General features: G+C 34.3%; 1 protein-coding gene across 2 annotated transcripts; it reads left to right on the top strand.

Moving 5' to 3' along the window:
* Positions 1–38,011: 38,011 nt before the first annotated feature.
* On the top strand, positions 38,012–44,981 carry LOC145167010 (BEL1-like homeodomain protein 2). 2 transcript variants are annotated; one of them, XM_079086084.1, is made up of 5 exons: positions 38,012–38,238; positions 38,420–39,626; positions 40,287–40,669; positions 41,142–41,202; positions 44,048–44,981. In XM_079086084.1, exons 2-5 carry the CDS (start codon positions 38,529–38,531, stop codon positions 44,681–44,683), a joined length of 2,178 nt encoding a protein of 725 aa, XP_078942210.1. In that variant the 5' UTR covers positions 38,012–38,238; positions 38,420–38,528; the 3' UTR covers positions 44,684–44,981. The 2 variants fall into 2 exon arrangements, with proteins under 2 accessions (XP_078942210.1, XP_078942209.1); XM_079086083.1 differs by having other exon boundaries at positions 38,012–38,243.
* The last annotated feature ends 27,108 nt before the right edge of the window (positions 44,982–72,089 follow it).

Raw genomic sequence — 72,089 nt, 5'->3', positions numbered from 1 at the left:
CGATCCCTTTCCATTGGGAAAAGAGAGCTTTACTGGATATCCAATGTCATCATTGTCAATGTCCATAAAGTTTTAGGAAGTTGATCTTAGCAAATAGATAAGATCATTAAGGGTCTTGTCATAGTCTGTTTCATAGGAGTCCCAAAGGAACTCACTATGTGACTTAGAAAATAGTTGAGTCACCAACTTTCTCAAGACTTTGACACCCAACTCTCCTGGCTTGTCAATATCTGACTACATCTCCAAGATGTGATCACATATAGACCTTTGCTTGCCAATAGGGCTTGAGTGACCTTAAACTTTTCAGGAACTTGTGGGTTAGGGAGAATAATTGGAGGAGGTGAAAGAAGTATGATTTCCATGGGACATCATCTTCATTTAGGAAAGCTTGTTTCAAGAGATTTGGGAAGATCATCTTTTGGGAGATATTCAAGAGAGTTGATTTAAAGTCCTTAATATAACACCCAATATGAAATATTAAGGCTAGGACCCAACAACCTATTTATAACTGGAAGAGGGATGCCGTAATCCAAGTTATAAAATAGTTGAAGGTAGGTAAATGACGATTTACCAATTTCCACCATGAAAAACGAAATATAATTAAGTTTTAATTGGATTTGAAACTCCTAGATCTTTTGAGATACATTGAACTTTCAATGGCATGTTTGAATCTCGATTGTGCCCTCTCAAGTTTGTGACTGGGATGCCGAGGATCACAAACAAGGTGTGAATAACCATGCAAATTGACTTGGTACCCTTAACTTTATCACCTAATCGATGTGCCGGTTGACCACACACGCTCCACCGATCTATAATAGAGTCAAGTTACCCTTTGCCACTCTTACTAGTCCTTATTAGTGTGCCGATTAACCACACACACTCCACTAATGACTTGGTAAGGTACAAAGTGTAATTTCATGGGTTAGCACCTTTTTCACATTTTCCTAAGTAACTAAGATTGGGAATGTACAAGTGTTTAGTTACTTAGTATTTATCATTAATACTTTTAATAAAGGGAGAATTATAGTCCTTTCCTACCCGTTCGGCTAACGACCCTCCACCAGTCAAGGAAGCGGTGGGTGAGAGTGGACACCCATTAAACTGCCATTTTATAGGCAGTAACCTTATACCCCCCTTATAGACCGGCTTCGTGAATGAGGCCTACTAACGGTAAGATTGACTTTATCTTATACATATCTATATAATTAAAATTATAATAATAGTATAAGGGTTTGAATTTTAACTTTTAAAATTCTAAGGGCTAACTTGGAATTAAAGTATTCATAAGAGAAAACTTTTCAAATTCCAAAACTTGAGGGCAAGTTTTGAAACTATTCAAAACTAATTAATTCCATAACTTATGTGTTTAAATTAGTTTTAATTAAAAAACTCTTCAAGTTCCATAACTTGAGGACAAGTTATGGAAGACTTTAAACTAATAAAAGAATGTAACTTTTCTTTATTTTGTAATTTATGGAATTAATTAAGGTTACACATTTTATTACTTAATGAAGTGACTCTTGAACCTCCATAACTTGAGGACAAGACTCTTCATTTTTGTAACCATTGCCAACTTTTATGAGTTTTATGAAACTTAAATGTGACTTTTCATATAACTTAAGGACAAGTTACAAAAACACATTTTAGAATCAAATCTTAGATTAAAATGGATTGAAAACACATAATCAATTAACTTTTCTATTAATCTAAGCAACTCATAAGAACAAGATAATTCAAATCAAAATTTTTCATGTAATTAGCCTAATCACTAAACTAATACAAAACATGAATCTATTGACAATTATCTTTGAAATTGGATTAGTATGAACATTACCACATCAAAAACAGGATTATAGGTTCAAAAACAGCTTATGGTAATGTTCCTAGTCCATTTCTAGCCAAAAAACTCGAAGATATGCTGTCAGGGGCTCCTACTCGTCGAGTGTATCAACCTACTCGCCGAGTAGGATGATTTTCTTCATGGACTCGGCGAGTTCATCAGTGGACTCGGCGAGTCCAGTGCCCAGAATGCCCGAAATTCGACTTTTTCAGCATTTTTCAGCAATTTGCATCAAGTATAATTGAAAACAAACCTGGCTCTGATACCACTGATGGGTTATGAGCATTCTAACACTCCTAAGTGTACATGCAACCCTAAATACCTTGGATCTATGTTTTCTCTATTATACATGCAAATATGATTATCCAAGGTATTATCCTAACTAGCATACCAAAACATTGATACTAGGATACTAAAATAGATAGAATACATACCTTGTTGTTGTTGCTTGACTCCATGAAGCTTGAGAGCCTAGTGCCCCAAGTGTGACACCTCAAATGGTTCACACAACATCATGAACTCTTGGAATAACCATGAGAAGAAGACATACATGTTCAAATCGGCTAGCCCTCAAAATATGTATCACTAGTGCCAATTTCTTGAACTAAAGGGGTTCTTATATAGTGTGGCTATTAGGGTTACACCATGTAACTCATGACTTTACCCATTCCTTATGCTCCATGGGTTTTAACCTCCATGGAGTATCCATGGATCACCACATGGGTTAAACCCAACATAAAGGAATCTTGGATCATAAGCCCACATATATAAGAATGAATGATTTACACAATCAATCCCCATATATTTAATTAGTCTCTTTTTGATCACTAAATTAAGTCCAAATTAATTCTTGATCAATACTAATTAAATAACATGATTTCATATTAATATATTAGAACTTATAATATATTAATATGTCACAAAATGTCTTTTCCTCATAAACGGTCTATCCAAATGTTCCGATGCCATGCAACCCAAATGGACCATGCCGAGTCGGGTCAAGTACATACCAATTATAGTTATGGACTTAGACACTAATCCAACAGACATTCTGCCAAGATCCTGGAATTCCATGCACCTCAAATCATACTACATGTAAGTAGGATCGAACGATCCACAAAAAAAACCAAGGTACACGTGTTCTTTACCTTAAAATTTTTATTGATTCTCTCCTCGAATACACTACTAACTTAATCATCGCAGGGGCGTTAGCTAGACTAACGCCCACCCTTAGCTAACATTTTCTATGCAGAATGACATACAGTTAAGGATCCTCAAGAGTGGAGATCCTCAAACATCGGGAACCTCACAATCAGAGATCTCGGAACGTCTGGATCCTCAAGTTTGAACACCCCAAAGCACAAGGATCTTGACACATATAGATCCCAATACTTGGTAAACTCCATTATATTTAACAATATAATCCCTAAACTATGATGTACACAAGCTAGAGACTGATCATCTCTCCCACGCCTAAGGGTACTTAATCCCCTCTATGGTTTAAATAGCTAATTACCTCTTTCACACGAACTAAGGTTTATACACCTCGCTTGGACGTATGATATCCAACTGTGGGATACGGATAAGGGGATCATTTCACGATTCAGTGGCTTGGCAACCCTCTTATTTTTTAACACAAGTTGAGATACTTAAGGTTTATAACATTTTCATGTTATCCAGAAATCGGTGTCCTACCCGAGTGATTACTCAAGGCTTATAACATTTTCATGTTATCGGGATTTTACCCCAGTAACTACTTAAGGCTTATAACATTTTCCTGTTATCAACGATTGGGATTTTTCCCCAGCAATTACACAAGACCTATAACATCTTCATGTTGTCACACGTTGGGAATGTTTCCCAGAAAATCCGTTCAGATTGTAACATTTTCATGTTACCTGCATAATGAATTATATCTCAAGTACGGATCCTCCCCAGAATATAACATTGACGTGTTATCTATTTTGTCTAAGTCTATAAACAGGTTATCCCAAGGAAAAATTTCCTTTACAAGATCCAAAATCTTTATTTTTTAGGATCCTTGACGGTAAGGATCCTTGGCCTTAAGGATCCTCATCGACCTTCATTGTATATTCCAAAATTCAAAGACTCATGAAGCTTAAAGAGAAACTCGAAGACAATCAGGTTCCATCTTTCCTTAACTTTGAAGTTTTAAAATTAAGGATCCTAAGCTTTCTAGGATCCTAAACCAATCGCTGACATATAAAACTTTCGTCACTTTGGAGTAATTCGCTATTCTGATATCTTCACAAAAGTTTTAAAAGCATATTAAAAAACTCTTATAAGTTGCGAGTTAATCACTAAACTTCTAGAAGAAACTTTTAGATCGCTTAACAAAATCAATTATTGTTTAACTAACCATTATCAGTTCATTTTGTTTTAAGAATCATTCACTTTTTCAGGATCTTAACCGTGCAAAGACCTTAGTATTGTATTATACAGGAAAAGGAGAAAAACGAAAAGAAAATCAACCATTATATTCAAAAACAAAAGGCCTACAGCCTTACAAGAGTCATGCGTCAAAAGATTATGCTACCCTAATCACCTAAAAGACCTAGACCTTATCTTGGTCATCATCGGCCTTCTTCTCTTCCCCCCCCCCCCCCCCAGCCAGCCGTAACACAGGATCCTGACTGGTGGTAGCAGGCTTGCCAGTTAATTTGGCTAATTCTTCGTGCCAACCAACCACGTCCTAGGATCCTGCATTTTAAGATCCTCGACCAGAAGGATCTTGGCCTCCCAAACGGCACTGCAACACTGACCTTTGCGTCGGAGATCACCTCTTCCATCTCGCGTACGGGCTCTTCCTCTCTCTCAGCCTTTCCCTGGTAAGCAACTCCACCCTCCTCAGAAGATCCTCGTTGGTCATCTTCTACATCTTCTCCTGTCCCTGATCCTTAGATCAGCGGAAACATGATCAGAGACCTATGATGAAAACATGATAACTAGTGCGAAAAACAAAATGAAAAATGGAGCAAAAATGAAATCAACACTTACAACCTGAGAGAAAGAGACCAACTTTTGGAGCGCGTCCTCAGCTCCAAGGCTCTCCAGAGATAAACCTGTGGATTCAGCAGTTTTCCTCTTCCAGGATCCCGAAGTTTTTACTGTCAAATACACGGTCGACCTCTTAGAAGGAAGAGAAGAGGAACTCTTCTCCTTCTTCACTACCAAATGGTCTCCTGAAATAGCCATATCAAGATCAGCAAGATTAAAGCGAGCACTAGAGCGAGTAATCTTTGATCCTGTGTACAAAAAAGGATTATTAAAGATCCTATGTAAAATACACGTTTAGTTATCGTGTTTTGTAATTTAAAAGTGAATAATATTATGAAATATTATGTGATTTTGAACGTTGAGTTCTAACAGATAGTTTTTTACTAGAATTGAAGTAAAACTATGTCTAGAATCACTCGGAAAAATATTGGAAGTCTTACGAGATTCCAATCAAAAGTCAAATATTGAAATATAACGAAAATATAAATTTGAAATAAGTAAAATTTTATTATTGAAAGTTGTGAATAATCTCGTTAGAAACATTTAGGCAAAAACCTCATCAAAATCCGAGTTATAACGAAGAAGTTATGACCATTTGAAGTTTCGCGACTAAACCGCCACGACGCCGTATGATGTACAAAGTGAGTTTTTGATAAACTACTTTTTAGACTTAATGATCTAAACGAAAGTCGTAGTATTCGTTAAACTGAGATTTTCATAAAAAGAACGTCCAAATCTGACTTCGTATGAGGAAGTTATGATTTTTCTAAGTTTCAGAATAATAGTAGACAGCTAAAAACTCGAAATAAAGATCGAGTGATTTTTAGCCGACACCACCTAAAGGAGAAACGAAGGTCTCGTCAATAGTAGTGCAACGGTAAAAAGACAGACGAAAACGGTCATCGGATGAAGAAGTTATGAATTTTTAACGGACTTTTCCTGTCCCGACCCGTTAAAAATATAATATTAAAAATAGATTCAAAATTAGCTGACGAAGTCTAAACGAAAGTTGTAGAGTATCATCTCACCTACGCATGGACATAAAGAACGTCAAAAATGGAGCTCGTATGCAAAAGATATGAATTTTTGAAGTTTGGAATTTCGGAGTACGCCCAGCGTACTCGTGTTCACGGTTCAAGATTGGCCACGTAGCCCAAACTCTCGCATACGACACGTATCATATGGACTTGACACGTCTGATGCCATGCATCACGCTACGCGCAGCGTACGTGGTGTACGCCTAGCGTACTGAGCTGCAATTCATTACGCCCAGCGTCATAGAGTGTACGCCCAGCGAAGACGTTATCAAGGAAGTACACCCCCCGTACTTGAAGATTACGCACAACGTAATCCGAGTTTCAGCCCCTATAAATAGTGAGCAAGACCTCCGGGTTTTTGTTTACAAACCCTACTTTCTCTCACTCTAAAACCCTTCTTTAGCCTATTTTTAACCCCCGAAGTCCCGGTATCATCCCCGACACCCGAAGCAAGTCCCGACACTCCGAAGTTCCTGAGAAAATCATATTTTCATGTTGAAACTCTGCCCGAGTAAGGCCGGTTTTCAACTAAAATCCCCGGTTTCGTCACAGAAAGTCATATTTAGAGCCAAAATGCTGCCCAAATTATCATTTAATCCCCGGTTATTTCACGGTGAGTTCAATATAGGGACAATTGTATGTTATGTGTTATATGTTCAACGTGCTTTCCCATGTTATTATGATAATGAGTTATACCTTAGACCACGAAGTGTATGACATAGGCATCACTTGGGTACCGGTATGTAGACTTTGGCCATGAAGTGTATGACATAAGCATCACTTTGTCATTAGCAGAATGCTAAGATAGGGCTGAAAGCCTGTGTATTCTAGCAAAATGATATTCTGAAATTGTATTTTCTGCGCCACTTGGGCTGAAGTCTTATTGATGTATATCAAGTATTGAAATTGTTATGTCTCATTGATTACAACTCTTTGAATCAGATTATTCATTGATATGGAAAGCCTGTCATATGATACTCATTTGCCTTTCTTGTTCTTTGTCCCTCTTTGCTTCTGTCATATTGATATGTATATGGCATAATGTTATATTGTAACTGTTATTGAACTCACCAAGTGTCACCCGCTTATCCCTCTCAATGTTTAACCTATTGCAGGTGATAAGCATCCAGTATAGTCATGTACTGGTAGGAGACGTAGAAAAGATAATATTATAACTTTTGTATTGTATTCCTGGGAAAGTATGTAATATATATATATATATATATATATATATATATATATATATATAACTTTGTAAAAATCTTAATTGTCGGTTTGTATCCAGTCTATGTAAATAAACTATCAATGTAAAATATTGTTTTATGAATATGCATGTAGCATGTTTTGGAGTAACAATATTGTTAAGTATGAAAGTTTGGGTCTATTAGAAATACGAAAGTTTAGAAAGGGGTTCTTTTAATAATTGTTTCAAAGCAATAGTTTAAGTGAACTAAATACCGCGGATTGGTATTTAGACTTAAACTGTTGGAAGTTCAATATATGAACAGATTGATTATAAGTATATGGATATAAAAATAGGAAAGACTTAAGTAAAGTATTAGGTAATAATAAATCCTAATATTCTAAAAATATTATATTACTCCAAATTTCAGAACAATGGCTGAACAGGTGAGTAGCCATACGCCAGAGGTGGGTGGAGATCCTCATCATGATGAAGTAAACACTCCAGTATCCCCTCGTGAGGAGCGAATCTTGGGTAAACTTACTAGTATTATTCGGCAAACTCTCGAAGACCACAAGAATAATAATGATAAAGGCAAAGAGAAAGCCACTGGAGAATCTTCAAAAGGGGAGGTGAAGCGTCCCTCGTTCAAAGATTTCAAGAGTAGTGGTGCTACGGATTTTTCAGGTGTCCTTAATCCCATAGTTGTTCTAACTTGGATTCAGAACACAGAAAAAGTATTTCGTATCTCTCATGTGGATAATGAAGACAAGGCTAATTATTCTTCTGTTATGCTCGTCGGAGAAGGTTTGGTCTGGTGGGAAGCAACATATGAAGCCCTCAACGGGTTCGACCAGGAGAATTAATCCTGGGAAATGTTCAAAAATTGTTTGCTAGGGAAGTATTGTCCTCTAGACATGAGGAGAAGATTGGAGAAAGAGTTTCTTGAGCTTAAACAGGGAGGAATGACTGTGAATGAGTATGAAACTCAGTTCAATCAAAAAGCACGGTTTGCTGCAAAGTATGTTTCAACTGAAGAAGAGAAAATTCAGTTATTCATGGAGGGACTACGGCATGAAATCCATGATTTTGTAGCCAATCGGGATGTTCTGTCCTTTGACAAAGCTGTTGAGTATGCTCGAAAGCGCGAACATGACTTAGAGATACGTGGTGCCACTCTTTCTGTTCCAAAGTATCCACGTATCGATCGGACTGTTCCTCTTTCCTCTATTCCACCAGCTCAATCCGTTCGAACTGAACCTAGCAAGCAAGTGCAATCTCATAATACCTCTCGTGGCCGCGGCAGCTCACAATATTTTTCTCTACAGTTGCCATTGTGTTGAAATTGTGGAAAGAATCATTCGGGCGAATGCAGACTAGAAAAAGGATTAGTGGTCTGTTTTGGATGTGGTGAAATAGGCCACAAGAAGCCCGTTTGCGCAATGAAGGATGTTACATGTTTTGCTTGTGGTATTACTGGCCACAGGAAGTGCTTCTGTCCTACTCTTACTAGTGAAGTGGCAGGGAGTCAAGCTCCTGTTCAACAACCAAAGAATACTCCAACTAAAAAGGAGTAGGTGCCAAAAAAGCTTTCTCGCGGGTTATTACCGGAGATTCATTAAAGATGTTTCGCGTATAGTCGTACCTCTCACAAGTCTTACACGAAAGGAAGTAAAGTTCGAATGGGGTGAAGCCCAAGAAAAAGCTTTCTCAAATCTAGAAGATCTTTTGACTCATGCTCCGATCTTATCACTTCCAGAAGGTGATAATGATTTTTCTGTATATAGCGATGCTTGAAGGTTAGGACTAGGTTGCGTGTTGATGTAGCGTGGTAGAGTGATAGCGTATGCCTCAAGACAACTGAAAGAGTATGAAAAGAATTATCCTACCCATGACCTCGAACTCGCTGAAGTAGTATTTTCCCTAAAACTTTGGAGGCATTACCTTTTTGGTACAAAATGCCAATTGTTTACCGACCACAAAAGTCTCAAGTATATATTCAGTCAGCAAAATTTGAATATGAGATAACAGCCAGCCATGGAGCTGATCAAAGACTATGACTGTGAAATCATGTATCATCCTAGAAAGGCCAATGTAGTTGCCGATGCACTTAGCAGGAAGGTTTATCTTAATAGTGTGTGTTATGTTATTACTCACACTACAGTAAAGTTCACTATTCTTGATGAACTAGAGAAATGGAAAGTAGAGGCCTTAAAGCCAGAAAATGTGAAGAAAGAAGGGATGGTGCATGATGCTGATATTTTACTTGATGATCCACGGGGATTGAAGGTATTCAACAATCGACTATGGATTCCAAAGATTGGTGGATTAAGACGAAAGATTTTAGATGAAGCCCATAAGTCAAAACTGTCAATACATCCTGGTACAAGCAAAATGTACTATGATGTACGAGTTGATTATTGGTGGCCTGGATTGAAGAGAGCCATTGGAAGATATGTGCAGCAATGCTTAGTATGCTTACAAGTCAAAACAGAGCACCAAAAGCCTTACGGAACTCCAGAAAGTCTTAGTGTTCCTGTATGGAAATGGGAAGAGCTGTTCATGGATTTTATTACCAAACTGCCAAAGACTGCTAGACAGCATGATAGCATTTGGGTAATTGTCGACCGACAAACTAAAAGCACCCATTTTCTCGCCATGCGTGAAACAGCCCAATGGAAAAATATGCACAAGTATACTTAGATGAAATCATTGCGAGACATGGCGTGCCACTAAATATTATTTCCGATCGTGATGCTCGCTTTACTTCTCATTTCTGGGCGAGTATGCAACGTGAATTAGGATCTCGGATCACTCTCAGCACAACTTATCATCCCGAAATAGATGCTCAGACGGAGAGAACAATCCAAACAGTAGAAAATATGCTTCGTGCATGCGTCTTGGAGTTCGGTGGTAACTGGGATAAGTATTAACCTCTTGTAGAATTTTCATATAATAACAGTTACCACGCTTCAATCAAAATGCCACCATATGAAGCACTATATGGACGTAGATGTCGTACTCCATTATGTTGGCGTGCAATAGGATATAAAATCCTTGGAGGCCCTGAAATGATTCAAGACACCACTGACAAGATTCAAATTGTACGAGAAAGAATGAAAGCGGCCCAGGATCGACAGAAGTCCTACACCGAAAAGAGAAAACGACCCATAGAATTCCAAGTGGGTGATTTCTTAATGCTGAAGGTACCCCCATGGAAAGGCATTATGCGATTTGGGAAGAAAGGAAACTAAGTCCTAGATTTGTTGGTCCTTTCAAAATTATCCATAGAATTAGTAAGCAAGCATACCGCTTGGAATTACCAGAAGATTTGGCAGGCATTCATGATGTGTTTCATGTGAGTTATCTACGTAAATGCTTAAGCATATATGATGAAGCGGGTCCGTTATCCGAGGTGAAACTGGATAATAAGTTAACATATGTAGAAGATCCTGAAGAGATCGTAAACGAAAGAACGAATAGTCTATGTAATAAAGAAGTAGAGTTGGTGCTTGTCAAGTGGAAACACCATCGACGCCCAAATTATACTTGGGAAAATAAGAATGAGGTAAGAACGAAATATCCCCATTCGTTTAAATCATTGTAATTTCGGGGACAAAATCCTCAAAAGGAGGAGGTATTTGCAACATACACGTTTAGTTATCGTGTTTTGTAATTTAAAAGTGAATAATATTATGAAATATTATGTGATTTTGAATGTTGAGTTCTAACAGATAATTTTTACTAGAATTGAAGTAAAACTATGTTTAGAATCACTTGGAAAAATATTGGAAGTCTTATGAGATTCCAATCAAAAGTCAAATATTTAAATTTAACGAAAATATAAAATTTGAAATAAGTAAAATTTTATTATTGAAAGTTGTAAAAATCTCGTTAGAAACATTTAGGAGAAAACGTCATCGAAATCTGAGTTATAACGAAGAAGTTATGACTATTTGAAGTTTCGCGACAGAACCGGCACGACGCTGTATGACGTAAAAAGTGAGTTTTCGATAAACTACTTTTTAGCCTTAATGATCTAAACGAAAGTCGTAGTATTCGTTAAACCGAGAATTTTCATAAAAAGAATGTCCAAATCTGACTTCGTATGAGGAAGTTATGATTTTTCTAAGTTTCGGAATAACAGTAGACAGCTAAAAACTTGAAATAAAGATCGAGTGATTTTTAGCCGACACAATCTAAACGAGAATCGAAGGTCTCGTCAATAGTAGTATAACGGTAAAAAAAACAGACGAAAACGGACATCCGATGAAAAAGTTATGAATTTTTAACGGATTTTTCATGTCCCGGCCCGTTAAAAATATAATTATTAAATAAAGTCAAAATTAGCCGACATAGTCTAAACGAAAGTTGTAGAGTATCATCTCACCTACGCGTGGACATAAAGAACGTCAAAAACGGAGCTCATATGCAAAAGATACAAATTTTTGAAGTTTGGAAATTCGGAGTACGCCTAGCGTACTCGTGTTCACGGTTCAAGATTGGCCACGTAGCCCAAACTCTCGCATAGGACACCTATCATACCGACTTGACACGTCTGATGCCACGCATCACGCTACACGCAGCGTACAAGGTGTACGCCCAGCGTACTGAGCCGCAATTCATTACGCCCCACATAATAGAGTGTACGCCCATCGAAGAGGTTATCAAGGCAGTACGCCCCGCATACTTGAAGATTACGCCCAGCGTAATCCGAGTTTCAGCCCCAATAAATAGTGAGCAAGACCTCCGGGTTTTTGTTTAGAAACCCTACTTTCTCTCACTCTAAAACCCTTCTTTAGCCTATTTTTAACCCCCGAAGTCCCGATATCATCACTGACACCCGAAGCAAGTCCCGACACTCCGAAGTTCCCAAGAAAATCATAATTTCAAGTCGAAACTCTGCCCGAGTAAGGCCGGTTTTCAACTAAAATCCCCGGTTTCGTCACAGAAAGTCATATTTAGAGCCAAAGTGTTGCCCAAATTATCATTTAATCCCCGGTTATTTCACGGTGAGTTCAATATAGGGACAATTGTATGTTATGTGTTATATGTTCAATGTGCTTTCCCATGTTATTATGATAATGAGCTATACCTTAGACCACGAAGTGTATGACATAAGCATCACTTGGGTACCGGTATGTAGACTTTGGCCATGAAGTGTATGATATAAGAATCACTTTGGCATTAGCAGAATGCTAAGATAGGGCTGAAAGCCTGTGTATTCTAGCAAAACGATATTCTGAAATTTTATTTTCTGCACCACTTGGGCTGAAGTCTTATTGATGTATATCAAGTATTGAAATTGTTATGTCTCATTGATTACAACTCTTTGAATCAGATTATTCATTGATATGGAAAGCTTGTCATATGATACTAATTTGCCTTTCTTGTTCTTTGTCCCTCTTTGCTTCTGTCATATTGATATGTATATGCCATAATGTTATATTGTACCTGTTATTGAACTCACTAAGCGTCACCCGCTTATCCCTCTCAATGTTTAACCTATTGCAGGTGATAAGCATCCAGTATAGTCATGTACTAGTAGGAGACGTAGAATAGATAATATTATAACTTTTGTATTGTATTCCTGGGAAAGTATGTAATACATATATATATATATATATATATATATATATATATATATTGAACTTTGTAAAAATCTTTATAGTCGGTTTGTATCCAGTCTATGTAAATAAACTATCAATGTATAATATTGTTTTATGAATATGCATGTAGCATGTTTTGGAGTAACAATATTGTTAAGTATGAAAGTTTGGGTCTATTAGAAATACGAAAGTTTAGAAAGGGGTTCTTTCAATAATTGTATCAAAGCAATAGTTTAAGTGAACTAAATAACGCGGATTGGTATTTAGACTTAAACTGTTGGAAGTTCAATATATGAACAGATTGATTATAAGTATATGGATATAAAAATAGGAAAGACTTAAGTAAAGTATTAGGTAATAATAAATCCTAATATTCTAAAAATATTATATTACTCCAAATTTCAGAGCAATGGCTGAACAGGTGAGTAGCCATACGCCAGAGGTGGGTGGAGATCCTCGTCATGATGAAGGAAACACTCCAGTATCCCCTCGTGAGGAGCGACTCTTGGATAAACTTACTGGGATTATTCGGAAAACTCTCGAAGAACACAAGAATAATAATGATAAAGGCAAAGAGAAAGCCACTGGAGAATCTTCAAAAGGGGAGGTGAAGCGTCCCTCGTTCAAAGATTTCAAGAGTAGTGGTGCTACAGAGTTTTCAGGTGTCCTTAATCCCATAGTTGTTCTAACTTGGATTCAGAACACATAAAAAGTATTTCGTATCTCTCATGTGGATAATGAAGACAAGGCTAATTATGCTTCTGCTATGCTCGTCGGAGAAGGTTTGGTCTGGTGGGAAGCAACATATGAAGCCCTCAACGGGTTTGACCAGGAGAATTAATCCTGGGAAATGTTCAAAAATCGTTTGCTAGGGAAGTATTGTCCTCTAGACATGAGGAGAAGATTGGAGAAAGAGTTTCTTGAGCTTAGACAGTGAGGAATGATTGTGAATGAGTATGAAACTCAGTTCAATCAAAAAGCACGGTTTGCTGCAAAGTATGTTTCAACTGAAGAAGAGAAAATGCAGTTATTCATGGAGGGACTACGGCATGAAATCCACGATTTTGTAGCCAATCAGGATGTTCTGTCCTTTGACAAAGCTGTTGAGTATGCTCGAAAGCGCGAGCATGACTTAGAGATACGTGGTGCCGCTCTTTCTGTTCCAAAGTATCCACGTATCGATCGAACTGTTCCTGTTTCCTCTATTCCACTAGCTCAATCTGCTCGAACTGAACCTAGCAAGCAAGTGCAATCTCATAATACCTCTCGTGGCCGCGGCAGCTCACAATCTTTTTCTCTACAGTCGCCATTGTGTCGAAATTGTGGAAAGAATCATTCGGGCGAATACAGACTAGAAAAAGGATTAGTGGTCTGTTTTAGATGTGGAGAAATAGGCCACAAGAAGCCAGTTTGCGCAATGAAGGATGTTACATGTTTTGCTTGTGGTATTACTGGCCACAGGAAGCGCTTCTGTCCTACTCTTACTAGTGAAGTGGCAGGGAGTCAAGCTTATGTTCAACAACCGGCGAGAAGTCAAGCTCCTGTTCAACAACCAAAGAATACTCCAACTAAAAATGAGGAGGTGCCAAAAGCTAAGGGCCGTGCATTCCACATTACCACAGAGGAGGCACGCGAGGACCCAAATGTTGTGACGGGTACATTTCTTGTCAACTCTAGACCTTCTCACATCTTATTTGATTCTGGTGCCTTAGATTCTTTAGTATCTCATGAATTTGCTCATTCTTTTCAAATTGCTTGCTATGCACTCGCACAACCATTTCACGTAGATACTGCGGGAAGTATATCATTACTTGCTGATAAAATCTAAAGGAATTGTGTCGTAGAAATTGAAGGCTATAATTTTCTTGCTAATCTGATTCCTATCTCCTTGCCCAACTTTGATATTATTCTCGGAATGGATTGGTTGTCAAAGAACCACGCAGAACTCTTGTGTTACAAAAAGATAGTACGCATTCCTATTGAAGGGGAAGATCCTATTTATGTCTACGGTGAAGAAAGACTCAAAATCTTAAAAATCATCTCTTTCCTAAAAGCTCGTAAATTTATATCGAATGGGTGCCCTATCTATCTAGCCTACACCGTTGATATCTCAAAAGAGGAGAAGAAAACTGTAAATGACGTTCCTGTTGTTAATGAATATCCTGATGTTTTCCCCGATGATTTGCCTGGACTTCCCCCGGACAGGCAAGTAGAATTCCGAATTGACCTTGTGCCTGGTGTTGCTCCGATTGCAAAGACTCCTTATCGTCTTACGCCAGCTGAAATGAAGGAAATGATGATCCAACTACAAGAATTACTTGACAAAGGCTTTATCCGACCGAGTACCTCTTCTTGGGGTGCTCCAGTGTTGTTTGTCAAGAAGAAGGATGGATCGATGCGAATGTGTATTGATTACCGTGAGCTAAATAAGGTGACTATCAAGAACAAGTACCCACTACCTCGCATAGACGATTTATTTGATAAACTTCAGGGTGTTAGCTATTTCTCGAAGATCGATTTGGGATCTGGCTATCATCAGTTGAAAGTACACGAGCAGGATGTTCCGAAGACTGCTTTTCGTACTCGTTATGGGCATTTCGAATTCCTGGTCATGGCATTCGGTCTGAAAAATGCTCCTGCCGTATTTATGGATATGATGAATCGGGTATGTCGTCCAATGCTCGATAAATCTGTCATCGTATTCATTGATGATATTCTAATCTATTCCAAGTTTGAATCTGATCACGCCATTCATATTCGTGAAATATTAGAACTTCTTAGAAAGGAGAAATTATATGCTAAATTCTCGAAATATGAATTTTGGCTTCACCAAGTTCAACTTCTCGGACATGTGGTTTCTGGTGACGGTATATCTGTAGATCCTACCAAAATCGAAGCCATTCAGAATTGGGAAGCGCCTTGTAATGCTTCTGAAATTCGCAGTTTTTGGCTCTCGCGGGTTATTACCGGAGATTCATTAAAGATTTTTCGCATATAGTCGTGCCTCTCACAAGTCTTACACGAAAGGAAGTAAAGTTAGAATGGGGTGAAGCCCAAGAAAAAGCTTTCTCAACTCTAAAAGATCTTTTGACTCATGCTCCGATCTTATCACTTCCAGAAGGTGATAATGATTTTTTTGTATATAGCAATGCTTCAAGGTTAGTACTAGGTTGTGTGTTGATGCAGCGTGGTAAAGTGATATCGTATGCCTCAAGACAACTGAAAGAGTATGAAAAGAATTGTCCTACCCATGACCTCGAACTCGCTGCAGTAGTATTTTACCTAAAACTTTGGAGGCATTACCTTTTTGGTACAAAATGCCAATTGTTTACCGACCACAAAAGTCTCAAGTATATATTCAGTCAGCAAAATTTGAATATGAGACAATAGCAAGCCATGGAGCTGATCAAAGACTATGATTGTGAAATCATGTATCATCCTAAAAAGGCCAATGTAGTTGCTGATGCACTTAACAGGAAGGTTTACCGTAATAGTGTGTGTTATGTTATTACTCACACTACAGTAAAGTTCACTATTCTTGATGAACTAGAGAAATGGCAAGTAGAGGCCTTAAAGCCAGAAAATGTGAAGAAAGAAGGGATGGTGCATGATGCTGATATTTTACTTGATGATCCACGAGGATTGAAGGTATTCAACAATCGACTATGGATTCCAAAGATTGGTGGATTATGACGGAAGATTTTAGATGAAGCACATAAGTCAAAACTGTCAAAACATCCTTGTACAAGCAAAATGTACTATGATGTACGAGTTGATTATTGGTGGCCTGGATTGAAGAGAGCCATTGGAAGATATGTGCAGGAATTCTTAGTATGCTTACAAGTCAAAACAGAGCACCAAAAGCCTTACGGAACTCCAGAAAGTCTTAGTGTTCCTGTATGGAAATGGGAAGAGCTGTCCATGGATTTTATTACCAAATTGCCAAACACTGCTAGACAGCATGATAGCATTTGGGTAATTGTCGACCGACAAACTAAAAGCACCCATTTTCTCGCCATGCGTGAAACAGCCCCAATGGAAAAATATGCACAAGTATACTTAGATGAAATCATTGCGAGACATGGCGTGCCACTAAATATTATTTCCGATCGTGATACTCGCTTTACATCTCATTTCTGGGCGAGTATGGAACGTGAATTAGGATCTCGGATCGCTCTCAGCACAACTTATCATCCCCAGATAGATGCTCAGACGGAGAGAACAATCCAAACAGTAGAGATATGCTTCGTGCATGCGTCTTGGAGTTCGGTGGTAACTGGGATAAGTATTTACCTCTTGTAGAATTTTCATATAATAACAGTTACCACGCTTCAATCAAAATGCCACCATATGAAGCACTATATGGACGTAGATGTCGTACTCCATTATGTTGGCGTACTATAGGACATAAAATCCTTGGAGGCCCTGAAATGATTCAAGACACCACTGACAAGATTCAAATTGTACGATAAAGAATGAAAGCGGCCCAGGATCGACAGAAGTCCTACACCGAAAAGAGAAGACGACCCATAGAATTCCAGGTGGGTGATTTCTTAATGCTGAAGGTATCCCCATGGAAAGGCATTATGCGATTTGGGAAGAAAGGAAAACTAAGTCTTAGATTTGTTGGTCCTTTCAAAATTATCCATAGAATTGGTAAGCAAGCATACCGCTTGGAATTACCGGAAGATTTGGCAGGCATTCATGATGTGTTTCATGTGAGTTATCTACGTAAATGCTTAAGCATATATGATGAAGCGGGTCCGTTATCCGAGGTGAAACTGGATAATAAGTTAACATATGTAGAAGATCCTGAAGAGATCGTAAACGAAAGAACGAATAGTCTATGTAATAAAGAAGTAGAGTTGGTGCTTGTCAAGTGGAAACACCATCGACGCCCAAATTATACTTGGGAAAATAAGAATGAGATAAGAACGAAATATCCCCATTCGTTTAAATCATTGTAATTTCGGGGACAAAATCCTCAAAAGGAGGAGGTATTTGCAACATACACGTTTAGTTATCGTGTTTTGTAATTTAAAAGTGAATAATATTATGAAATATTATGTGATTTTGAATGTTGAGTTCTAACAGATAATTTTTACTAGAATTGAAGTAAAACTATGTTTAGAATCACTTGGAAAAATATTGGAAGTCTTATGAGATTCCAATCAAAAGTCAAATATTTAAATTTAACGAAAATATAAAATTTGAAATAAGTAAAATTTTATTATTGAAAGTTGTAAAAATCTCGTTCGAAACATTTAGGAGAAAACGTCATCGAAATCTGAGTTATAACGAAGAAGTTATGACTATTTGAAGTTTCGCGACAGAACCGGCACGACGCTGTATGACGTAAAAAGTGAGTTTTCGATAAACTACTTTTTAGCCTTAATGATCTAAACGAAAGTCGTAGTATTCGTTAAACCGAGAATTTTCATAAAAAGAATGTCCAAATCTGACTTTGTATGAGGAAGTTATGATTTTTCTAAGTTTCGGAATAACAGTAGACAGCTAAAAACTTGAAATAAAGATCAAGTGATTTTTAGCCGACACAATCTAAACGAGAATCGAAGGTCTCGTCAATAGTAGTATAACGGTAAAAAAAACAGACGAAAACGGACATCGGATGAAGAAGTTATGAATTTTTAACGGACTTTTCATGTCCCGGCCCGTTAAAAATATAATTATTAAATAAAATCAAAATTAGCCGACGTAGTGTAAACGAAAGTTGTAGAGTATCATCTCACCTACGCGTGGACATAAAGAACGTCAAAAACGGAGCTCATATGCAAAAGATACAAATTTTTGAAGTTTGGAAATTCGGAGTACGACCAGCGTACTCGTGTTCACGGTTCAAGATTGGCCACGTAGCCCAAACTCTCGCATACGACACATATCATACGGACTTGACACGTCTGATGCCACGCATCACGCTACGCGCAGCGTACATGGTGTACGCCCAGCGTACTAAGCCGCAATTCATTATGCCCCACATAATAGAGTGTACGCCCATCGAAGAGGTTATCAAGGCAGTACGACCCGCGTACTTGAAGATTATGCCCAGCGTAATCCGAGTTTCGGCCCCAATAAATAGTGAGCAAAACCTTCGGGTTTTTGTTTACAAACCCTACTTTCTCTCACTCTAAAACCCTTCTTTAGCCTACTTTTAACCCCCGAAGTCCCGGTATCATCCCCGACACCCGAAGCAAGTCCCGACACTCCGAAGTTCCCGAGAAAATCATATTTTCAAGTCGAAACTCTGCCCGAGTAAGGCCGGTTTTCAACTAAAATCCCTGGTTTCGTCACAGAAAGTCATATTTAGAGCCAAAGTGCTGCCCAAATTATCATTTAATCCTCGGTTATTTCACGGTGAGTTCAATATAGGGACAATTGTATGTTATGTGTTATATGTTCAATGTGCTTTCCCATGTTATTATGATAATGAGCTATACCTTGGACCACGAAGTGTATGACATAAGCATCACTTGGGTACCGGTATGTAGACTTTGGCCATGAAGTGTATGACATAAGCATCACTTTGGCATTAGCAGAATGCTAAGATAGGGCTGAAAGCCTGTGTATTCTAGCAAAATGATATTCTGAAATTTTATTTTCTGAGCCACTTGGGCTGAAGTCTTATTGATGTATATCAAGTATTGAAATTGTTATGTCTCATTGATTACAACTCTTTGAATTAGATTATTCATTGATATGGAAAGCCTGTCATATGATACTCATTTGCCTTTCATGTTCCTTGTCCCTCTTTGCTTCTGTCATATTAATATGTATATGGCATAATGTTATATTGTAACTGTTATTGAACTCACTAAGTGTCACCCACTTATCCCTCTCAATGTTTAACCTATTGCAGGTGATAAGCATCCAGTATAGTCATGTACTGGTAGGAGACGTAAAATAGATAATATTATAACTTTTGTATTGTATTTCTGGGAAAGTATGTAATATATATATATAAAACTTTGTAAAAATCTTAATAGTCGGTTTGTATCCAGTGTATGTAAATAAACTATCAATGTAAAATATTGTTTTATGAATATGCATGAAGCATGTTTTGGAGTAACAATATTGTGAAGTATGAAAGTTTGGGTCTTTTAGAAATACAAAAGTTTAGAAAGGGGTTCTTTCATCCTCATTATAAACAGAAAAAAAATTAAGGATACTTACCCGTCGACATGAGGTCTTTAGCGGAAGAGCTTTCCTGTGGGACGGCTTGATCGAATCGGAAGGATCTCTCGACTTCAGATAAGGCCAAGAACCTATCAATCCTCTCTTCTGAATCCTCAGCAATGAGAACAAGTTCCTCGAAGTTGAAGGCTGCAAAGAAGCAAACAAAATAAGAATAAGATTCCAGGATCACAAGACAAAGCATTGAAATCCTACGCTTCTTAACCCAATCTATGGGCAAGAGATCCCCATTGGGAACGAAGTCGTGCCTCACGAAGGGGTATCTCCCTTTCCAAGCCCCATCATTGTGCTTGGTTTTCAAGATTAAAGAACATCTGAGGGTTTTGACCTTATGAAGGAAACGAGAATTCCCAAAGGTGGTGAGATCGTATATACAGGCCAACTCAGAAAGGCCTATGTCAAGATCTTTTGATTGATTTATCTAGTCGACCCAATATAGGAACCTCCATACAATTGGCATGGCCTGGATATATGAAATCCCAATCACCCTAAAAAACTTGGAGACGATCCCGGGGAAAGGATGACTCACGCCTAAGGAGAAAGGATACTCAGGAAAGCACACCCAAGTGGGAGAGATGAAATCGGGCTGAATCGGAGGATCAAAGGGCTTGAAAACAGCACTGGGAGGAAAAGTCCCATTCAGTTTTAGAGACTCAATGTCGTCATCTCCAAAAGAGCAGGTCTCCTCATAAGAGAGGATTCCCTGGCCAATAAAATCATCGTTGGGAAGGGTCAAAATGCTCTTACGAGAGACAGCCATTTTCCAACCCATGGTAGAGAGATTAAATTCCTAGAAGAAAAATTACCTTCTAAATCGCAATATAGCACAAGAAAAGCAAAGAAGAACGGATAGGAGAATATGAAACTGATCCCTCATATTTATACTGGGCCGGTGAATATGATTTGACTGCTAACGGCTAGTAAACTATCCGTTGGAATTTAAATCACCTAGCCGTTATGGGTTAAAACTAAAAATTACTATTCTCTCCTCTTATCTATTTACTTTAAGTTATTCCTTTAATATTTACAAAAATAACCCCAATATTTTCAGTAATAACTTGGGGGAAATTGTTAGGGCCAGGATCCTTACGATATGCAGGATTCTCAAATATCCAGGATCCTCAGCTACATCAGGATCCCGGTTAATTACCGTTATTATTTTTATCAATATTTATAACGGTCATATTTTGTCTATAACTAACACGTGTGCAGAAGTAGTCAAGGGAAGACCAATTCTCAATGAAGAATCATCTATACTATGCTAAAGACCAAGAATACTTGGTCAAATAACATTCATGAAGCTGGTCATAGAGGATCCCAGAAATATCGGACATCGTGTTGGCTAGATTAGACTATAAATTGACACTTTTACTATACGAAATTCTCTACTTATTCTTACTAAAAACTCCCTGTAATCTTCATTTTATATCAATAAAATCATCAAGGCAGGTGATCATTATCACCTCCTAAGGTTTTATGTCAGAGATCCTAGTAAGGATCAAGGGATTTTCTTGTAAACCATTGTGTCACTTTCTTTTACCACATGTTATTACACAATCTGAACATCACAGCCTCTCATTCAATTTGGTTGATTAGTACTTGTGTAATTTTTGACCCAAACATGGATTAAGTACCCTTATTCGTAGGAGAGATGATCAGTCTCTATTCTTAGTTACTTGGATACTTGCATATTGCAATCATTAAAAATTATAGAACATTGTAGCTATGGGACTCTTAAGTGCTAGGGTCCTCAAATGTCAAGATCCTTGTATGTCAAGATCCTTAGATATTCATGTGTCAAGATCCTTGTGTGTCAGTATCCTTGTGTCCATGCGTACAACAAAGATTAGCTAGGGATGGGCGTTAGTCTATCTAACTCCCCTCCAATGCTTAAGTTAGTAATGCATTCAAGAAGAGTAAATAATAATAATAATAGTTAAGGCAAAGAATATGTGCACCTTGAGGTTGTTGAAGAGTGACTGATCTTACTTACATATGATATGCTCTAATATGTATAGCATTCCAGGATCTTGGCAAGATACTCCCATCGAGAGTAGCTAACCAATATGCCCCCTTTCCTGCTTCAACATCTATGATATATGGTCCTTCCCACTTAGGTTCCAGTTTACCTGCACTAAGATCCTTGGTGTTTTGGAATATTTTCGTGAAAGTTTCCTATCTGGAATCTTCTGACTTTTATATTCTTATTGTATTCCTTGGTGGTTCTCTGTAGATGAGCAGCGATGCGAATCTTGGCAAGATCACTGAGTTCATCAATAGTATCAAGATCCTTGGCCAGTATCCTGTCGTTCTTTTCTTGACTTTGAAGTAGGTGTCTTCTGTCGGGATCACTACTTCAGTAGGGATCATTTCTTTTTCTCTGAACACCAAGGAATATGGGGTTTGAGTTGTGGCAACTTTTGAAGTTGTCCTATCTGCCCATAAGATGGAAGGATGTTCTTCTGCCCATATTCCTTTCTTTTTATCTAACCTTTTCTTCAAGTTATTGACTATGATTTTGTTGCTAGATTCCGCTTGACCGTTGGATTGAGGGTGAACAGGAGTGTACATTATCATTTTGATTCCCCAACTCGTGCAAAATTCTCTTGTCGTTTTTCTTATGAACTAGGATCCGTTGTCGTATATGATTTCGGAAAGGATCCCGAACCTGGTCAAGATATTGCGTTTAATAAATGAGATTACCTCTTTGTCTCCTACCTGAACAAAAGCTTCGGATTCTATCCACTTCGAGAAGTAGTCGGTCATCATGATCATGAAGACTTTTTCCTCCAGGAGCTACCGACAATTTGCCTACTATATCCATCCCCCACTTCATGTATAGCTAAGGGGAGATGATAGGATATAGAGGTTCTGATGTTTGATGTAGGATGTTGCTATGTCTTTGACAAGCATCACATTTTTTAGCATGTAGGAAGGAATCTTTCTTCATGGTTGGCCAGTAGTATCCTATTCTCAACACTTTGGAGCATAAGGATTTGCCCCCAGTCTGATTTTCGTAGTCTCCTTCATGTATATCCTTTAGAACTTCCATAGCTTCATTATCTTCTAGGCATCTAAGGTATGGACCTGCCGTGGATTTTTTATATAATTTACTTTGTATTATTACAAACCCTGAGACCCTTGTTCTGAATGCTCTGTCGCTTTTTTCCTATTTTAGGATCGTTCCATTTTGGAGGTATGCCTTAATAGGTTGGATCCAAGATCTTGAGGTTAGGGAAGGATCCTTGATGTTAGGATCCTGATCAGGAAGTTGAGGATCGGGGTCTTTGATTGTAGCAACGTTGGTAGTTTCCTCGTGATCGTCAGGATCCTTCAGAATTTTGGCAGGATCCTCGATCGTTGGGATCAACACGTGGATTATCGGAATCCTGGTTTCTGGAGGGATCCTAATAGAAGATCCTATATTGGCTAAATCATCTACTTCAGCATTGTCTTCTCTAGGAACTTGGTTTAGGCTGAATGCTTCGAATTCGGAGGCTAAATTTTTCGAGGATCTGGAGATATAGTGCTAGTCTTTCTCCTTTTACTGTATAGGATCCATTAAAATAGTTGGTCAATAATAAAGAATCGACGAATACCTAAAGATCATTGATTTGAAGATCCTTGGCTAACTGCAATCCCATGATTAGTGCCTTGTATTCTGCCTCATTGTTGGTTGCATTGAACTCACAGCTGATTGTTTGGGGTAGGATGTCCCCCTGTGGCGATTTTAGTATGATCCCTAGGCTAGTTCCTCTTTGGTTTGATGCTTCATCTGTGAATAACGTCCATCTTTCCATGTTTTCTTCTTCTAGAAGTTTTTTGGCTTCTATTTCTACTTCTGCTTGTAGATCATCACTAAATTCAGCCACAAAGTCTGCCAATGCTTGAGAATTTATAACGGATCTTGGCTCATACTTTATGTCATATGTGCTTAGTTTCACCGACCATTTTTTTCATCCTTCCTGACATTTCTGGTTTTCTCATAACATTCTTAATGGTATAATTAGTTCTTACATTTATAGGATGTGTTTCAAAATAGTGTCTTAATTTAGTAGAAGCAGTTACTAATGGAAGTATAAGTTTTTTAATGTGGGAGTAACTGGTCTCAGGATCCAAGACACTTTTACTTACATAGTAGATGGGATTTTGGTCCCCGTTAAGATCCTTAGCTAAGACTACACTCACCGTGTTTGAGGATACTGAAAGGCAGAGAAGAAGTGGTTCCCCATCTAATGGTTTTACCAATAGGAGTGCTGAACTTAAATATTTTTTAAGTTCCTAGAAAGCATCTTTGTGTTCCTTGATCCACTTGAACCTTTTGTTATTCTTCAAGATGTCATAGAAAGGCTTGCATCTTTCTGAGGATCTTAAGATGAACCTGTTTAGAGTTGTCACTCTTCCTGTTAGTTTTTGAATATCTTTTGTCGAGGATTGTGATCTTAGATCGAGGATGGCCTTGATTCGCTCCACACTTGCTTCAATTCCTCTTTTGGTCACCATGTATCCAAGGAACTTACTGATCTCATTCCAAAGTGACACTTGGAGGGATTCAACTTCATGTTATATTTATTAGACTTGACCATCGTGTCATCATCTTTCTTAGACTTGACCACCATGTCATCGATGTAGACTTCCATGGTGTCCCCCAGCTTCTCTTTGAACATCTTGTTGACTAGCCTTTGGTATGCTGCACTTGCATTTTTAAGACGAAATGGCATGGCAGTATAACAATAGGACCTGTTGGAGTTATGAATGTCGTATCCTCTTGGTCGGATGGTTCCATCTGGATCTGTTGGAATCCCGCTGATGCATCCATGAATGTTAATAATTCATGACCCGCTGTCGCGTCTAGCATGAAGTCTATGTGTGGTAGAGGGAAAGGATCCTTGGGACAAGCCTTGTTAAGATACATGTAATCTACACACATTCTCCACTTACCATTCTTCTTTTGTACCACGACCACATTAGCTAGCCACCTTGGGAATTTCACCTCCTTGATCATTCCTGTTTTAAGAAGTTTTTCGACTTCTTCTTGTATAATTTGGTTTCTCTCCGGTGCGAACTTCCTTCTCTTTTGGTGTATTGGTATGAAAGATGGATCAATGTTAAGTTTATGGGTTATTATATTTTTTTATATACCTGTCATATCCTCATGCTTCCATGCACATGTCTTGCTTCTAGCTTTCAGGAACTTTATTAGATCTTGTTCGATTTTTTCAGGCATTGAGGATCCTATGAGAATTTTGGCTTCAGGATCCTCAAGGTTCAGGGGTACTTCCTTTACATCTTGCTCTCTTGTTTCCAGTACGTCTCGTGCCCCCTGCTTTAATTGCTATGCTTGTCGTGGTATTTTTGAAGATTTTATCGAAGTCTTGTAGCATTCTTTAGATACTTGTTGATCTCCTGTGATCTTCACTGTCCCCCATGGGGTGGGAATCTTCACACACTGATGATATGTCGATGGGAAAACCTTCATTTCGTGGATCGATGGTCTACCTAGTATAACATTATAATAGGACAACGTATCAATTACACAAAAACGTTGCATAGAGTTTACCCACTCTATGTAGATAGGTAGCATTATCTTGCCGACTGTGTGTTTAGTTCCAGACTCCGGGATATTCATTCTTTTTAATGCGTCCAGGAGTATAGTGTTGACTGAGGATCCTTCATCGACAAGGATCCTTTTGACGAAATGGTTGGCGATGTAAAGAGTGATCACCAATCCATCATGGTGAGGATCCTAGAGGTCTTGTCTATCTGCTTTGTTGAAGGCGATCTCTTTCTCGTTTGTGATTGAAGTATTTTTTCATGGCCCTTCTTCTTTTTCTAGTTTTGACACCTTGGTGTGCCTCTTTGTTGCAGAATAAGAGGTACCAAAAATTTCAGATCCTCCAGAGATCACATTGATTACCTTGGCGTCAGCAGGAGGGGATCCTGGTTTGTCGAGGATCTTATGAGGATCCTGATCTTTCTCTTTGGATCTCTCCTTTCTTCTTCCAAGGATTTCTTCGACGTATACTTTACCTAAGAGGTAGCTGATCTCCTTCCTAAGATCTATGCAATCCATTTGTATTTGTCTTCATGGTACGCACACAATTTGGATTTGTCTTTCCAAGTGGTGGATTTTTCTCCTTTTCTTGGCCATCTTGCTTTGTCTCCACGATCCTGCATAGCAAATATTTTACCCGAAATATCCACAGAAAAGCAATAGTCAGTAATCTTAGGAAAGTCTTCTTCCTCTCCTTCATCTTCAAGGGCATTAACCATATGATGATCAGGTTTGGAATATGGTTTTGACTTATAGGATCTTTGGGCCGAGGAGTCGGCCTTCCTATTGGGGTGATCGTATGAGCTAGGTGGGTCGCTCCTCTTTTGGATCTCCTTGTCTTCTTCGAGCCATATGAAACTTAGTGCTCTGCTCCTAACTTCATCCATCCATTTGCATGGAGTCATTACGAGGTCTTCGTCGAAAGGAGAGTCCTTCTTTAAGCCCATTTTAAAGGCTTCAACTGCAATTATCATGTCAATGTTGTGGATACTCAGAGCTTCCTAGCCAAACCTGTTAACAAAGTCTCTACGTTGTTCTTTAGGATCCTGAACCACCCGATAGATATCACTGGTGATCTTCTCGAATGTTCTGCTATAAGAAAATCGATTATTAAAGATGTTAACTAAATGTGCAAAGGATGTAATCGAATAAGGAGGAACATTCAACAGCCATTTAAGAGATGATTTTGTGAGGGTTGAACCAAAACCCTTGCATATGCAAGCTTCCTTCAAGTGTGGAGGGACGGGAATGATCTCCATCCTTTATCTGTACTGTGCCACATGCTCCTCGAGATCAGTAGTCCCATCATAAGGCTTCATGTTGGGGGTTTGGAAGCACTTTGGGACTTCCGTATCAACTTTTTTTGGAACAAATCTTGAGATCCTGTGGCTTGTGGGGGATACTTTCTATATAGGTTGGACCACTCCAGGCACGCTCGAGATCATTCGCCTTAATTGTTGAAGTTCCTTAGCCATGATCAGGCTTAAACCTGTATCGAGGTCCATAGAGTCAGTGTTAAAGCATTATTATTTACGAAGTTACCAGAATCCTTAGTATTTTGCGTAAGGAAGGTTTCATTGGGATCCTTGGTCACATGAGCTCGCTCGTCAGGAGTTGAACCCCAGACAGGAGCGGTTGTTGGTATTAAGGATCCTATCTCCCGGCGATTACTATAGGATCCCGCGTTGTCAAAGTTTAGGATCCTGGGTTATAGGATCGAGGGTGCAGCTTTCTGAGGTTTGCACATGTCTGTCCTTATTCTTTCCACTTCCTTGAGCACCGTCTTGTTATCCTCTTGTTGCTGAGTCACCTATTGTTCCAGCCTCCTCATCATGGAAAAAATCTCGTTGTTGGAGGCTATTACCGGAGGATCCAAGGATCCTTGAGTAGTGACTGGAGGAGTGTTTTTCTTCGGCACATCAAGAGTCTTTTTGGGAACTCCAGCTAGAGGTGGTGGAAGGTTTTTGGAGGATATGGGAGGAATTGAGGAAGAAGACAGGGTCAATTTTTTAGACATGATTTTCCGAAAGGTTTTGAACACCACAGCCCCACGGTGGGCGCTAAATTGTTTTGATCAAAAAACGAACAATCAATAATCAACCAAATTGTATGAGAGCCTGTGATGTTCAGGGTAAAGCAAGTACAAGATGATGATCAAAGTGACACAAGTCATTTACAAGGAAAGCCTTGATCATTGATAGGATCTCCAGCACAAAACCTTGGGAGGTGATAATGATTACCTGCCTTGATGATTTTATTGATGTAAAATGTTGATTATAAAGATAAATGTGTAAATGTAAGTAAAAGTATCGTAGATGATCTAAGTGTGTGTCTATAGTGTGATGAATACAGGTGTTATTTATAGTCTAATACTAATAACAAGAAGTCCGATATTTCCGGGATCCTCCGAGATCAGCCTATAGACGTTATTTGACTTGGTATTCTGAGTCTTTTGCTTGGTCAAGATGATTCTTCGTTGAGAATAAGTCTTTAGTTGAGTATTTCTGCAAATTAGAGAAAAATAAAGAAAAATATAACTGTTATAGATGTTAGGAAAATAAATGATAATAATCAAGATTCTGAAGTATGTTTAAGGATCCTGAGGCTTTGGAAATATTGAGGATCCTGAATTTAATTTTGGGATCATGGCCCTAACATATATATATATATATATATATATATATATATATATATATATATATATATATATATATATATATATATATATATATATATATATATATATATATATGTATATATATATATATATGTGTGTGTGTGTGTGTGTGTGTGTGTGTGTATGTGTGTGTGTACATATATATATATATAGGAGGGATTCAAATAAGAACGCAAAATGGTTAAAAACCTTAAGAACCATTTTTTAAAATGTTTTCATTATGGTCATTTTGGATAAATACAACATTCATATTGTATAAAGAAAAATTTTCATTCCCTAGTTTACAAACTACTTGCCACTTGTTGTTGGACCACCATCGGATCATCTCAAGATCATCGTCAGACCATTGTCGGACTTACATGAAGTTCTGTAGCATTTTTCTGGTCGTATTCATAGTTTGATAGAACAAACATTGTAGCTCTCATTACTTTGGTAATACTTTTTATTTTTCTAGTCAAAATATACAAAAAAATTAGTAAAAAAAATAGAATTATGTCTTGGAAAATTAAATTTTCTTTTTTTATAAATTATAGTTTTCTTTAAAAAAAATATATTGTGTATAAAAAATATTTTACAGTTTAAAATACAATATACACAGTTTAATAAACATAATAATTTTCTAATACACATTTTAATATTTTAATGCATACATTTATTCATACTTTTTACAAAATATTTATAGAAAATATACAACTTAATATAGTCTATTTTTAGTTTAATACAAAAAATTCACAACATAACATAATACAATTCTTTATACACTAATTCATATATTTAAAGAAGTCGAACTCAAACTCTCCCACCACGATCCGCTACTGCACGTCACCACCAACCACTCGTGCCACTGTCGCAACATCAATTCTTTCCAAATCATATCTATATATAAAATCAATTATTCACAGCTTGAGTACTATTTTCACAGTTTAATAAACCAGCTAATTCACTTATTCATGAGTTTAATGCAAAATATAAACATTAATACATTCTTACATACACAACTTCATTAAAACTTCACAACTTAATACAGTAAATTCACAGTTCAACACAAAATTCATAACTTAATATAATAAAATCACAGTTTAATGCACAAAAAACTTATGCATTCACAATCATATTCTCAACTTAAAACTTACATGTATACCTTCACATATATATGCTATTGTTTCTTTCAAAGTTTATATATACACATATTCACTATTTAAGATTTGTATGCTTTATCTAAAATTAGATTAAATCAAATATGTGTATAATGCTTTTTTCATCTAATATTTCAAAAGCAAATAAAAAATTAATAAAAAAATCACAGTTTAATAAAGTCAATTTACAACTTAATATAATCAATTCATAGTTTACTATAATCAATTTCATAGCTTAATACAGTCAAATCACAGTTCAATACACAAAATTCATAGCTTAATATAATAAATTCAAAGTTTAATACAAAAAATTATACATTAACGACCATATTCTCAACTTAAAAGAAACATTTCAAGACTTTAATTCACAATTTAATACAACAATTTTAGGTCACCTATTCACAATATTTATATCTTAAAACATAATTGATTGTGTTGAAACATTTCACCAAATACATTCTGTGCACCACATAAATTCACAATTTAATAGAGCATTTTATGACTCTCATTCATAGTTTAATAAAACATTTTAAGACTCTCATTCATAGTATTCACAACATAGAAACATATCAATTTACGCATTCACATTAAATAACCTAAACATAACTAAACAATAGTTGAAATATTAAAACATCACAGTTCAAAGCTTAAAAAGACAAAATTCACATTATTCCAGAAAACACTAACATAATAACTCACATTTTAAATTCAATTCACAGCTTAATATCCATAAAACATAAACTATGAATAAAATTTTGATGCAAGTATTATAACGGATAATAAAATAAACATGGACTAACAACGTAATAGCAGAAAAACTATGATTAGCAAAAGTAAACAACAAATAATAGATTAGAACATTAAATTCAGAACGTAACAGAAAGAAAAAACAAAAGTAAACAAAAATCGACATACCTAATGTGTTTCACCAGAGATCAAAGATAAATAGATGGAGGAAATTTGGCAATGTTTCACAAAGCGACGAAGCAGCAAAAGTGGTGCCGGTTGATGGTGGTCTAAGATCTGGTCTCAATCTCATCCAAGCTCCGTTAGATTTCTTTAGATCTTGTGGCAGCTAGGGTTTCAACTATGAATAGCCTTCAAAATAGAGAACACAATCCAAATAAACAAACAATCTTCAGAGGTTTTAGACTTAAAGAGCATGATCTGGAGGGGTAGCAAAGATACAACGGTGATGGAGCATCTGCAGGTGGTAACGTGCCGATGTCGGTGATAATGATAGTTTTACATGTCGGAGGTTCGACGGTGATGTCCAAAAGTCGAATAGAAGGCAGTATCGTCAACGATAATCGGTTTCACCGGAGATCTGATGTAGATCTGGTGAGATATGATGTAGATCTGATGATTTCTGATGTGGATTTAGTGAGATCTAATGCAGATCTATAGATTCACTAAATATCAGAGAAGGCGGTGGTGATTTATGCCGATGAAGGAGATGGCGAAAGCAGAAGTCGTGGAGGAGACGGTGGTGCAGTGGTGTTGTCATAGAGGAGCAGATCTGATGTGGTTATCTGATACAAATCTAAACCTGAAAAAGTGTTAAACACATCAGATCTGATGCATATATGGTGTTGTTTCACCAAAAATCAAAGAGAATCAGATGGTGACGATCTACAACGGTGATGGCGGTCTACAGTGGTGGCAATCTACGACGGCGGCGATCTATGGTTCCGTCCAAGGAATGTGGCGGCAGTGATGGTAGGTGATGATAGTGAGAGGGTTTGTTTTTGAGCTCTTGAAGGTGGGTGTCGGTGTTTGAATGCAAGAAAAAAAAATGATGAGATCTTGATTTCTAGTCTCAAGTTAGGATTGTAACGTTAAAATTTTCAAAAGTACCATCATGCCCTTATTAGTTTTCTGGCATTTATGAAAACTTAAAAAAAATCAAATATTTTGAATTGACAATTATACCTTTAATAATAAGGTAAAAATAATTGTTTTTAGAGTTCTTAACATTTAATATTTATCATTTGATCTTTTACTTATATATATATATATATATATATATATATATATATATATATATATATATATATATATATATAGGTTTAGGTTCTATGGAAAACAAAAAACCCTAAAAATCATAAAAATGCATAAAAAAAAATACTTAAAGATCACAAAACTTTTTTTTGAATTTTTTATGAAAAAACCGCATTTTTTAAATAAATTCGCTGATTTTTTTTTTCAAAAAAAAATTGATTTTTTATTTTTTTTTCAGCGAATTTATTAAAAAACCTGCGAATTTTTTATAAAAAAAAAAAAAGCTTTGTAATCTCTAAGTATTTTTTTTTTTGCATTGTTATGATTTTTAGGGTTTTTTTGTTTTCCAAAAAACCTTTCCATATATATATATATATATATATATATATATATATATATATATATATATACATATATATATATATATATATATATATATATATATATATATATATATATATAGGGTTCGGATACGGTAGGACCTGAAAATTGGTAGGAACCGCGATGACTATTTTCCACCAATCATTACATCAAGAACACAAATGTCAAACCCATTTACTTAGTCGTGACACATTTGTACGTCCGTGGAATATAATACAGACTTGAGGGAATAATCATGTGCGACGAACGTCCATGGAACATCATTTGTATGTGTTTTTATTTTCTTTTTCGTTTTTTTTCGTTTTTATTTATTTATTTTTTTTCTTAAAAAAATCTTTTTTAGGTAATGGTATATTCCGTTTTTATGTTTTTTTTAAACACACTTTCTTTTATTTTTATTTTTATTTTTTAAAAAATATTTAAAAAAAAAATACTTTTTTTGTTTAATATATACTCGGTTTTTCAGTTTTATTTTTATTTTTTTTCTTTTTTTTTTCTTTTCTTTTCTTTTTAATTTTTTTCTTTTTATTTTTTGAACTAAATACTGGTTCGAGTTTGTGATGTTTAAACATTATAAAAAGTTTCGAATCATAAATATATTATGCATCATATATTTTTGGATCATATTAATTTTGATCATAAAAAAATGGATCACAACATATTGAATCATAAAATTTTGGATTATATCATTTTAAATCATAGTAATTTGGATTATATCATTTATAAATCATATGATTTTGGATCATAATATTCAGAATTCAATAAAGTTTTTGTTCAATACAACATTTCGATCATTATATTTTTAGAATCATTTAATTTTGAATTATAAAAGATATAATAATTAAGGATCATAAAATATTTGAATCAAAATATTTATAGATCATAACAAATTAAAGATCATGAACATATTGAACCATATATGTTTTTGAATCATAAATATTTTGAATCATTTCATTTTGGATCATATTATTTTCAACATTTTATTGAACTTTTAAACTTTTAAAAGCAAGTTTGGTATCTAACCAATCTTATTTTCTAAAAATTCTTTTTACAAAGTCATTAGAATAGTGAGTAGAAGTATTTCATAAATTTTTATAATTTTTGAAGAAATTTTTTCAGGATATTTTATAAATATAAAAAATAAAAAAAATATTTTTTCTTTCAAATTTTCATGATTGTACTCATTTTGTAGATAATTACATTTTAAGAATTTTGGTTTTTTAAGATTTTTTTTTCGAAGAAAAAAAAATTATGACCGAAAAACTAAACGGGTGGAAAAAAAACACACCAACTAATAAGGGTTGGAGGCACGTGTCAGAGCCTAGAGATGCCACATGACCGAATGTTTTTTTTCTTCCTTTTTTCTTTAAATCTTTTTTGCTTTTGTCATTTATATCTCGCAAATAATTATCCAAATCCCATATCACCTCCTGAGATTTTGAGTTTTTTGACAATAAATAAAATCACATCTTGGCCGTATACGTCTTCAATCTTAAGGCCAAAAATTATACTCGTGGTTCCTATAGTTTTTTGAGTTCGCATTTGATCATATATATATATATATATATATATATATATATATATATATATATATATATATATATATATATATATATATATATATATATATAGGTTTAGGTTTTATGGAAAACAAAAAAACCCTTAAAAAACCCTAAAAATCATAAAAATGCATAGAAAAAATACTTAGAGATCACAAAAAATATTTTTGAATTTTTTTTATAAAAAATCGCAGGTTTTTGTTAAAATTCGCTAAAAAAATAAATAAAAAATCAAACTTTTTTTTATGTAAAAAAAAAAAATTTCAAAATTTTTTTCACCGATTTGGTATAAAAAGCTGCGATTTTTTCAAAAAAATTTCAAAAAAATGTTTTGTGATCTCTAAGTATTTTTTTATGCATTTTTATGATTTTTAGGGTTTTTTTAGGGTTTTTTTGTTTTCCAAATAACCATTCCCTATATATATATATATATATATATATATATATATATATATATATATATATATATATATATATATATATATATATATATATATATATATATATATATATATATATATATATATATAGGGAGTGGTTATTTAGAAAACAAAAAAACCCTAAAAAACCCTAAAAATCATAAAAATGTATAAAAAAATACTTAGAGATCACAAATCTTTTTTTTGACATTTATTAGCAAAAAATCGCAGGTATTTTTACAAATTCGCTGAAAAAAGATATCGATTTTTTTTGTTTTTTTTGGTTTTTTTTGAAATTTTTTTTTCAGCGAATTTAATGAAAAATTAGCGATTTTTGTACCTATAAAGTCAAAAATAAAATTTGTTATCTCTAAGTATTTTTTTTATGCATTTTTATGATATTTACGGTTTGTTTTAGTGTTTTTTGTTTTCCATAGAACCTAAACACACACATATATATATATATATATATATATATATATATATATATATATATATATATATATATATATATATATATATATATATATATATAAAAGAAGGTTCAAATGAGAACAATTAGGAAATCGAGAATGCGAGAAAAAATTTGGGCCACATACTTCTTTTTGCCACAAAACCCTCCAACGTACCGGCGCGACAGATGAACATACCGGGACGATAGAACAGATAATATTCATATATGAATAAATATATTAATATACGAATATATATTTGTATATTCATATATCAATAATCACTTGAGAATATAGATATACTTATTAATATATGAATATACTTTATGTATTCATATATGAAAATACTTATTCATATATGAATATTAAATTCATCTGTTGTACCGCTACGCTGAAATGTTTTGCGACAAAAAAAAAACATATAGCCCAGATTTGTTCTGGCATTCTCAAATATATAATAGTTCTCATTTCAATATATATATATATATATATATATATATATATATATATATATATATATATATATATATATATATATATATATATATAAGAGACGGTTCACTTGATATTAAAAAAAAATAGAGATGTTGACATTCAACCTCAACCACGTATTTTTCGTTTGCCGCTCTAACGCTCTAACATAATGATAATATCGATGTACGCCTAATCATAAATGATTAGATGATATAGAGGTATAATCATATGTGATTATATATGTATATATGTATATGCTTAATCATAAATGATTACACATATATGTTTGTTTACAGATTGAGTAATCATATATGATTATAACGGTTGGTGGTAGAAGAGAAGATTGGACACTTGTCATGTTGAGGGTTGATTGGACACTTGTCATGTTGAGGGTTGGAGGCACGTGTCAGAGCCTAGAGATGCCACATGACCGAATGTTTTTTTTCTTCCTTTTTTCTTTAAATCTTTTTTGCTTTTGTCATTTATATCTCGCAAATAATTATCCAAATGCCATATCACCTCCTGAGATTTTGAGTTTTTTGACAATAAATAAAATCACATCTTGGCCGTATACGTCTTCAATCTTAAGGCCAAAAATTATACTCGTGGTTCCTATAGTTTTTTGAGTTCGCATTTGATCATATATATATATATATATATATATATATATATATATATATATATATATATATATATATATATATATATATATATATATATATATATATATATATATATATATATATATATAGGTTTAGGTTTTATGGAAAACAAAAAAACCCTAAAAAAACCCTAAAAATCATAAAAATGCATAGAAAAAATACTTAGAGATCACAAAAAATATTTTTGAATTTGTTTTATAAAAAATCACAGGTTTTTGTTAAAATTCGCTAAAAAAATAAATAAAAAATCAAATTTTTTTTTTATGTAAAAAAAAAAAATTTCAAAATTTTTTTCACCGATTTGGTATAAAAAGCTGCGATTTTTTCAAAAAAAATTTCAAAAAAATGTTTTGTGATCTCTAAGTATTTTTTTTTATGCATTTTTATGATTTTTAGGGTTTTTTTAGGGTTTTTTTGTTTTCCAAATAACCATTCCCTATATATATATATATATATATATATATATATATATATATATATATATATATATATATATATATATATATATATATATATATATATATATATATATATATATATATATATATATATATAGGGAGTGGTTATTTAGAAAACAAAAAAACCCTAAAAAACCCTAAAAATCATAAAAATGTATAAAAAAATAGTTAGAGATTTTTTTTGACATTTATTAGCAAAAAATCGCAGGTATTTTTACAAATTCGCTGAAAAAAGGAATCGACTTTTTTTGTTTTTTTTGGTTTTTTTTGAAATTTTTTTTAGCGAATTTAATGAAAAATTAGCAATTTTTGTACGTATAAAGTCAAAAATAAAATTTGTGATCTCTAAGTATTTTTTTTATGTATTTTTATGATATTTACGGTTTGTTTTAGTGTTTTTTGTTTTCCATAGAACCTAAACATATATATATATATATATATATATATATATATATATATATATACATATATATATATATATATATATATATATATATATATATATATATATATATATATATATAAGAAGGTTCAAATAAGAACAATTAGGAAATGCGAGAAAAAATTTGGGCCACATACTTCTTTTTGCCACAAAACCCTCCAACGTACCGGCGCGACAGATGAACATACCGGGACGATAGAATAATCACTTGAGAATATGAATATACTTATTAATATATGAATATACTTTATGGATTCATATATGAAAATACTTACTCATATATGAATATTAAATTCATCTGTTGTACCGCTACGCTGAAATGTTTTGCGACAAAAAAAAAACATATAGCCCAGATTTGTTCTGGCATTCTCAAATATATAATAGTTCTCATTTCAATATATATATATATATATATATATATATATATATATATATATATATATATATATATATATATATATATATATATATATATATATATATATATATATATATAAAAGAGACGGTTCACTTGATATTAAAAAAAAATAGAGATGTTGAGATTCAACCTCAACCACGTATTTTTCGTTTGCCGCTCTAACGCTCTAACATACCGATAATATCGATGTACGCCTAATCATAAATGATTAGATGATATAGAGGTATAATCATATGTGATTATATATGTATATATGTATATGCTTAATCATAAATGATTACACATATATGTTTGTTTACAAATTGAGTAATCATATATGATTATAACGGTTGGTGGTAAAAGAGAAGATGATGGCAGAGGTGAAAGTGGTATAAGTGACGGATGTGACACTAGTAGGGTCGGCTGGTGGCAGAGGTGGTGGTAATGGTGCTGGCGGTGGCGGTTGTTGTGGTGGATAAGTTGGCGGAAGTGTAAGGAACGAGCAATGCTATATAATCATTGATAATTATAACTAACCTGCGGCGCTGGTACGCCTGACGGTTAGAGCGACAGCTATGAATTATTTGGCTGAGATTGAATTTTTAGATCTCTGTTTTATTTTGAATTCAACAAAACATATATATATATATATATATATATATATATATATATATATATATATATATATATATATATATATATACACACGTTTAGGTTCATTTGAAACCATGTTTATTTTGTGAGACCGTGAGACGCAATCTAAAATTAATTTTAAATGCAAAATAAAAGGAAAAATCCTAAAATTCTTTTTTTAATTATTATTTTCGTTATTTTCTTTACCTAAAATTTTTTTTAAAAAAAATAATAAAAAAATTACCTTTTTTTTTTGTAAAATACGTGAAATATTTTAATAGAATATTACACTGTAAATATTTTAATGTGATTTTTAGAATGTTAGAATATTCTTGTATTCTAGTAGATTTGTTAGATATGTAATATATATTCTAATATTTTACTAGAGTATTCTAATATTTTATTAAAATATTTATCAGAAATATCAAAAGAACGGTAATTTTTTTATTTATTATTTATTATTTTTTTATTTTTAATTAAATTTTTTTTTGATAAAATTAGTGACGAAAATAATATTTTAAAAAAAATTTTCAAAAATTTTCAATTATTTCACATTTAATTTCTTTTTGTTTAATCTAAAAAATGAGTGTTTAAGATTGCTTCTCCCTCTCACAAAATATTATGATCTCACATGAAACTAACACTAGTGTATATATATATATATATAAACAAATAAATAAACAAAAGAATTGTGTTGAGTACAAAAGAGGGTGTTCAAGAACAGCGACTGCTTCAGCCTCTCTCTCTCTCTCTCTCTCTATATATATATATATATATATATATATATATATATATATATATATATATATATATATATATATTTCGGAATCTATACATGATTTTTAAGATATTAACGTCTAACCGGTGATATCAAATACGCTAAAATATTTATTTAGTATATAGTCATATATTTGACAAAGTAGTTCGTCTCTTTCTCTCTCTATCGAGAAGGCGATTGCAGAGAGAATACTCAGTACTGTAAAAGAGAAAGAAAAGGAGGGAGAGAGAGAGAGAGAGTGAGAGAGTGAATTCAAGAACGACGAAAACGATATCTGAGAGCTTTGCTTCCTGCCTCTCTTTTTCACCAGACATAAGAGGTTAGGTTAGTATAGTATTCATTCTTTTCAATTCATAAAAAGTCGCAGAGTTTTTTATTTTATCTTTGTTTTAATTTATCAGATTTGACAAACCTATCAAGGAACACCCATTTGATGCTTTCTGTTTTACCTCCTTTTTTTGTCTTTAATCTCTCTCATCATTAATCTATGTCGAATATAGGGTCTGAAGTCAGATGAAGATGACATCGATGTTCAAGAACATCGTAGTGATATGGAAGTAGTAAAATCAAAAGCACTTGAGGAGAAGGTACTACTACCTTTTGAATTCTATGTCACAAGATTATATCTTCAATTTCTCACATGGGTTCGAGAGATCGTCGGCTCAAGACCAGATCCGGCGGGATAAGCTGAGGGTGCAAGGTTTTGAGCCACCACCGCCGTCACTCGTCGGCTTACACGGAGTGGATGAGGGACACGGTGGATTACCGGCTGTTTATGAGTCTGGAGCTGGGATGTTATCGGAGATGTTCAATCTCCCAACCGGTGGATTCAACTCCGCCTCTGAGTTGTTGGTAAACCAGATAAATTACCAACACCACCACCGTAACCAGCGGCCAACCACCGCCAGAGATTGGTATGGTAACAGTGCTCAAGCCATGCAACTTTTCTTGACGAACCCATCACATGAATCTCCTTCTTCAGAGTCACCTTCTCACCATCATCATAATCACCATAATCCTTCATCATCTTCAACTCTTCACATGTTGATGCCGAACAATGTCCCATCTGCCAATTCTACCCTTCACCATCAACAAAGCTTCGGTAGTAGCACAGGAACTGGTCAAGGGCATTTTGGTCCATCCACTCAATTCACATGGGTACCTCCTGGTGGTACATCACATGAAGGTGAAGGCGTCGGTGGAGTCGAAGGTCTTTCACTATCATTATCTTCCACTTTACAGCACCTGGAAGCAGCTAAAGTTGAGGACTTGAGAATTGGTGATGATTCCGCCGCCGCCGGAATGTTATACTTCAATCAAGTAGGCGGCGGTGAGGGTGGCGATCCTTACCGGAATTTACATATTCAAGGAGGAGGTGGGGTTATGAGTCAAACCCACCATCCGATCCATATCGGATTCGGATCCTCATCGTTGGGAGTTGTCAAAGTGCTGCGAAATTCTAGATATGTGAAGGCAGCTCAAGATTTACTTGAAGAATTTTGTAGCGTCGGAAGAGGTCAGTTCAAGAAAAACAAATCCGGGTCAAAACATAATAATCCAAATCAGAATCCGACCAACAGTGGCGGAGGAGGTGGCGTTGGTGGTGGCGCATCTTCTTCTTCCTCAAAAGATCTCCCTCCTTTGTCATCTACTGAGAGAATTGAACATCAAAGACGCAAGGTCAAACTTTCTTCCATGCTTGATGAAGTAAGCAAAATCTCTCTCTCTCTCTCTCTCTCTCTCTCTCTCTCTCTCTCTCTCTCTCTCTCTCTCTCTCTCTCTCTCTCTCTCTCTCTCTCTCTCTCTCTCTCTCTCTCTCTCTCTCTCTCCAGAAAATCAACTGGGGCCGGCACAACATTCCGGCGACTACTGGTAGTATGTCGACAAAAGCCGGCCAAAACAAAATAGGTTTTCACTGACAGAATATGCTAACATCATTACTTTTCTTAATTTTTTAAGTTCAGTTATAAATATAATGAGTCTATTTCATTTCGATTTGGTAAAACGTGACAGGCTCCATACATACTATAATCGTCATCTATGATTAAAGAATTAGGGTTCTAGCTTCTCAAATCATTATAACCTCATTGTCTTTTTCTTTTTTTTTTCTTTTTTTTTAAATCATACCCATTATTGTAAAATTAGTAAATTTCTTTATATTATAATAAATAACAACTTCATAATATTTTATTCAATAAACGTAATCTAAAGTCTAAACAATTAATCATAGGAAGTATTGAGAGATAAAAAAAATCCAACATCAAGAAACACAACAAATCTTGTTTCCATTATCATCAATATAGATTCTTTCCTAATAAACAAATACGACATGCTTTTTGACATTTGTCGTTATTATATCAAATGCAGGTAGATCGGAGATACAACCACTATTGTGAACAGATGCAAATTGTGGTGAATTCATTTGATTTAGTTATGGGGTTTGGGGCAGCAGTTCCATACACAGCTTTAGCTCAAAAAGCCATGTCTCGTCATTTTCGTTGTCTAAAAGACGCCATAGCTGCTCAATTGAAATACAGCTGTGAAGTATTAGGAGAAAAAGACGCAGGTTCTTCTGGTGTCACAAAAGGTGAAACACCAAGGCTTAAATTATTGGAACAAAGCCTAAGACAACAAAGAGCATTTCATCAAATGGGGATGATGGAACAAGAAGCATGGAGGCCTCAAAGAGGTTTGCCTGAACGATCTGTCAACATTTTAAGAGCTTGGCTTTTCGAGCACTTTTTACACCCGTAAGTCTTTTCTAGTTTTCTTCATTCTGCTTTATGTTATAAAGATAATTAAACTACAGTTAAAAGAATATGATTAGACATGGAAACTTTACTTTTCAGTTGTTTTATAACTCTCGTTACAGTTATCCAACAATTATTAGCAATGGATGCTAATGATGAGGTCATAAATTAGAAAGATTAAGATGCGTGTGTGTTGTTGAAAGCTTTTATTACTTTCTTAAAATATAAAGTAGTGGTGAGTGTGTGTATAAGTGTGATTGTCGACCGATGCCTTTTTAAACCTACTACCTATTAAAACACCATTAAGTCAAAAGTTGACTGTTTCTTTACTGAAAAGCAACTATATATACAACTTAACACTTCTCTCACTTGAAATTATCGATTGCATATAGACATATACGTAATAATCAATACAAAATGAATTGGAAGAAAGTTTTATGCGTAAATTAACAGTGCTGAAAATGATCCTCAGGTATCCAAGTGATGCTGATAAACATCTTTTGTCTCGACAAACAGGATTGTCCAGAAATCAGGTTTGTTCGTACTCAACTTCCCATCTATCCCTCTCATATATATATATATATATATATATATATATATATATATATATATATATATATATATATATATATATGTATATACACACACACACGTGTATAAGCTTACCATATTGATAATGAAATCTGAACAATGCTCATAAAGAATAGGAGAAATTAAATAGAACAGAAATAAATCACTGATAAGAAAAGCCATTATTAGTAAGTTAATCCGTCACTTTCTTCCGAGAAATTGGCTTTGCATGAATTATTGTTTTATTAATATATATTTCTATTATTTGGTTTCCATTAATACTTCAAGATTGTATATATGTCCAAAGGATAAATATTTGTTAATGTTTATATAAGATAGTAGGAAGGTGATAATTATAAAATTGGTTTACTAGATTTATCAAAATTTGATTTTAGAACTCCTTGTTCTAACAATTCATATTTCATTGGTTTAATTAAACATTACAGTGTTGGCGAATTTAAAAAGTATATTAACAATCGAATTGATAACCAAACACAATTATTAAAACATAATATCCTTTTATATTACAAAACTAATAATTTGATACACTAACATTTATATTTTATTAAAATTTATTATATTTATAAATTATTCATCTAAATCAATATTTCAAGATTAATGAAACAAGAAAATATACCTACCGGCTACAAGAGAACATCCAACACTCCTACGAAAGTTCCAAATGTTTGTTCAAAATTATTAAAATAATCTTTATTTGTCAGACACGGATTCCATTCTTAAAAAATGTGAGAGTTTAAATCCCAAGCTAAGTTAGTATTTTGTTTGTCAGCAATCCCTATTATATTACCTTCTTGTTCTTCATCTTTTACTTTTAATTACAGTTGTGAACTTTTGTGAACTATTATCTAGATTTAAAGAAATATATTTGGTACGTTTATAAAAGACAACAATCCTTTCAACAACAAATAATAAAAAAATAGACTAGGGTTAGTACCAAAAAAAGAGAGGCTGTTGCACCTGTGAATAGTGAAGAAGACAGTACATCTAATTGATCGAAGTACAGTTGAGACAAGACGTGTGATTTCATTTTACAGCTTATCTGCACAATGCAACTGTGTGAGTAATTGTATACATGAAATATTTGCTTTCTCGTGCTTCTCTTGTCTATAACCATTTTGCCTTTGCTTAAATGTTTAATTCATTTAGTGCACAACCTTCAAATCCCAATTGGAATAATCTTTACATAAATATGTTATTTGTATGAAACGTCGTGTTAATTTGAGACACAAAGTATTTCATTAATGAAAATATATTGATTTTCAGAAACACGCTTTCTTGTAGAATTTAAAATACTAGCATATAATTTGATAACGTAATCTAGTTCGACCAAACACGATGTGACATACCACCTAGGTGAATACTTTACTTGGCTTAAGACAGGTCATGTTGTATTTAATTAAGTGTATATTTAATTTGACCTTATCATTTACAAAATAATCCAAACAAAAATAAGTAAATTCTTATACATTATATAAAAATTCAAGTTATCTAAAGAAAATACAAATTGTATCATTGTATGAGACCAAATTCACGGAAAACAGTAGGGTTGAAGTTTATTAGGTTTAAAGATTTTTTTTTTTTCAATGACATGACTATTATTATATTATTTATTTGTTTATATGTGTTGTGTATTAAGTTGCATGTGTATATGTAACAAATACCTTTTTACACCCTCTTTATTTCTTTGTATATAAACATATAATCACTCTCTCTCTCTCTCTCTCTATATATATATATATATATATATATATATATATATATATATATATATATATATATATATATAATTTGCATGAAATTGGAGGGAGATGAAGAGTGGGAAAGCAACATTGGCTTTATCATAAAGTCAGAATAAAATGACTGTTGGAGTCAGAAGTCTTACTCAATGGACAGTTTATGATGACAATATACATGTCTATCGTACCATAGTCTTTTAATCTTGTATATCCAACGTACGTCGGTGTTTTACATAATATATACGTGCTTTTCTATCATTGTACTACTTGTTTCTTCTTGTGTACATATATATTATTCACAACTCATCCATAGGTCACTAGATCCTTGATAGTTTGTCACTTTATCTGGCCGGAAGGCCTAAAGTATGCTAATTTTATTTGAAAAGTATGTTTTCTATGACCCTTCTATATACTTGTTGGACAAGAGTACGTGCCCTATATCAGGAAAAATAATAATTTTTAGTTTTAGTTTCTTTTTTTATGTATCATAGAAAACAGAGAACCCGAACAACTTGAATTCACATATGATGCTCAGTCGTAAATGATAATTAGACTGAATACACTTACGTTGATTGGATTAAAAATCCAAATCTTATTTCTTGTAATTAGTAAATATTGGGACAAACTCCTTGTTAGTCTTTCGTATCAATAAATATTGGGTTGGTTGTACAAAAAATAATAATCAAAGCATTTAATGTAATGTAGCATAGGATATAATATATAATGTCCTTTTTATGATTACATTTCTACTAAATATTTCAACTTATAAAAATATGCTAATTTATTTATTGTGAAATGAAGTAAATAAACCTCAAAATAGTAAATGCATAAAACTAACTGAGATTTGGGATTCAATTCATGTATGGATTTTTGTATATTAATTTAGGCTAATAAAAACAAAAAATAGTGTATTAAAAAACAAAACTCTAAGCCATTAATTAGTTTATTTATATTTATTGGGATCTGGTTTGGTCATACTCATACATGTCATGGTCATATCATAATGGTTTGTTTAATGGTATTTTTGTGTGTGTCTGTGTGTGTTTTGCAGGTGTCGAACTGGTTCATAAATGCAAGGGTCCGGTTGTGGAAACCCATGGTGGAGGAAATGTACCAACAAGAAAGCAAAGAAGAGGGTGAACATCACCCAGATGACGACGACGACGACCAAGATGAAGAAAATAAGTTAGAAACGAGCATTAATTACAATAATCAAAACAAAAATGGACCCCCATCATCTTCTTCCTCTTCTGCACTTGCACAAACTCCGATGCCACCACCTCCTCCTCCTCCTTCGACATACACCACCACTTCCACAGCGACACCTGCAAAAAGATCCGAAATCAATGACCCTGAAAACGACCCATCAGTGCTTGCAATCAATACACAAAATTGCTTCTCGGAAAACCAAGCTACTGCCATGTCCTACTCTTACACTCCTATCAATATCACCTCAACTACCACCGGAAACACTTCCACCACCCCACAATCTTTTCCGGTCACACTTGATGCTGATACATGCCGACGTGGCAGCATGCCAGCTGGCGATGATGCTACTGAGATTGGCTCAACACTTATAAGATTTGGGACCACTGCTGGTGACGTGTCACTCACTCTAGGGCTACGACACGCCGGAAACCTACCGGAGAAGACTTCTTTTTCAGTTAGAGACTTTGGTGGGTGTTAAATTATTACATGTCTATAAGGTACTTAGTAATTTAAAATAATTTTTTAGGCCATTATTATACCATGAAGCTCATAAAATTTCTTTCTTCTTTTTATTTTTATATTTTATTCAAGTAAAACACCAAAGATAAAATTTTACATCATAAAGGTTGTATTGTGTTGATAGAGCATTTTATTGGGGCCTAGTCTAATTGTATAGTACGTACCTTGTATATTTTCCTCTTATTTTGCTCATGTAATAAACTTCTACTCTTGGTTTTTCTTATTATATAAAATAATTATGCAAAAATCTATTTAAATTGGAATGTTATGTTATTTAAAAAGATACATGTATGTTGTCACATAATATTACAGGCAAAGATACACGTAACAGAACAAGAATCATCTCAACAAGCAAGATCAAGGATTAGCGACATACCGAAGTTGTTAAGATGTCTAAATCTAAGTTGCAATTTACTTAGAAAAAATATGAAAATTTAAGAAATTTTTTTATGGTTTCCATAATCTTAGTTGTCCTAATAATTAATCAGTGGTTGATCGGTCCTGATTCTGATACATGATTATGATATATACAAACGAAAGCAAGCTCGTGCAGACATTCGTTTATGCCCCATAATATGAGATTAAGTATTTGCAGTTTTTCTTATTTGCAGTTTTTCTTATGTGAATATGTCTTTCAAATATAAAGGGTATTTGTAATCTCATTGAATAAAGGGTTGCCATGATATTTTATTATAGGTAAGTGAAAATGACTTTCTTGAACCGAGAAGACCTCAAAATCCACCATTTTTGGTTAAGCGTTTACATCCTTTTGATGTTATCTTGATTCATATTTCAAAACAAATTGATTTTACTTGTTATCACTCTATTTTGATATAGTGTTCTTGTGATGTTCAATCTTACGTTAGTAAACTCAATTTCCTGAATCAAGAAAACAGCACCTGTTTGATTAAACCGAACCCTAACGCTTTGTCAAACAAGAAAAAGTAACTTTGTAGTTGCAAAGTAATAAAAGTTTCGACAATAAGGCAAAAATTTTAGATGCTTGTTGTGTAATGAGGATCAAGTTGACTTAAGACATTCATAACGCATTGAACTTCATGTATTGTATCAATATATTGCTACATTATCATTCTATATTACAAAAACTCTATTAATTTATTCCTACAATGCATTGAACTCTACAAAGTTTAATGAAACATATTTAAATATCTATTTAAGTATTTGAAAACGTTTTTTTTTTCAAATGCAAGTGTTCACTGACGATTAAACTTTAAATCAATTAAATATAGATATATCAATATGGTATCTCATAATGATTGAGTTTCATCCACGGAATAACAATAGGTTTGCCGAACTCATTCAACTTTCTCATCAAATACCTTAACTCTTTCCACTAAATTCATATAGAAGTGTGAAATGGACTTTGACCTAGTGGTACTAAGGTGTTTAAAAAAGTGTCATTCCCCTAAAATGCATAAGTCATGTTATGAAAAAAATATATATAGTTTAGGAGTAAAATTTAGTGGTTATATGCAATGTGTTTTCCATTTAAAAAAAATCATAATAAAAGTATATCACAAAATAGGTTGGGGATTAATGGTTATCTTTCGTTATTGGTGTTGCTTAAATGTCCTTAGGTTTGTTTTGGTGTTGCCTTTGGCTAGCTTTGTTTTGTTTTATTGGAAATACTTAAAAAAAAAAAGTACCACTTGATATAAGAAAATCAAATAAATTTTATAATTAAAATTGAATAAATATAAATAGGGAATAAACAAAAAATTGAGGTTAAATTAGCGAAGTTTGGCTTAACTGGTGCGCAATCGCCTTCGCAACTTTGTTAATAGCTTTCTGTCCATATAAAATGGGTTTCCATACTTTTGAAATGTTAATAGCTTTATGTCCATATAAAATGGGTTTCCAAATTAAACTTTTGAAGGATAACATGCTATGGTCGTTTGAAGTAAATTGCGACTCTTTCTACCCTTTTAACAATGTCCCATTTATCCATAAAAAAAGCTATAAAAAAACTCTACTATGTTCTCGATATGCTATCATGGATTGTTGGTCATCGGTCTATCGTGCTTTATATGTTGCCCTCTAGTTTGTTGCGATTTGTCTTTTAATAAAATTTCCTCAGTTAAAAAAAACATAGGTAAATCGTAAACATAGGTAAATCGTGTGGTGCCGGTGTTTTGTGCAATCACCTTCGAAACTTGTTAATGGCTTTTTGTCCATATAAAATGGATTTCCAAACTTCTGAAAGATCACATGTTATGGTGGTTTACTGGCTTGAAGTAAGTTGCTACTCTTTCTACCCTATTAACATTGTCCCACTTATCTATTAAAAAAACTCTACTAAGTTCTCGATATGTTGTGATGGATTGCTTGTCATTGGTCTATCGTGCTTTATATGTTGCCCTCTAGTTCGTTGCAAGTTCTTTTTTAATAAAATTTCCTTAGTTAAAAAATATATACGTAAATCGTGTGGTTCCAGGTTTTTTTTTTTTATTTTTATTTTTATTTTTATTTTTTTTATCAATCACATGATATAGTGATTTTTATTAGTCATTTGATTTAGATGATGATTATTGGTTAAGTGTAAAACTTCGAATGTTGGCTGTACATGTCAAAAACAAAATTGTTCTTACAAAAGACAATTGCTCATTTGTATTATATCTTCGATTTATTGGATATCATCAAGGAATTCTCCTCGTGAATTGACCAATGCGGGACACCAAAATTATATATTTAAACTAGGTTTAAATCCGTGGAAACCACAGTGTGAGAAAGAAAAACATTATTGATAATTTTAAATTATAATAATTAATCAAAGATTTTCTAAAATATTATTAATTTACAAAGATAGAAGTTTTTTCCTATACATTTATAATGATTACTTAAAATTATTATATATATATATATATATATATATATATATATATATATATATATATATATATATATATATATATATATATATATATATATATATATATATATATATATCGTTAGAATATGTGTGTAACTATATATTTTTAAGAGATCTCTATTTTTAATTAGACTTGATCAAGACCTAACATATCTAGATTAAGGTACCCTAGGCATCATCACTTTACAAGTTAATGTATACTAATGGCCCTAAAGAAATCCTCAAGGTTTTCTTTTGCTTTTCTTTTTTCTCAATAGCAAAGTAGGCGTCTGTCAGTGTCTTTTTTCACATAAAAATCACTTGACAGGTTGTTGTAAATACGTTTGTAACCATGTGTGATTGTGTGTTTAATTTGAGAAAGTTTGAGGTAGAAATTCTTGCCCCATAATCCTTAATCACTCCTACAAGTTGATAATGGTTTCTGATTTATGTAATTTAGTTGCGGGACGAAAATGACTCAAGTTACATCGCCTTGGCAACTTCACAATTTTTTAACTTGTCACAATTGCTTTCAAGAATGATAATCAGATTGATTTAGCTTCACTCTGATTTCTTGACGTATTTTGGAATACCATTTAAACGCTTACAATACATACTTTCATTAATATATGTTTAGATACTATATATAAATATCAGTTAATATGATCTGAAGACAGATAAAATATATGGTAATTTTCAGGTTTCTTATTACTATAGACATCTGACAGATGATGATCTACGGGCAACAGCAATGAGCAGATCATAAATCTAAGCATTTCGATTCAGAATGGTTTTTTTGTCTTGTTCAATGTCTTCTATCTTTAATGCCACATATCTACTTGTATTTTGTGGGTCCTTTTGGTCTCTACGCATTGGGTTCTTATGAGTGTTTTGATAAAGACGAAATTTGCAGGGAGAGAGAGAGAGAGAGAGAGAGAGAGAGAGAGAGAGAGAGAGAGAGAGAGAGAGAGATGACAATGGCAATGGACATTTTGTTGATTCCAGCAGGTTATACTATGGCCCTCCTTGATGGAGACATTCTAACCCTCCTTTATTTTTGTTTGATCATCTTTTTCCTAGTGGCAAATCTAGTTTATGTATTATTGCCATAATGATTGATATATTATATACATTGACAATGTAAAAGTTATCATCTTTGAAATGAAAAATTAACAAATATCAGAGTAGATGTGGATATATATAATGTTTTCTTTGCTTAAAAAACATAAGAACATTATAAGTGCTATAATATTGTTTATGGCTATCATAGATATATATGTTCTAACAATAGATATGCTCTTATCGACCATATATAAAATGCTTTTTTTTTACGAATATAATCTTCAAACTACAAGTAAATTTAGTCTGTAACACTGAACATATTTTATTGTTTGAAGAAAAAGCTTGAAGGTGTGTCATGTTCGTTGTTGAAGGACCACATTTTGATAATACCAAAAAGATGTGATTATTGTGGTTATCTTGTCTTGTATGGTTTACGATGTCTCAATCGGGTTTATTGTTATTGATGTTACTCGCACATTGGTAGCGATAGGACCACTTTTTCGAAAAGAGATATGGTACATACGATTTACAATCAAAAGATACTACCGCGCGTGATTTGTTTTTTTGGATAGATTTTTAAATGCTTATATATAATGGATGCCTCTATTATGAAGTACGTATGGTTTAGGATGAAAAGATACTGACATGAATCTTAACACCATTGTAAATCATTAGATTCTATCACGATATATCTAAACTACTTGTGACCACCTATAGAAGTTTAAAGAGTATTATAAAATGCAAGAATGACTTAAGTCCACGGAAAATAATGAGTTTTCTACCAAACTCATACACCCTTGTCGGGCCTTCCATGGTTCTATATATTAGAACATGATTGTGACACAATTTTTGTGTAATGCAAAGGAGATGTTGAATGTAAATGTTTTGATACGTTATTACAAAATAAAATCAAACACACTTTTTACACACTAATATTAGCCAAGGAAAAATTCTATCACAAATCCATCAAACTGGGTTCTCAAGAGAATTGTGACGGTCGATCGACATATAAATCACCGCTGGTAAGCCCTCACAAAAATTTGAAAGACTATATATGTACTAGCAACAAAATATAATGATATCTAACCTATGTAGATAATCTATCGAAATATTAATCAAAATAATATTATATCATCTTTTAATTAAAGATGTGCTCCTTACAAGATTGTTAAAATTGTGATCTTAATTGTATGATTGTACGGTCTCAAGATCATCTCATCTAGATAAATCGATATCGATTATACTTGGATCGTTTTTTCATAAGATCGGAGGTCAATGTTTGAAACCGCCGTTAGTACGATCTAAAAAGAAATAAGGTTTTCTTTAAAAATGTTTAAAACATTTATAAAGTCCATGTTGTTAAAAAAACGGGATATAGATAAACTTGGATCAGTGAAAGTTGTGAAACACTTTCAGATTAAAGCATTTCAAGGGTACACTCAAAATCTCTAATCGGATGAAACTCACTGTTTTTCTAGAAATGGAGAATGAAGAAGGTGTTATGAAATCTATACCCAAAATGAATCCGAAATTGATCATATAACAGAAACTAACTTCCTGTCCAAAAACGGTCATATTATCTGTAAAAAAACTAATATAAAATCGGGTCTATAAATGGATCATAAAACTGGGTGTTTTTACAAAAAAATACGGATTTCTGAAACATTTTTATATAGTAACATAACTAATATAAAAAATCGGGTCTATAAATCGACCCTAGCCAGGGGCTCTGCCCCTTGGACCCCGCTCCCAGGGGCGCTGCCCCCGGACCCCCGTCAGTTCAGGGGCTTCGCCCCTAAATAGCAGTATACTTTCAACAATGACAAAATCAAACAAATGTGCACTCCGCACCATACTAAATTTGTTCGATAATTGTCAAAGTGACATTGATCAACAAATTAACCCCATTACACTTAAATAATATTAGTGATATAAAATCACCAACAAACATCCCCCATTTAAGTGTAATCTTGATTAACTTAAAATAAAATCATAACAACAACAAACTGATGCATAAATGAAATATCATGACGATTGAATTTCACATTAGTATATTATTCATTCCAAATATTCGAATATCAGGGTGTCGCTAATGATTGAACCCTTTCTATTCTAAGTGAATACATCAAGATAATATACACAACAATTTTCATTCTCAAAGTTCTAACTTGACAATATATTTTACTAGCTTGTGTCCCATCATTCAATAAGCATATCAAAGCCAAGTCCCAACTTCTTGAAGCAGCTAAACTTCATGCTTATATAGGTAGTTCTTTTGTTCTTGCACCTGCAAATGCAATTTTTCAAAGAACTATTAAGAAATAAAATTTCAACCTCCTTAACTTGCAGTACTGAACACATACCTTGGGATGATCATAAAATGTGTTCCAATCTTCAAATATCAAGCTTTCCACATTGAATTCAACATCTAATATTGCATTAGATGGGAATTGGGTGTCTCAATATAAAAGATTTTAAGTGGACTTTAAACCCATCCCTACAACCGCCTTGTGCACATGATCTCTTGCTAACCCTTTGGTTAGATGATCGGCTAAATTCAACTGAGTTCTTACAAACTCCACATATATCACACCAGTCATGATGAGCTCACGAATCATGCTATGTCTAACACCTAAATGTCTAGACTTTCCATTGTACACTTGACTATAAGCCTTAGCCAAGGTTGCAGCACTATCACATCTGATAGAAATGGTAGATATCGGTTTGGGCCATAATGGAATTTCATAAATCAAATTCCTTAGCCACTCAGCTTCTTTACCAGCAGCAGACAATGCAACAAACTCAGACTCCATAGTTGAGTTAGTAATACAAGTTTGTTTCTTAGATTCCTAAGAAATGGCACCTCCTCCAAGAAGAAACACCCAACCACTTGTAAAGGAGTGATCCTCTAAGTTGTTAATCTAGCTGGCATCAGACAGAAGGATATCCACTATAAGTTAAACCATAATTCATGGTCCCTTTCAAGTACTTGAATACTCTACTCACAACTTGCCAATGATGTGAACTAGGATTACTAGTATATCTACTAAGCCTTCACACATCATATGCTATATCAGGCCTAGTACTAATCATGGCATACATTAGACAACCAATAGCCCTAGAAATATTCAAGTTGAGACACTGGAGATCCTTTATTAGGTAGAAGCTTGAGACTAGGATCTATAGGAGTGCTAACATGAGAACAATTCTCAAAGTTAAACTTTTTCAATATCTTCTCAATGTAATGAGATTGAGAAATTGAAATCCCATTATTTCCTTGTTTAATTCTTATACCAAGAATTACCTCAGCCTCCCCCAGGTCTTTCATTTCAAAACTAGATGATAAGAATTTCTTGGTTTTATCAACTTCTTCTAAATCAGTACCAAAAATCAACATATCATCCACATGTAAACAAATCATAACTCCTTTACCAGAAGTATCAAATTTGCTATATACACACTTGTCAGCTTGGTTTAATGCAAAACCATTAGACAAGACAACATCATCAAACTTTTGATGCCATTGTTTTGGTGCTTGTTTCAAACCATATAATGATTTCTTTAACTTGCACCCTTTGTATTCGTTTCCAGGCATCACAAACCCTTCAGGTTGTTTCATGTATATTTCCTCATCCAAGTCACCATTCAAGGATGCAATTTTTGTTGGATTAGTGTCTAAGCTCATAACTATAATTGGTATGTACTTGACCCGACTTGGCATGGTCCATTTGGGTTGCACTTCATCGGAACAATTTATATGGATAGTCTTTTGAGAATAGTATGTTTATGATTTATATTAATATATTATAAGTTCTAATATATTAATATGGAATCATATTATTTAATTAGTATTGATCAAGAATTAATTTAGAATTAATTTAGTGATCAAAAGGAACTAATTAAATATGTACTTTTGTATATAAATGGAATGGGCCAAGTTCATTTAGCTTGGGCTGAGCTTTCATGGATAGTCCATGGAGTGTTTCAACCATGGATCCTATGGAATTGAAAGGTCATGGATATTAGGGTTTACATGAATGTAACCCTAATCCTCCATACTATATAAAGAGGTCCTTGGCACTTGAAATTTGCACTAGTGTGTGAGTACAAAGGGTGGGCCGATTTCTAGAAGTGAGAACTATTCTCTCAAGTTTTCCAAGGTGTTTTTGGTGATTTGTGATTCCACTTGAGGCTTCCACACTATTGGGGTTAAGCTCTTAAAGACCAAGACTTCAAGCTCCATCAAAGTATTTCATCTAACTAGGTTTTTGTAGTATAGTTGCTCCATATTATGCTAGTTAGGATGAAACCTTGGAATATTGAATATTTGCATGTATAATAGAGAAAACATAGATCCAAGGTTTATAGGGTTGCATGTACACCATAGGAGTGTTAGAATGCTCAAAACCCGTCAGTGTTATCAAAGCCTAGGCTTGTTTTCTTTTATACTTGATGCAAATTGCTAAAAATCAAAGTTTATATGTTGTCTGGTCAGCTCACTCGACGAGTCCATGCCTAAATTCATCCAACTCGACGAGTTGGTTCATGCACTCGACGAGTTGGACCCCGTGACAGCATATCTTCGAGTTTTAAAGCTGGAATTGGTCTAGAATCATTACCTTAAACTGTTTTGGACTTATAAAATCTGTTTTTGATGTGGTAATGATTATGGTAAACCAATTTCAAGGTGGTTATCAAAATTTCAAGTCGTATGTGTTTTTATGTAATTCTTGAAATTGTTGATATGATTGTTCATACATTTATGAGTTATGGTAGATCATAGGAATTATCTAAATGTGTTTTTAATGGAGTCCATAATTTGTCCTCAAGTTATGGATTACCAAAAGACATTTCTTTTAAAGATCCATTAAAATGCATAGGTTACAAAAGTTGAAGAGTCTTTTTGTTTTAAGAACTCCATAACTTGTCCTCAAGTTATGGATGTTGAAGAGTCTCTTCATTAAAGTTTTAAAACCTTAATTAAACTCATAAGTTATGAAAATCCAAAAGTTTTTGAATAGTTCAAAACTTGCCCTCAAGTTTTGGAATTTGTAAAGTCTCACACACACTTTAATTCCAAACCCTAGAGTTTTAATAGTTAAAAATTCAACCCTTATACTTTATAGTATTATAAGTTAATAATATATATATGTATAAGAACAAAGTCAGTCTTACCGTTAGTAGGCCCCATTCACGAAGTCGGTCTTTAAGGGGGGTATAAGGTTACTGCCTATAAAATGGCAGTTGAATGGGTGTCCACTCTCACCCACCTCTTCCTTAACTGGTGGAGGGTCGTTAGCCGAACGGGTAGGACAAGGACTATAATTTTCATCATAAGTATAATGATAAATATAAAGTAACTAAACCTTTTCTAAATTCGCAATCTTAGTTACTTTAGGAAAATGTAAATTTGGTGCTAACCCATAAAATTACACTTTGCACCTTGCTTAAGTCGTTAGTGGAGCGCGTGTGGTTAACCGACACACTAACTTGGATTTAACAAGGTAGGCAAAGGGTAACTTAATGTTTATCATAGGATCGGTGGAGCGCGTGTGGTTAACCGGCATATCGATTAAGTGATAAATATTAAGGGTACCAAGTATATTTGCATGGTTATTCACACATTGTTTTGTGATCCTCGGCATCCCAGTCACAAAACTTGAGAGGGCACAATCGAGATTGAAACATGCCATTGAAAAGTTCAATGAATGTCAAAAGATTTAGGAGTTTCAAATCCAATTAAAACCTAATATTTCTATTTCGTTTTTCATGGTGGAAACTGGTGAATCGTCATTCACCTACCTTCAAATATTTTATAGCTTGCATTACGGCATCCCTCTTCCAAGTTATAAAAATATTGTGTTGGGTCCTAGCCTTAATATTTCATATTGGGTGTTATATTAAGGACTTTAAATCAACTAACTTGAATTTCTCCCGTTGTAAGTGTCTGGTTCAGACAACTATGATCTTCCCAAATCCCTAGGAACAAGTTTTCCTAATGAAGATGATGTCCCATGGTTGGTTCATGGAAATCATACTTCTCTTCCTTCACCTCCTCCAATTATTCTCCCTAACCCACAAGTTTTTTGAAAAGTTAAAGGTCACTCAAGCCCTATTGGCAAGCAAAGTCTATGTGTGCTCACATCTGGGAGATAAAGTCACATATTGACGAGCCGGGAGAGTTGGGTGTCAAGGTCTTGAGGAAGTTAGATGTTGACTAGGTTCTTCAATCACTTTCTAAGTCACATAGTGAGGTCCTTTAGGACTACTATGAAACAGACCATGACATGACGCTTAATGATCTTATCTATTTGCTAGGTGCAGCTGAATCAACAATGATTTGGAGCACTGGTAAAGCAAATTTGATTAGAAGATCAACTTCCGAAAACCTCCATGGACATTGACAATGGTAACATTGAAAATGCAGAAAAGCTTTCTCTTCCCAATGGAAAGGGATCGGCCATAGTCAACTCGGTTGACCAAATGGTAAAGAGAAAGGCTAAGTCTGAGACAGTCTCGTGTACCATTCCCAAAGAGTCCATATGCTTATATTGCCAAAGGAAGGGGAATTGGTTGCAAAGCTGCCCTATTTACCTGAAAGATCATAAGGTTGGTCAAGTCAAAAAGTTTGACTCTACTTCAGGTAAGTCCACTATCTAACTCTATTAAGTTCCTATTTGGAGATTCTTATTACATGATGTGACTGGGTCACATGTTGAAGTTTTAAGAATCAAGGAAAAAAAAGAGGAAGCTTAAAGAAGAGTAAGCTAATTCTGATCGCGAAGATGGATTTCGATCGCATGGTTCGGTGATCAGAATTTTTGAGGTGCTACTTAAGAGTTGTGATAGGTTGCTTAGGAATAGATAACAACATTGTTTTCATATGCATTTTCATTGTAAGGGTAAGTTTTTTCCGCAAGTTTTAAATAAAAGAAAAGTTTCGTTTTTATTTACTTTAAGTATCCTTACAATGGCATTTGTGAAAAATTGTTGCTTATATGATTTCGTTAATAGCAATATCGGAAAATGGATTTGATTCTTTCATTTGTGGTAGTGTCTAAATTTACCAAATAAGGAAAGATTCTCATCACCCAAGTTTCAGTTGGATAGAAACTTGGAATCATGGAACTTGTATTGTATGATGAATGAGAATTTTCATCTTCGGAAAATTAAGACTAATTCCTTGTTCACATGTATATGTGAGTCAAGTGAAGGACTAAAGGATCGAGTACACATTCTTGTGCACTGGTCAAGTCCACCACAAAGATCGATAAGACTATTCGTCATGATTTACTAAAGTTTAGTAAATATGGTTATACTTACAAGTTTAAGTATAATTCTGTAACATTGGAAAAGTTTCAGTGTAAGGCAGAACAAATGAGAAGAATCAAATTAGGCAGAAAGATAAAAAGTTTCTCAAATCTGAAAAGATGGGAGAGTACTTTAGTAGCATGTTTATGATCATCTTAATGATTATGAAACCATATCACAATTGATTCTCTAAGGACATCTTAGTGCATTTGTTTGACTAAGAAGAGGAATCGTGAATTGTTGAATTGGTTAAATATAAAGATGAATCATACTTCGTTCCAAAATTGAGTCTTAGAGTAATAATCCAAGATTGTAACTTGAGTGACATAATCTTGAGAAGGTTTATAACACTTGTCATATGTAAGAGTAAAATGTGTCCTACTCTTGTACATTTGAAATTGGTAAGTTGTGATGTTTTGGCTAAAACAGACACCAACTTAGACCAATTGTGTGAAGTGTTTGTCTTGATAAGAATCCGCACTATCTCTTGAATATTTGTTTGTTAAGGATTGGATCTTGGAAAGAGAGTCTTATATGTCAGGAGGATAGTGGGAGTCTAAAAGATCTTGAAAGAGTCTAATCAAGAATAAAACTTGTAGTTTATCACTAGCACACGACTTGAGGTTTATAACCTATCGTGTTGACATATTCCTATTTCTATGCCCATTCCAGTTAAGGTTGGCTTTGCATATGAGTTCTGAGAGTTCTCAACCGGTTGCATAACAACTTGGAAGCAATGGCAGGCCCTTGTGCTGCCAGGTGGCAAGAATTTAAGATTGCACAAGTTCAATCCATATGAGTTTGGATTTGTCACTAACCTTGTCTTGTGATTACGGTTTTGACAAATTCACATGGATAGGAAAACATACACCATAAAATCTAAGTGTCATAAGGTTTCTCTCCGATTCATGAAAATGATGGTGAGGAAACACTTTCACTAAGTAGATTTTAAGTAGGTAGCAATTGTGATATTTTCATTCTCAAAGTCGTTAGTGGAGCGTGTGTGGTTAACCGGCACACTAACATGGACTTGTGAGAAGTGGCAATGGTCTAAACAATTGAGACTATGATTACGGCATCCCTTTTCACAGTTCTGAAATTGTTTAGACACACATGTGTGCTATCTAAGGAAAGGTGTATGATTTTGATAAAGTTTTATCAAAGCATCTCGTATCAGAAATCTGAACTTTGGTAAGAAAGTCAATAAAGTGTTGATTTCTAGAAGTCCAGCTGATTTCTGAGTATATTTCAAACCTAGTGGGAGCATAAGTGTTATGCTAATAATCATCATGTAAGTGGGAGTATGATAATTATAATAAGTGTTGCAAGTTAGCAATGTTAATTATAGAAAACAAAAGTTTGAATTGGGAAAAATTGTTTTGCTATAATTAAGGGAGAGGAAATTATACTTCATTTCAATTCTAAAAGCTTAGATTGAGGTTTTAATCAAATTTAGTCAAGTATATATATGAATGTTATGTTGGAATGGTTCAACATAAGGAACTTCTATATATAGGAACATCATTTGCATTCTAAAATTCGATTATGATTACGACATCCCTTTTCATAATCTGAATTATGTGAACATGGCAAATAGAAATAGAAATATTATAGCAAAAGACTGGTCTAGAATGATGTCTTTATGTGAGACATCATGAATCTTGTCCCATATGCTTCAGATATAGGATCGATTGCATGTGCTATAATATTCATCTGTTCTAAATTTTTCCAAATGCCTATGGCATTAACAGGGAAAAAGTACTAGAATTGGATGTGACTAAAGTGATTAAGCAATTGTCGAGGACAATTTAAGGTTTACCAAAGATTGGCTGCTCAGGGACAGTTGGAAGTATAGTGTGAATTTTTGGAGAGGACCATATTGACATATTCTGAAAAGAGGCAACTCTTGTTCAGACGTGATAGTCAAAATGAGAATATGGAAATATTCCCACAGGTGGAAGTTATTCATTAAATCTGTGTAAGATTAGGAAACTTAATGCAAGAAGGATGTTCAAAGCAATGTACTTTGAATTTGAGACTTCGTTTCCATGGAATGATCTCCATTGGAATACTCTGTAATGACTGTTGACAAGTCTTTGTGACTTTGTGCATAATCATTACAAGAGTATCAATGCATATAAGTTCAAAATCTAACAGATTTCGGTAAATGGCAGGAATTTGGAATTCTTGCATTTGCGGTAAGGGTTTGGGATTGTGAAATGAGAATCATTAGGATTATGTTCAATCGATCTATTTCACAAAGTAAAGATCATATACAAACTTAGTGTGCATACTTGGTGTATGGCATAACTAATGTTTGGACAAACATAGTGTGCGTACTTGGTGTATGGCATGACTAGTGTTTAGAAAACATAGTGTACATGCTTGGAGCATGGGACAACTATTGTTTTAATTCAAGTATTAAAGTTGATAATTTGAAACAGTATGCAATGAATAATGTGATGGGTTTTATACACAAGAATATCCTATGTGCTCATGCAAACCCTAATGCTTGGATCTAGGTTTCTCTAATTATACATGCAATTCATCCAAGACTTAAGAACCCTAATCTAGCATATGCATTTCGAAATTATCACATAAGAGCAAATCTAGATGATTACCTCTTCTTCAATGGCTTGAATCTTCTTGTCTTTGTAGCTTAGAGTCACAAGTGTCACTCCTTTAATGGCTTACAAACACCACAAGCAAGAGAATAACTTATGAGAAGAAGGAGGAGCACCAAAAACGACCTAGGGTTCTTCCAAGGGAGTTCACCACGTTTTGGGGGCCATAGGGGTCTTCATATAGTGAGGCTATTAGGGTTATCAAATAAGGAAACCCTAATTTGACTGCTTAGGCTCCAAGCAGCCCATGGACTCCCTTTAGAACACCCCTTGGACGAATTCCTTATGGGCTTCCCATAGAATTCGTCCAACCTATGTTCCAAGGTGATCCATAGCCCAATTGCAATTATCTTACAATTCCAGTCCCCTAAGTTTAATTAATGTCTTTTAGTCACAAAACTAACTATCAATTAATTCTTGAATAATATTAATTAAACAATATGATTTCTCCTTTAATATATTATTCATATAATATATTAATAAATCATAATTAATCATCTTTCTCCATAAATCATCCTATCAAGTTGCTTTGGTGAAGGCAACCCAAAAGGACCATGCACAACCGGGTCAAGTACATACCAAATATAGTTACGGGCTTAGACACTAATCCAACAGTCTCCCACTTGGATAAGTCTAGTAACTATAAATGCAAGTACAATCCGATTAGCAATCGTAGCTCTCAAAGACGCTGTCGAACTCTGATCTTATCAGCAACCTGTCCTTCAGATAAGGGATCATATATTCCTCTATTCTAGATATCGTATGAACTGAGACATGGATTTTAATCATACTCTCTGTTCATGTGTTGTTTCCCGATTTTCGATTTATGACAACTGACAACAGACTACAATTGAGCACATCAACTCAGTCCCGGCTTGGCCAAGCACTTAGGGTGTCATCACTAAATCATCGAGGGGCCCACATATATCGCTTTTATCCTACTTTGGGTAAAAGGAATGGATAAACTTTGACTCAATGCTCGCTTGTACCTACTCATCAAATCACACACAACAATACGTTTTATAACACCAAGTTACTGGTGTTTTTACATATTATGAATGTGCAACCAACTTGCAGAATACAACTTAGACGTCTCGGTTTCAAGAATATAAGATATCATTGTCTCACCAATCACTCGTGATACAATCCATGAAGCGATCTAAGTGAGTGTGGGTTTAATCCAATACTCTAATCTTATAGCAACACTCATGAACTCTGTAGCAAACTTGTGCTATGACTAAATGCTTTAGTCAATCTACAGACGGATTCATGACAGTCTTCATTCATTCCTACTTCCAAAGAATGAGCGACTGTGGACGGTTTGAATAATCTTATTATTCACCTAGTCAAAACATGCAAAGTGAAATACAAGAATAATACTAATCATATATGGCCCCAAACCTTTGAGTATAAATAAAACACCTTTTATTTAATCACCATATTGATTACTCATTATTTGTTGTTTCGGGTAATCAACTTCTTACTTGAAGTATAACGACAATTGTCCCATGCTCTTAGCATGCACACTATGTTTACCTATGGTCCTTACTTTGTGAAATAGTATAATTGAATAACATTTGCAATCACACTCATTTCATAATTCCCGATCATTATCATTAGTGTAAGAATACCAAATTCTTGCCACTATTGAAAATATGTTAGATTCTAACATTTTATGCAATTATCCTTTTGTAATCTTATTGCACAAAAGTCACCAACACTTTGCCAATGAAATTACAAAGTTCTCTATTGGAGATTGCTACAAGGCAATTTCATAGATACGAAGTCTCACATTCAAAGTACATTCCTTTGAACATCCTTCTTGCATAAAAGTTTCTAATCTAGACATAAATTCTTAACGTTCAACTCCCAATATGGAAACATTTCCATATTTGCCATATGACAACTCATTCTAAATAGAATCTTGTCTATTCATAATAATATCAATATGGTCCATCTATTAGTGTACTTCCAACTGCTCACAAGCGACCAATCCTTAGCGAACCTTAGATTGTCCTTGACAGTTATTTAATTATTTTAGTCAAATCCGGTTCTAGTCCCTTTTTCCCTCTTAATGCCATAGGCATTTGGAAAATTTTAGAACAGTCGAATATTACAACATATGCAATCGATCCTATACCCGAAGCATATGGGATACGATTCATAATGAAAAACGTAATACTTTACCAATTTCTTGCTATAATATTGCCATAATATTTCTATTTGCCGTGTTCTCAAAATTCGAACTATGAAGAGGGATGTCGTAAATTAATAAATATATCCTTGACTAAATTCAAATAAAATTTCTCGATCTAAGCTTTTAGATTGGAAACGAAGTATAACATTCTCTCCCTTAATTATAGCAAAAACAACTTTTCAACCCCTGCAACTTTGCAAAGCGAAACTTTTGTTTTTCTATAATTAATATTGCCAACTTGCAATAATCAAAATAATAATAATCATGCTCCCACTAACATGATGATTATATCCATTCCAGCATAACATTTATGCTCCCACTAGCTTTGACATGTATTTAGAAATCAGTTAAACTTCTAGAAAACAATACTTATTGACTTCCAAAGTTCATTTTTTTTTAATATGATATGCTTCGATAATCCTTTATCTAAGCTTCTCAAACTCATGCACCTTTCCTTAGATAGCTCACATGTGTGTCTAAACTAATTCAGAACTTATATTACTAAGTCCCAGACGTTCAGACTAATCGCCAAATCTCACAATTCGAACTATGAAGAGGGATGTCGTAATCATAATCGAATTTGAGAATGCAATTTACATAATCGCTATCTTCTTAAAATCTCTCTTAGTGAAAGCGTTTCCTCACAACCATTTTCATGAAGGAGAGAAACCTTATGACACTTAGATTTTATGGTGCATGTGTTCCTATCCATGTGAATTTGTCATAACCATAATCATAAGATAATGTTTGTGACAAATCCAAACTCTTATGGACAGAACTTGTTCATACTTGATTCTTTGCCATCAAGGGTCCCACCATTGCTTCCAAGTTATTTAGCAGCTCACCTATGCCAGTCAATGTACTTTCATTGAACAAGGTGCTTGCCTTATGCATTTTGTTGAGAACTCGTAGAACTCATATGCATAATCAACTCAACTGGATTGGCACAGAAACAAGAATACGTCAACACGATAGGTTACAATCCTGAAGTCGTGTTCTAGTGTTTAATAGGTTTACTTCTTGACTTGTTCTTGAAACTTTTCAAGATCTTTAGACTCCCACTGACCTCTTGACATATTAAATTCTCTTATCAAGAAACATTTCTTGACAAAAAACAAATATCCAAGAGTTAGTGTGTGTCTATATCAAGACAAAACCTACACGTAATTTGGTACCAGTTGGTCTTTGTCTTATTCAAGACATCACAACTTACCAAAATGTGCAAGTGTAAGAACATTCCTACTTAAGATTATGTCACTCAAGTCACAATCTTGGAGTATGACTCTAAGACTTGATTTTGGAACGAAGTACGATACATCTTATTGACTTAACCACTATAACAATTCCCGATTCCTCTTCTTAGCCAAACTAGTGCACTAAGGTGTCCTTAGAGGATGAATTGTAATATGGTTCCTACGATTACCAACACGATCATAAAACACGATACAAAAGTACTCTCCCTTCTTCTTAGATTGGAGAAACTTTTTATCTTTCTGCCTTCATTGATTCTACTTATTCGTTCTTCCATTCATTGAAACTTTTCAATGATTCAGAATTACACTTAATCTTGTAAGTATAACCACATTTACTAGACCTTTAGTAAATCATGACGAATAATGTTATTATTATTTATGGTGGACTTGACTAGTCCACAAAATTGTGTACTAGTTCCTTTAGTCCTTCACCTAACTCACATACTTATGTGAACAAGGAATTAGTTTTAATTACTTAAGTACCAAGATTTCCATACATCACACAATACAAGTTGTAAGATTCCAAGTTTCTGTCCAATTGAAACTTGGGCGATGAGAATCTTTCCTTACTTAGAAAATTATGACATTACCATAAATAACATAACTAAGAATCACATCCATGTCAACATTGCTAATAATAGAAATACACAAATATCAATTTTTCATACATGTCATTGCAAGGATAAATAAATAAGAAAAAATCAAAATTTATTTTATTGCGGAAAAATTTGTCCTTACAACGCAACTCAATTGAAAAACTATGCTATTACATTTCTTAGCAATCTATCCTAACTCTAAAGTAGCAGCTCAAAAAATCCGATCTTCGAATCCATGCGATCGAAATCCATTTCTTCACGATCAGATTCAGCACGCTTCTTCCTTTAAGCTTCCGTTCTTTTCTTCGATTCTACAAAACATCAAAAATGTAATCTTGTCACATAATGTATCAAGAATCAAAAATAGGAACTTAGAGAGTAAGTAAATGGATTTTAACTGAAGCAGAGCCATACGTCTTGACTCTCCCGTCTCTTAGATCTCTCAGGTAGATAGGGCAGCTTCGTCTCCAATGCCCTTCTCTTGGCAATAAAAGCAAATTGACTCTTTTGGAACAGCACACGAAACTACTTCAGACATTTCCTTTCTCTTATGATCAAACTTTTTGACCATAGCATGCCTTTCGTTGCCATTGCCTATGTCCATATAGGTTTGGAAGGCAGATCCACCAATCAACTTTGCTTCTCTAGTGCACCAAATCATTGTTGATTCAGCAGCAACAAGCAAATAGGTGAGATCGATGATGGTCACGTCGTGGTCTATCATATAGTACTCTCTTACGAACTCACTATATGACTCAGGAAGCGACTGAAGAACCCAGTTAATAGCCAGCTTCTCACAGAAAATGACTCCCAACATTCTTAACATATCAATATGTGACTTCATCTCTAAGACGTGTGCACACACTGACTTGCCTTCTTCATGTTTACTTGCCAAAAGGGCTTGAGTGAGCTTGAACTTTTCAAGCCTTTGAACTTGTGGGTTAGGGAGAACAATAGGAGGAGGTGGAGGAAGTGAAGCATGATCTCTTGTTCCTCGATAGAATCGTGGAATATCATCTTCATGTGGAAAGCTTGTTCCAAGGGATTTGGGAAGACCATAGTTGTCATACTTTGACATCTACAAAACGGGAGAAAATTCAAGTCAGTTGATTGAGTCCTTAATAAAACACCCAAATGAGATATTAAGGCTAGGACCCAACACAATATTCTACAACTTGGAAGAGGGATGTCGTAATCCAAATTCCACCATGAAAAACGAAAAAGAGATTAAGTTTTAAATGTATTGAAAACTCCTAGATCCTTTGAGATTCATTGAACTTTTCAATGGCACGTTTAAATCTTGATATGCCCCTCGTTTTGTGACTGGGATGCTGAGGATCACAAAACAGGGTGTGAATAACCATGCAAACTTACATGGTGCCCCCAATGTTACAGTCACCTATTCGATGTTCCGGTTACCCACACACGCTCCACCGAACTATGACACACATCGAGTCACCCTTCGCTAGAGTCCATTTAGTGTGCCGGTTAACCACACACGATCCACTAACGTCTTCGCAAGGGTACAAAGTGTAATTTCATGGAATTGCATCAAATTCACTTTTGCCTAAAGTAACTAAGATTGAGAATTTTGTAAAACATTTAGTTACTTCATAATTCATTATACTTTTAATGGAAAGGGTTTGCCCTATCCTACCCGTTCGGCTAACGACCCTCCACTAGTCAAGAGTGCGGTGGGTAAGAGTGGATACCCAATGGCGGTCATTTTACAGGGTGCTTCCTTAAACACCCCTTATAGACCAGCTTCGTGAATGAGGCCTACTAACGGTAAGACTGACATTTAAGTTATACATATATAATATTAGACTTTTAATTTTATATATACTATAAGGGTGTATTTTACACTTTTAAAATACTATGTAGTCTAATTTAACAAATTACACTTTTAATTTAATTAAATGTAAACCATATCATCATGGATTTATTAACTCTCTTTTAATTATACACTTAATTAATTTAATAAAACCATAAGGGTGCACTTTGAACTTTTTAAAAATTAGGGTTTTAGAATTTAACATTTTAAAATTAAACCTTTAATTAAAATTTAAATTCCAAAACTTGAGGGCAAGTTTTGAAACATTTCAAATCATTAGGGTTTAGAATTTAAATATTTCAAAATTAAACTTTTAATCAAAAATTTAAATTCCAAAACTTGAGGGCAAGTTTTGAAACTTTTCAAAACTATCTAGATCAAAATACAAATAAGGCAATTAAACAATTAATTGGTGATTATCTAGTTTTGACCTAATCCAATTTCATGCAAGATAATTGACTAAATAATTCAAATAATTTAGCATTTATCAAATAAGGTCACAATTATCTAATTAGATGACAAAAATCTTTTATTTTGACAAAGATAATCATAAGGAATCAATAAAATTCGTATTTTATTAATTTGAAACAGTTATGGCAATTATCCTAAGTCAAAATAGGCAAAAATCCTGAAAATCCGTCTGTCAGACAGCCAGACTCGCCGAGTTCATCCTACTCGACAAGTCCACATTGGGACTCGACGAGTTTGTCAGGCAGATGGCCAAAAACTCGACTTTGCAATCAAGAATGAAACACTAAGCATCAATACAATAGAAACCAATCAAGGCTCTGATACCACTGATGGGTTTTATACACAAGAACATCCTATGTGCTCATGCAAACCCTAATGCTTGGATCTAGGATTCTCTAATTGTACATGCAATTCATCCAAGACTTAAGAACCCTAATCTAGCATATGCATTTCGAAATTATCACATAAGAGCAGATATAGATGATTACCTCTTCTTCAATGGCTTGAATCTTCTTGTCTTTGGAGCTTAGGTCACAAGTGTCACTCCTCTAATGGCTTACAGACACCACAAGCAAGAGAATAACTTATGAGAAGAAGGAGGAGCACCAAAAACGACCTAGGGTTCTTCCAAGGGAGTTCACCACGTTTTGGGGGACATAGGGGTCTTCATATAGTGAGGCTATTAGGGTTATCAAATAAGGAAACCCTAATTTGACTGCTTAGGCTCCAAGCAGCCCATGGACTCCCTTTAGAACACCCCTTGGACGAATTCCTTATGGGCTTCCCATAGAATTCATCCAACCTATGTTCCAAGGTGATCCATAGCCCAATTGCAATTATCTTACAATTCCAGTCCCTAAGTTTAATTAATGTCTTTTAGTCACAAAACTAACTATCAATTAATTCTTGACTAATATTAATTAAAAAATATGATTTCTCCTTTAATATATTATTCATATAATATATTAATAAATCATAATTAATCCTCTTTCTCCATAAATCATCCTATCAAGTTGCTTTGGTGAAGGCAACCCAAAAGGACCATGCACAACTGGGTCGAGTACATACCAAATATAGTTACGGGCTTAGACACTAATCCAACATAATGTGTAATCAATATGGTGATAAATAAAAGGCGTTCTATTGATATTCATAAGTTCTGAGACCATATTCGATTATTCTTATGTTTCACTTTGCATGTTTTGACATTCAGAATAACTAGGTCGTTCTTCCTGAATGACTAAGTTATTCAAACCATCCAAAGTTGATAATACGTTGGAAGTAGGTATTAAGGAAAGACTGTCATGAAGCTGGTTTGTAGATGTCCAAGGTAGTGGACATAACAAGAGTTGCTACAACATTCATGAGTGCTCATAAGTTCTGAGTATTGGATTAAACCCACGCTCATTTGACTCACTTCATGGATTTTATCACGAGTGATCATGAGACAATAATATCTTATATTCTTCAAACCTAGAGATATGAGTTCTTGCCTATGAGTTGGTTATACATTGATTATATGAAAACGCATTGGTAACTCGATGTTATAAAATGTGCCTTTGTGTATGATTCAAAAAGTAGTAGAACAAGCATATGAGTCGAAGTTTATCCATTCCTTTTACCCTTAAAGGGATAAAAGCGATATCTGTGGGCCCCTCGATGATTTAGTGATGACACCCCGAAGTGTTTGGCCAAGCCTGGACTGGTGTGATTTGTTCAATTAGTCAGTCGTCATAAATCGGAAATCGGGAAACAACAAATGGACAGAGAGAATGATTATAATGCATGTCTTAGTCCATATGATATCTAGAATGGAGGAATATATGACATCTTATCTAATGGACAAGTCATTGACTAAGGTCAGAGTTCGACAACGGCTTTAAGAGCTACGATTTCTAGTCGAGTTTTGGAGTCATACACAATAATAGTTTTAGACTTATCCAAGTGGGATATTGTTGGATTAGTGTCTAAGCCCATAACTATAATTGCTATGTACTTGACCCGACTTGGCATGGTCCATTTGGGTTGCACTTCACCGGAACAATTTATATGGATAGTCTTTTGAGAATAGTATGTTTATGATTTATATTAATATATTATAAGTTCTAATATATTAATATGGAATCATATTATTTAATTAGTATTGATCAAGAATTAATTTAGAATTAATTTAATGATCAAAAGGAACTAATTAAATATGGACTTTTGTATATATATGGAATGGGCCAAGTTCATTTAGGTTGGGCTAAGCTTTCATGGATAGTCCAAGGAGTGTTTAAACCATGGATCCTATGGAAATGAAAGGTCATGGATATTAGGGTTTACATGAATGTAACCCTAATCCTCCATACTATATAAAGAGGTCCTTGGCACTTGAAATTTGCACTAGTATGTGAGTACCAAGGGTGGGCCGATTTCTAGAAGTGATAACTATTCTCTCAAGTTTTCCAAGGTGTTTTTGGTGATTTGTGATTCCACTTGAGGGTTCCACACTATGAGGGCTAAGCTCTTAAAGACCAAGACTTCAAGCTCCATCAAAGGTATGTCATCTAACTAGGTTTTTGTAGTATAGTTGCTCCATATTATGCTAGTTAGGATGAAACCTTGGAATATTGAATATTTGCATGTATAATAGAGAAAACATAGATCCAAGGTTTATAGGGTTGCATGTACACCATAGGAGTGTTAGAATGCTCAAAACGCGTAAGTTTTCACATCCATTTGGTGAATCACAAGATTATGTATAGTTGCAAGAGCTAATAATAATCTAATAGTAGAAATTCTGGCAACAGGAGCATAAGTATCAAAGAAATCAATTCCTTCCTTTTGTCTAAAGCCTTGGATAACCAATCTGGCTTTATACTTATCAATTGTGCCATCCACCTTCATTTTTCTTTTGAGGATCCATTTACATCCTAATTCCTTGCAACCAGGAGGTAAATAAGACAATACCCAAGTATTGTTATGCATGATAGAATCAATCTCATCCTGAATTGCCTCTTTCCAGAAATGAACATCCTTAGAAGCCATAGCTTCATTGAAAGTCTTTGGATCCTCCTCAATATTAAAACAATATTGATGTTGAGGCACAGTCTCATTTCTTGTTCCTTCAACTAAATATAGTTGAAAATTAGATCCAAAAGATTTAGCTTTTCTAGCTCTAGTACTCTTTCTAAGTTCATACACAGAACTTGTACCACCAGAAGCATCTTCATCTTGAGTTGTGTTCTTGCTGAAAGATTGTTGAATCATGTCCCTTGCTCTAGGTATAGATGTAAATTTTTCTTCATCAAAGATAGCATCTCTTGACTCCATAACAATGTTCACAGACACAGATTCATTAAATTCTAAAACATAGAATCTATAAGCTTTGGAATGCTCAGCTTATCCAATAAAGATACAATCTATACCTCTTTCACCCAATGTCTTCCTTTTGGGTTTAGTGAGCCTCATAACTGATCCACAACCCCAAACTTCGAGATAACTCAAATTTGGTACCTTTTTACACCAAAGTTCATAAGGAGTATTCTTACTCCTTTTGTTTGGAGTTCTATTCAAAATATAACATGCGGTTAACATAGCCTCACCCCAGAAACCTTTGCTTAAACCTGAATAGGACAACATGGAATTAACCATTTCTTTTAAAGTCCTATTTTTCCTTTCAGCTACACCATTTTGTTGTGGTGTATAAGGAGCTGCGGTTTGATGTATTATTCCAGTTGATTCAAAATAAACTGGATCATAATACTCACCACCTCTATCAGTACGTAAAACTTTTATTAATTCATTTTTATGAAGTTTAACCTCTTGTTTATAAATATTAGATTTATCAAGAGCTTCATCTTTGGAATGTAGCAAATACACATAACAATATCTAGATGCATCATCAGTAAAAGTAACAACATACTTTTTGTTTCCAAGGGAAGGTGTTGCATGGAAATAATATATATCACTATGTATAAGTTCCAACACCTTGCTTTCCCTAACAACATCTTCGAAAGGTTGTCTAGTGATTTTAGTTAGCATGCATGTTTTACATTTCTCATTATTTTGCATATCAAAAGCAGGAATTAAACTCATTTTAGACATGTTTTTTAATCTCTTGTAATGAATGTGTCTTAGTCTAGCATGCCATAATTCATATTTATTAAAATTATTGCTAGTACTAGTAGAAGTCATGCAAACATAATTATCAATAGAAGGATTATTAATATTAAGCCTAATCATTCCATTACATACATATCCAAATCCTATAAAAGAACCATGTCTTGACAAGATATACTTTTTGTAACCACAATTATTTAATACAATTTCAGACACAAGATTCTTACGAATCCCTGGAACATATAAAACATTGCTCAAACACAAACATTTCCCATAAGTAAAGGTAAGTAAACCAGATCCTAGTCCCTTGATTGGTTCAGTTGCAACATTTCCCATCTTCACAACAGATCCATCTTCAATTGGTGGAAAGTCTTTGAACCAATATAGATCTTTGAAAACATGACTTGTTGCTCCTGAATCAACCCACCATGCAACATTATCATCCTGCACATAAAATGCTTCAGAAATCACAGAAATATAATTCTGAATATATTTAGAATTCTGCATGAAAACAGTAATCTGACCTTGTTGCTTTTCTGGATCCTTGGATGCACTTGGTCCAACACCATCCTTGTTCACTTTGCGAAGACGACAATCTTTCTTGAAGTGACCCGGTTTGTTACAATTTCAACAAACCAACTTAGCCTTCTTGTTAGAAGATTTGTCATCATTTGCTTTAAACTTCCTTTTTCCATTTGACTTCTTGGGATTCTTTGAACTTTCTACTTCCACCATGTTCACAGAAGAGGAACCAACTTGGTTCTTGCCTTTAGAATTATTATCAAGTTCTTGAGTCCTTAAGGACTCTTCAATCCGTAAATGGCTTCCACGTTGAATCAAAGTCAATTCCTCATTGTTATGTTTCAGATTGTGTTTAAAATCCTTCCAGGAAGGGGGCAGTTTGTCAATGATCACAGCCACATAAATGGCTTCATCAATTTTCAGATTGTGTTGAGCAAACTGTCCTAGAATCCTTAACATTTCATGGAATTGTTCCATAACAGGCTTGGAGTCAATCATCTTGTAACCCATAAAGTTACTAACAAGAAACTTCTTGCTAGAAGCATCTTTAGCCATGTACTTGGATTCAAGAGAATCCCACGGTTCTTTTGCAGATTCAAAATTTTGATAGATATCAAACAAAGAGTCAGACATACCATTAACAATATCACCACGACATATGTAATCATCATTTTCCAACTTTGATCTCCTTCTTGTTGCCTCCAAAGGTTCATCTTCAACAGATTCTGGTAAGACTCGCATGGGTGTACTTAGAACATACACCACTTTCAGATTGGTAAGGAAAAAGTTCATCTTCTTCTGCCATCTACGAAAATCTTGTCCTTCAAACTTTTTCAATTTGTTAAACTTGCTTGTCATATCCTTCACAGAATCACCACTTTCCATTATCACACAATGCTTTAATCTTTGTTAGAAAAATGGGATATAGATAAACTTGGATCAGTGAGAGTTGTGAAACACTTTCAGATTAAAGCATTTTGACGGTACACTCAAAATCTCTAATCGGATGAAACTCACTGTTTTTCTAGAAATGGAGAATGAAGAAGGTGTTATGAAATATGATGGGTTTTCAGCATTCTAACACTCCTATGGTGTACATGCAACCCTAGAAATCTTGGATCTATGTTTGACTAAGATACATGCAAATAATTATTTTTCCAAGGTTCTTATCCTAACTAGCATGGCATGGGGTACTTGAATCAAATAAAACTAGTAGAATTAGTTACCTTGTAGTAGTAGTTGATTGCTTGGAGTTTGAGAGCCTAGCACCAATAATGTGGATGCCTCAAATGGAAGTCACAAATCACCACAAACTTGGAAACTTGAGAGAATAGTCACAAACTTCTTGAAATCGGCCCTCTTAGTTTACACACATCAACTCGTGTGATTTCAAGAACCAAAGCCTCCTTTATATAGTGTGGTGGATTAGGGTTACATCCATGTAAACCCTAATACCCATGTCTTTTCATTTCCATGAGATCCATGGGTTAAAGCTCCATGGAGTATCCATGGACTTTCCATGCAAGCCTAGCCCATTCCAAATAAGCATTAGCCCACACTATATAAATACAAGAGCCCATATTTAATTAGTCATACTTTTGATCTCTAATTTAATTCTAAATTAATTATAGATCAATACTAATTAAATAATATGATTTTATATTAATATATTAGGACTTATAATATATTAATAAATCATAACTTATACTATTCTCAAACGATTATCCATAAATTGTTCGGGTGAAGTGCAACCCAAATGGACCATGCCGGGTCGGGTCAAGTACATACCAAATATAGTTATGGACTTAGACATTATATCCAACAGTCTCTCACTTGGATAAGTCTAATAACTATAGTTGCAAGTATGACTTCAGGAACCGATCAGCAATCGTAGCTCTTTAAACTCTGTTGAACTATGAAGCGCCATTTTAGATAAGTGATCATATAATCCTCTGTTCTAGATATCAGCCGGACAAATACATGGAACATGGTCTTGCTTATTGTCAAGCATTTGTTTCCCGATTTCTGATTTGTTTGACATAGAACTTAACTGAACACATCAATTTAGTTATGACCGGGCCCGGTACATAGGTCAAAACAAAATCATCGAGGGGCCCAGATATCGCTTCTAATCCTAGAAGGAACAGATAAACTTCGACTCATATGTTTGCTCTACTACTTGTTGAATTACACACAAAAGCACGGTTTATAACATCGAGTTACCAATGTGTTTTCGTGCAATCAATGCATAACCAACTCATAGGCAACAAATCATATCTCTAGGTTTGAAGACTTATATGATATTACCGTCTCACGATCACTCGAGATAAATTCCATGAAGTGATACAAGTGAGCGTGGGTTGAATCCAATACTCAGAACTTATGAGCACTCATGAGTGTTGTAGCCCCACTTTGTCTAACATCTTAGACCTCTACAAGCCAACCCATGACAGTCTTGATTCATATCTACTTCCAACATATGACCGTCTGTGGAGAGTTTGAATAATATGATATAAACCATA

This window comes from Lactuca virosa, chromosome 3 (assembly GCF_052849685.1).
Source record: "Lactuca virosa cultivar CGN04683 chromosome 3, Lactuca_virosa_CGN04683_v6, whole genome shotgun sequence".
In the NCBI taxonomy this organism is placed as follows: domain Eukaryota; kingdom Viridiplantae; phylum Streptophyta; class Magnoliopsida; order Asterales; family Asteraceae; genus Lactuca; species Lactuca virosa.
This window is presented reverse-complemented; position numbering and strand designations above follow the sequence as displayed.

Excerpts from the sequence above, each read along its gene's own strand:
- LOC145167010 (XM_079086084.1), top strand. The coding sequence starts at position 38,529 with ATGTCACAAGATTATATCTTCAATTTCTCACATGGGTTCGAGAGATCG. Across the intron at positions 40,670-41,141 it reads TTCGAGCACTTTTTACACCC|GTATCCAAGTGATGCTGATA; the intron begins GTAAGTCTTTTC and ends AATGATCCTCAG. Across the intron at positions 41,203-44,047 it reads CAGGATTGTCCAGAAATCAG|GTGTCGAACTGGTTCATAAA; the intron begins GTTTGTTCGTAC and ends TGTGTTTTGCAG.